Below are 68,314 nucleotides of genomic sequence, written 5' to 3'. Positions count from 1 at the left end.
TGGGTTCTTTTGCCAATCTGCTTCCACACCCATCAGTCTGGAAAAAACTAATGGGTTGTTTGGTCTACATGATATCCAATGGCTTCTCAAAATAGCAGTGGAAGCATTACTCTCTATCTATGGCCTTTAAATAGAAGTGATGATCTGATATGCTGTAGAAACCTTGACAAATCATCTACTCCACTATCTTTAAAAAAATCTCATTCTCAAAAGTAACCATAAAAAGCTTCACATAACTTGAAACTTGTCCCCAACACATGACCATCTTACCCTTTCACTTAATTCCCACACAGTTGTGAATATCTATTTCACTTTGAAACTGTGTTTCGTACCTTGGCTAATTGCAGACACAGCCTAATTTACCTTCATCAACTATTTCCACTAAATTATATATCATTTTTCTGATTACTCATTTTCACCATTCTTCTTTCAAATTTTGAAATCATAGAAGATATTAGCGTCAATCTAAAAAAAACTTGAAAAGACACCTAAACTACTTTTTCTTGGTGGATTCCTTTTAATTATTGGAGTTTTATACTTTTATATTGCATCAGTGGATCCACTAACTCATGCTCATCTACTCCTTTTTCCAACTCAAATCCTCCTCCTAATTACCCACTAATCCCTTGTTTAATGGACTCTCCTTTTGCCTGCTATTAATGGCTTGTTGAGTCGGACCAATAATTGAACTAATCTGGCATGAACCCATGAGGCCAATTTCACAGACCAAGCTGATTCCTGGTTCAAAATAGCTAATTAACAATCCATCACAGCTTAATTCACAATTAAGCATTTGGTGTGCCTGTTTTGTAGGGACTTCTACACTGTGCCCATTACTGACAAGCAATGAAGCGTGTCATGACCTGTGTGGACATCTGTGTCTTGAAGTGAGAAGTGGCAGAGTTCATGGCTTCAATTCACAATTGACTACCATTGTTCATTTCTAGTTGATGACTCTAATAGATTTTATACAAAAAGAAGTGGCTTCCTCCTCACCCAATTAACAACAGTTAAGACTCTCCACTCAGGCTTTTTCTTCCTATTGCCTTTTTCTTTATGCAAACAAACAAAAAGTACCATCACTTTAAGTTCTCTAAAAAAATCTCATGACTTGGCTTGTCTTTTTAGTTCATCTGTTCATTGATTTGAACATCATGAAATCACCACCCTTCTTTTAGTGGAAAGAGATTGCAGAGGCTAATCCCTATGATTTTTCATGGCCCATGTTGTGTAAGAACAAGGCAGCTGCTCATGTAAGCTGGGTGAAAGGTAGATGTGTGTGAGAAGAAATTCAACTTAATTCATACGTAACCAACTACATTGGATTGGATTTCATTCGATTTGTCTGAGTAAATCCACTATCCGATCTAATCATGTTGGTTTTTAAATTTTGAGATTTAATCCAATCTAACTTGGTTATCAATACAAGCTAAATTGAATTGAATTGATCGGTTTGAGCTGATTGAATTGAATTTTGAACACCTCTAATTGTTTTTCTCTTTTCTTTCCCCCGAAGTTGTAGAGAAAAACTTAGCCCTAACGGGTATACACTTATACTCACACACTAGTCACGTGACCAATGTGAGAGTAACGGGGTGTATACCCTATCAGGCTATCATAGTCAAATTTTTCTCAAAGTTGCAAGCCTTGTGGAGAGGTATGTTTTAGTCCTCGGCCCATTACGGTCCAGCTCAATAAGAAAGAATAGAAAACAGCTTAAGAGGCCCTCAGTTCAGTTTGGGCCTTTGATTAATGGAATTTCTGATGGACCATATGATAACTCGGCCCTACTATGTCATATTAACTTATGGGCCTACTATAGCACAAACTCAACTGAGGGCAACTTGCCCATACCGAAGTCCACTTTGAACCTTCTACTTTTTGAAAGGCCAAAGTGCACTTTTGGTCCTTATACTTTAATGAAACTTTCACTTTGGTCCCATTTTTTTCAATTTTGGCAATTTTAATCTTGTATTTTCATTACGCTTGTATTTTCAATCACACTTGGCCACATATCTTTTTTTTTTCTTTTTTCATATTCTTAATTAATTAAATTTTTGTCTTTTCTTTCTTTTCTCAATTATTTCTATAAAAAAATAAGAAAATTTTTGGAACTCATCCTCAACACAACCCTAGCTTCTGCCATTAGCACTATAACCCTGCCACCGACTCCTCCCCTGTTTGACCACTCATTCTCAATTGTAATCTCCCCCATTTGCAATTACTATCCAGTTTCTTTTTTATGTTTTAAAAATATAAAAGAAAATAAAAAAGATATTATTTATATTTTATTTAACTTTTTAAATTTTTTATTTTTAGACAATATTAATTATAAAATGTCTAAAATACATATTTTCATATAAAAAAATAATTTGGACATAATTGCAAGTGTAATGAAAGTATGGAATTAAAATTTTCAAAATTAAAAGAACAGAGATCAAAGTGGAAATTTCATTAAAGTAACGAGACCAAAAATAAACTTTGGCCTTTTTTAAAAGATAATTATGGCTTTAATTCACTATTAAACTGATTGAATGTCTCTTAACCAAATCAATCCATTAATTAATTAATTATTATAACTAGGCTTTTTTTTTTTTTTTTTGCAAGAATAACTAGCCATTTCATTCAGTTATTGAGAGCCATTTAAAGTATTAATTAATTGATCATATCTTAGACAGCTGAATAATTGATCATAAATGCCAGTTCCACCATCTAGTTTTTATAAATTTGACTTGTTTAACGACATAGTTTTCTACTTTCTTCTAAGCAATCATATAATCATGCAATACAGTCACACAGATCACAAGGAAGCATATAATAAGTGATTATACTCGGTACAAATTATACAAATATATCTTGGGGTTATCAAAAAGATAATGGGAATTTTTGTTCCCATCTGTATGATGATTAAGATAACATCGATCAACCATCAGACATCTTCCAAGTTGATTGTAGTTCCATTTTTGTCTCCCAAAATGGCTTATAAAAAGAATACTTTTCCCCAAAATAGTTAAGAGAATCTTGCCTTCTTTTGACCAGAAATAGTCCCTTTCTAAGCTGGCTTTGGAACCTATATATCTCGTGACTAAATGCTCTCCACTTAAGTGCATTTTTTATTTACAAAGACTTTGATTCATATCTAGCTACTTCATACTAAGTCTGCTAAAAAAACAAGGTAATCTCATTTTTGACACTTGGGGTCGTTTTTAAAAATTTAGACATCTAAGAATCAGGTTCAAAAAATAAATCATATCAAAGAGTGAAATTTGACATTCAACTTGAGACGACTGCCTCCACCTATAACCCTAATCCAAGGGTCAGCCATCAGATTCATCACGTATGTGTTTTAAAAAGCCTTACTTCCAGACTATTGCATAATTACCTCATAAATATTAAGTAATTATATATTAATTCTTAATATAAAGTGCAAACAATAAAAGTATTTATGCTTGTCGGATATAATTAATAACTCAAGGAGATATGATAAAGTATGTCAAAGACAAGAAAGAAGCAAAGCTTTAATAACTACGTGATACCAGAGAGTTGTAAAACACTTAAAAACATGCAAATTAACCATTCTATGTTTGACTAATAATCAGTAATCAAGACCCTTGTCAACCCAGGTCAGCCTTCCTTCGCCTCAACCACCAACAGCCAATTATAATTCCTTTTCGGCTGGCCAAAGGCCCAAAACTAAAAACAATGCAAAAGCCAGGGGGACAAATTCTCAAAAGCCAAAAAAAGCTTTGAGATTGCATTTAACAATGATTTTCCCTATTCAGGAAAAGTAATACAATATGTGCATCGCTTCTTAATCTTAAGATATTTTTCAGATATTAAACATATAAATTTATTATAAATGTACAAATTTTTTTTTTTAATTAATTTGATCATTAGATATGTATCATAAACAGATCGATAATCAAAATGAACATTGTCAACTAGCATTACAATCAGATTTATAATATTAAAATCATCATCTATATATTGGCTATAAAATATCGAATTTGAATCAAATTCTGATCTATAATTATCATACTAATTGAATGTCGAATGGTTGGACAAAGAAAATGCATGCACCTAACATTTTGTCGGATTTGGTATCATTGATATCTTCATGATTGGGCCCCAATTAGTTATAGCTTCCTTAGTTATAGCTTCCTGATCGATGAACGTGGGACTTAGTAATTGGTCATGTTAATTATGTGGACAAAAGTCAATTAGTACAGAAAAAATAAAAATAAAAATTGGCGAACACTAAGTAGGTCTGCATATCTTTTACTTGGGTATCTTCGAAAGTGACTTAATTAAAGTGCATGTAGATTGTGAAGATAAGATTAAGTGACACGTATTATTTTGACTTGAAGCTGAAGATGATCACAATCAACTTTCTGCAGGTGCACCTCCCAAGGTTGATTAATTAGTTAGAACAAAATGGATTATTTCAGCATGTGATCGTATGATATAAATGCGGAGCTTACTTTCACTAAACAGGGTGTTGTTAGCTACGCGTGTCCTTCCTTTCATAAAAGCTCTTTGTTTTGTTTATCATATCGTTACACCGGCTTTGACTGCAATAAGTTAATTAGATGGTTTGGTTAAATATGATCATATATATATATAATATGAGATAATTATGTTTTTAAGATGAATAATGCTATATTTAATTACCACATTCTTTGGTGTATATGTTCATACATCATATGCAGATTGGGTGGTGACAAATCTATATTCTAAAATTAAAATTAAGGTGAAATCATTATATTTAGAATGAATTAGAAATAAACCAAAAAGATATACATGAATTTGGGTAAAACCCAAGAGTTTTTGGCTTTCAATTTAAACCCATTTTGATTGATGCTACGTTGGATTACTTTCTAATTTCTATAGGTTTTGATGGGTCACCCTATTACTCAACAACTTCATATTGCCCCTATGTTTTCAAATAGTAACTTTCAATGTTGAATACTATATTTTAAGCAATTGTCAATTAACAATTATGATTCTGACAATTAAATTTTTTTCATTTCAAGTTGTAATTTTGAAATTTTTTGAATAATGGTTATGCGTCATCATTTTTCATAGATATATGCATATGTGTGTATATATTTTTCGCAAAATTTCTGATAACATGGTATATAAAATTGTCATTCTTCTTCTTCAATCGTCTTCTTATATTTTCTTATTGTTTCATCTTCCATCTTCTTCTCTATTTTTTTTGTCTTGATTTAGAGGTATAATTTTCTCCTTCTTTATGTTCCCTTTTTGTTCATACCTTTTTTAATTTTAACCTGAGTGAAGGGTATCTTCTCATTCTTTTATCTTTTTCTTTACCTGAGACAAATTAATGTGTATTCTTCTTATTTATTTGACATGATATATCTAAAGATTTCTTATTCTTCTATCATTTTTTACTTGTGTTGGCGGTGATGATACTTAATTTGTACTTTTAAGTTTATATTCTTATTTTGGGTGGGGATACTTTTGGTTTATACACCTCATAGGAGGTTCAATTTTTAGTGGAGTTGAGTATAGAGTTTAGATGATTATTTGGAGTGTGTTAGGTGATGTTCTTTAGATACTTGATGAATGTTGTTATGAATTTTTTTGCCTATTTGTATGCTTTATGAGGAGGTTGAGAAAGAACAATAATAGTTTAAGGTTGGAGATTGAGTGAGTTTGTATACGTGGATATTAAACAAGTAAAGGCTTTGTTACCTATAGATTAGGTAATGAAATTAATATAGTTATGCTTGTTTTCTGGTGTATTGTTGCATTGTATGACTATGTAAAAAGATTGTGATTATAAACATTAGGAATAGGTTCATATTTGTGTTGACTTTATTACCTTATTATTTTCTAAAATTTTGGAGGCTTATTTTTTCATTTTTTTCTCTCTCTATATAGTAGGTAACTTATACGTATATATTTTAATACAAAAAAAAAAAGTTATACGTGTAAATTTGGTGTTTAACGTGCTTATGATAGTTATGTATTTAATTAGAATTAAATGTAGGTGCGTCATAAAATATCAAGGAATAAAAAATTTTAAAACTCAAAATTAAAGTAAACTCAAAATTAAACTCAAAATTGTAGGTGCTTAATTGATTTCTATTATTTACCCTAATGAGTAAAATAGATATAAAAAATTAAGAAATGAGCCTAATTAAATTTAAAACCCAAAACTTTTGGATTAAATCTAATATCTATTGTTTGAGTTTAAATCTAAAGAGCTCTAATATTTAATGGTCAAACAAGTGTTTGCATCATAGTCTTTACATTTATTTATTCGATATATGTATTATATTTTTAATAAGATTAATTTGTATGAATAAATTTTACTTCTATTAAACGTGATACCAAAAATATAATACAATTTAACGATTTATATATCCATATCATATATGTATACGATTAGCAGTCAATCATATTTTGAATTTAGGGTTAATTAGTTGGTGTGGAACTACTTAAGGTTAAAAGATTATGATCGAGTCTTTGACGTTGATAGTTGTACGAATGTATAACTAAAAAGATTATGATCAATTGATCATTAATTTTGAAGATAATGACAACTGTGTTAATTAAGAAGTGTTGTAAGATTGTCATCATGTCAGCGCTGAAAGCTGTTGCAGATTTGTTTTTCTAAAACAATCAGTAAAGCATAATACTAATAACTTAATCAGGATTATGGACCACTACCTGTATAATTTATATAATATGTTGCATATGGTCTTGCATGCCCATACAGCATTGACTATTGATCACAAAACAAGAAAGCAATTCTTGGACCATCCTGGCCTGCGGCATATGACCAGTCTTTTTTGAGAAACTGAGGCTGAGAATGAAAGATATAGCTAAGACTCAGAACTGCGAAAACACACGTGCACACTTCATATTATAACTGGCTAGCTAGCCTTATATGCATGCACTTAATTAATTGTTATAAATATATATATATATATATATTGATAAAGCTCCATGTCAGAAAACTCTATCCAAAGCATGCATCAAAAAAATTCCTAAACCCATATCAGTGCAAAATGGGAATGTCCTATCTATATATTAATCCTGCATATATGCCAATAATTAAGCCAAATACCAAAAAATTAATAAAAGATCATATATGCAATGTCTTTGACATGTTTTACATATTTCTAAGATTGGGCTGATAAGGTGGATTGTGTTACCATGCGCAAGTTTGTCCGGTACAAATACGGAGCACCGTTGAATCGTTGTGTTAACCCATTTCGATTAGTAAAGTCTAAATTTTGGACCGTCGGATATGTGTATGAGGATGGATGTACAATAATTTGTCTCGAATAAGCCAAGCCAAACCAAGTGAAAAGTTAATGGGTTACGTACGACATGCACCTTAAGATATACCAACCGTCCGATTGGCCTTGAAACTCGTTCGGTCTGTGAAATCTGAGGAGGATCGACGGTGAGAACTTGCAAACTATTAATTGGATTATGTGAAAGATTTAAAAGTTTTACTGAGGGAGAGCTGACACTTTCTTGTCACTTTTGTTCCCCGAAATGATCAATCAATCAATCAACATCAATATAAGGAAGAAGCAAACAGTCGGTTGGGTGCTTGGTTAAGTAAGGAGGTTGATGACAAGCAAATTAACAGTGGTCAGCAGATAATTAACACTAGCTGAAAAATTAACGCTCTTGAATCGATCTTGATTTAGTGGTTTACCATCCAATTAGGTCAGCCGATGGCAAATTAAGGCTACAAGAGCAAGAGCTACAAACATGCTTATTAATTTGTTGAACTTCATGATTTGCTCAAACTAAAGATTAAGTCATATATGTTGAGCTTAATTAATTTGGGTATGAAAAAATTTCAGAAACCGGAGACTTTGATTGAGCCAAAAGTCGTTATAAACGCAGTAATCGAGTTGATTTGGTTGAAACAACTTTAGCGCAGTACGTGGGTGGGTTTTATACTTTTATGTGGTATTAATGAATTTAATAACAAAATTAATATACATTAAGCAATGGAGCAAGCCACATAAACCTGATTGCCCACTCTTTGGTAGACTCTGCATAAGACATGCATGTTCAAAATGAATTATTTTCGATCTTTTGGCAGCACTCAGCAGACACCTTCCAAATTAGCTACAATGTGTCTTGAGTCTGGACCTGGTGACGATGGAGCTTGTAGATTAGAATTAGATACGAGTCATACAACCCAAACCCAACTACAACGAAGTTAACGGCGTACGGCGGCAGAACAGAAGGTACAGTTTATCACGAAAAGCGCAGCCGCGTATCCACCACGCCACAAATCCTGTGGTCCACTGAATAGTCAAAGGCTCAAACGGTCCCACTCTACCCAAACCCTTTGTAATTCACTTTAAGGCTTCAAACAATTAAGACTTTAAGGCATGTATATTGTATACTACTTCTATTGTGCCATATCTTCTGTCCATTCCTCCCTCTCTTATCTTCTTCCAACTCTCACTGACTCACTGTTACATAATAACAACAACAACAACAACAACAACAACAACGACAACGACTTATGTTACATTGAATTGTTATATTAAAGAATTTTTTTTTATTTAAGAAAAGAAATAATCGAACTTAAAACTTATTTCAACAAATATAAAAAAATCACTAAATCAATAATTAGTAAATTTTAAAAATAAATTTAATGACCTATTTCTGCCCCGGTTTGATAACAAATTCTACGGCTCATGTCGAGAGTAAATTTGCTCACATACCTTAAATGATATATAGCATTACCACTTCCTTTCCTTTGGACATTTGCTATGTATAACGTTAAATAACTGTGATAAATTTTTTGTAATTAATTCACGTAGATGTCATAATGATGATGGAGCATAGTAATTTGACCATAAAAATTTATTTTATCTTTCAATTTACCCTTCTCTTCACCTTTTTTACTTAATATTTTTCTGTCTATTCTGCCACTCTAGATTCATAGGGTAAAGTAAGAATCAATGTAAACTTTGGGTGGTAAAGTGAGAATCAATGTAAACTTTGGGTGGTAAAGTGGGACATATAAAGTTCTGAGTGGTAAAGTGAGAATCAATGTAAACTTTGGGTGGTAAAATAGGACAAATAAAGTTCTGGGTGGTAAAGTGGGAATCATCCCAAACTTTGGGTGTAAAAACATAATTAAGCCTAATTAAATTGATGAAAATCTTACCCAGCTGTCTATTCTGGATTGTTATACTTCTAACAGAAAAAAAAAAAAAAAAAAAAAGAAGAGAAAAGAGTGTTATACGACCTCTCACTGTCTTCCATGCTTATATAGTTATATCATGTATTCTATGCGTAGTAAGCACCATCGAATGTGTTCAGAAAATGTCGATTACATATAATTTCAAATGACCCATATATCTTGGTGGGTTCCAGTTCCACAAAGTTTATTGAGAACGAATGCGTGCCCTCCACATGCGAGTGGGTCCCACGTGAAAGGTATGGCCGCCTCTATGCGCTCCCATGCATGACCCACCACTAGAATTCGTCTTGAATACATAGATCACATATTTTATATGACAATAATGATTTTTCCCTTTGTTGAATACTTGAATGCATTAATTATCAACATTATCTCCAACAGCCTCGAAAAGGAATACAAGTAAATATTTGTGTTTTTCTCTTGTCTTCTAAATTAAATTACTCAATGATAGAACGAGAGTGAATAACTGAATACTGAATAGTCTGTTCCTTTAAGCAAAGAATGAATCCCGTCTTTTCTTTTTCTTTTGACTGAAAGCTAGGGAAGTAAATTGGCTAATCTAAATTTAACACTTCAAACTTAAGCTTCCCATGAAATTTATGAGTTTCAAAAGAATCAAAAGGCTTGGTAAATCCAAGTTTCTTCTCCATTCATCTAAGAGGAGATGTTTGTCAATCATATATGAAAAGATGTCCACTAATTATGAAGTGAATATTGTATTTCTTTCCGTTTTGTTTATTTGCGAGAGAATATGAAGTTGCAGAGCCTACTGGTAGTTGTGAAATAAGTGCTTTACCATTAGAATTGTAAACTTTATTAAGTGGAGAAATTATTGCATTAAATTAAACGTATTTATATCCAAAATTATGTTCGATTAACGAGGCCAAAAAAAAATTATGTTAGTTTAAACTTTCATTCGATTATTTCCTTATATAAATTTTAAATTCTAAATTTTAGAACAATTACAAGCACAATATTAACACATAGAACTTTAAGCACAAATTTTATTGATTTCATTACACTCATGTATGTTGATTACCTTATAATTTATTGTAAGGCCTCGTTGGTCCATGAATTTAGGGTTTAGGGTTTGCATATTAGGTTCCTTATGAATCTCATACCCATATTCATTTAAGGGAGATGTGAATGAATAATTCCCATTATAATGTTAGAAATGTTGGGCATGGTAATTATGAAATAATTATCATTCTTATGTTTGGTTTGAAGAGATTCTTAATTTAGGTAGTTGTGCCACGCATATGGTACGATCTTCAATGATATACTGACATGTGTTTTTATTTCAAATAAAATTTACTTTTTAAAATTAAATAGAACACATGACATTTGTAGCACAGGGTGATTGTGCCATACATGTGGTAGGGCTACCCCAATTAAGACTTTTTTTGTTCGGTTTTTGTAGTTATGAATCAAAATTTGTTTTTCAATAATACCCTAGTTTATTATGTTTTAAATATTTATAATGGGGTTAATTAGTAATAAGCATACACAATAAATGTTTCCCCAAGTGATGGGAATAGATACCTACCTAAAATGTAACACATTTCCATAAATGTGCTTACCAAATACAAAAATAAAATCACATACATATTTCAAAGCTTTAAATCTGCAAATCAAACAAGCCTTAAGAAAAAAGTTGTATGTGCCTAGCTACATGCAAGAATTTCTCCTTCTACTGATCAGAATCGTAGGTTGAGTAATTAGAGTATATGATAATTTGATAAGCATGAGATTCAATCTATAACTGCTAAGATACCAAATTTGTATTCAAATGATGTCTATTGCTTTATAAATGACTCACATTAAAGATTATTTATTTTATAATAAATAAAATATTGATATGTGTCATGGCAAAAAAAGAAACATTAATATGTGTATTTAATTTAAAATATAAATTTGAGATCCCTATCATTATTATTTATAAATGAGTTGTATACCTTCGACAATACATTTACTTTAAGAAATGGAAGAGAAAAAGGTCCAGCTTGCCATTTACAAAGGCTGCTCGATCGTGCAGTATATATGACTTAGCGTAGGCATTGTCTCTTTTTAATTAATTCCGTTTTGCTGTATTTAAACACCTCAAAAAGTTTCCTTGGCCAAAAAAAAAAAACACCTCAAAAAGTTCTTGGCCCAAAAAAAAAAAAACACCTCAAAAAGTTTTTTCTGTTTTCTTTTATTTATTTATTTTTTTTTTTTTGGCCAAGAATTTATTTATTTATTTTAAAAGAGCGATTGAGGCCTGAACTGAGGGAGGAAGACTGGAAGACTTTGAAAAAGGAAAAAATAAATAAATAAATAAAGAAGAAGAAAAAGTTGAAAACAGAGGGTCGCTATGTATTGGCCTCTGCTTGTTGGTTCGCCAACAATCACACTCCCCAAGAACACTTCCAGTTACCCTCTGCTACTCCATTTCCAGAAATTTCCCATCTCAGTGAAAAATTAAACTTCAAAAAACAATTTCAAATTATACACAAAAAAAAAAAAAAAAACACAAACACCTAAACTTATTTATATATATTATTATTTGAATACCGTTAAAAATTAATCATCCACATCCTGCAGTTGTATTGTTTGGTTTTATTCTCTTCCTAGAAGAGATAGAGAGAGAGAGAGAGAAGATAAACCTTTTTCATGGAGGAAATGTACGGTTTGCAATCAACGGCGGAGTACGCGGCAGACAAGGGATTGCAATCGACGACGTCGGCGGAGTACGCCGAGAGAGCGTTGATGACGCCGGAGAATCTGATCCTGCCGTTGGATTACCAGAGCCTGCTGTCGTCCGGAGCGTTCCGGGTCGACCAGCAGCAGCAGCAGCGGGTCCCGATGTTCGGATCCGACGTGGACCTCTACTCGGGCGGCGCCTCGGCCATATCCGAAGCCGAATTTCAGCGAGAGGAGGACGTGTTTGGCGCCATCAAAGCCAAAATTGCGTCGCATCCTAGCTACCCTAGGCTCATTCAGGCCTATATCGATTGCCAGAAGGTGAATTGAACCGCTTTGCTTTTCGCTGCAACCGAGCCTACACATCAAATTTACAGTGCCTGAGTTGCTTTCTGTTTTGCTTTTACTGTAGGACATTTTTTGGGCGTTAAATTGTGCTTGTAATTGATGACACTCAGTCACGAGGTCGAGCCAGCTTTCTTTTTTGAGTTGGAACTCCCAAAAACACAATATTTTGATTGTTTTTTTGTATGGTTGATATTTGAAAGAAAGCGTCTGGGACTGGGAGTTGAAGTTTATGTAGTGAGTTTGGGAATGAATAAATTAAGAGTGAGTCGGTGACTGAAATAGGATGATGTGTTGTTGTAATAGGTGGGGGCGCCTCCGGAAATAGCGAGCTTCTTAGACGAAATCCGCCGAGAAAACGACTTTTATAAGCGCGACGCTATCTCCACGTGTTTAGGAGCCGATCCCGAGCTCGACGAGTTCATGGTCCCCCCTCCTCTTTCTCTCTCTCTTTACTTTATATATTATGTTAGATTTCTTTCTTTCCTTCTTTGTGTTTGATTTAGTGTCCATGTATGCAGGAAACCTACTGCGACATGTTGGACAAGTATAAATCGGATCTCTCCAGGCCTTTGGATGAAGCCACCACTTTCTTGAACAAGATTGAAATGCAACTCAACAATCTCTGCATTTCTGGTACTGCCTCCATTAGAAGCCTCTCCGGTCAGTCTCTCTCTCTCTCTATCGTTTCTTTCTTCACGGCGCACGATAGCGTGAGCTTCGGCTCATGTTAGCATGAACATATGTACCCACCCCACCCGGCACCCACACGCCAAGTAATTTACAGCCTTTGGTTTCCTAGTCATTAGCTACACTTATCTCTCTCGGCCCACTTACTGAGATCGAACACGAAACAGACTCGCAGATACCGAACGTTTCTGATAGAATGGATAAAAGGACACAGACAAACCCTAGCTAGCTACAACTGAAAGTCTGAAACAGACCATTCATTCTTATACATACATACATACGTACATAACATACATTTGACCAACTAATTTATTGCTCATCCTCGGAATTCTAATCTGGTCATGCTTTATTTGTATATCTTATTATGTTTTCCATCGTCTGCCTTCTCTCTCCCTCAGTCCCTCCCTATTCTGTCTGTGTTTCTGTACGTGTTTATATATTCTGTCTGTGTTTGTGTGTTTGTGTTTGTGTGTATTTGTGTTTAATATATGTGTTTTCCACCCATGTTGTTTGTTGTGTTTGTTTCCTTTTTCTCCTTTCTTTTTTTTAATTATTTTTCCCCCAAATGAGCCATAGTCCATAGGAGAACCAGCTAGCTTGCAAAGTTGAAGACTTTTCTTTTCTTTCAGAGATTCTGATTTGACGTTTCAGAGATCTTCTGTGAATGAATGACATCTCTCAAATAGTAGTTGGATTGTTTGAATACAGTGACAATAATTTTTTTTATAGGAGAATACAATGACAATATAAAATGTTTGTTTCTGAGATTCATGAACAATCTTTGTTGCATCTTCTTCTAATTAATATATAGCTTCATCATCAACTTATTTCTCTTCAAATGCTCATTATCTCTATAAATGGAATCATGGAGTGAAAACGTTTCTTCTTTATATTTTTCCTTTCATTCTTTAACTTGTTTAGTTTCTAATACATAACTATCTAATCTGGATTATCAACTTCATACCATTAGCTATAATCATCCTATGTATGCACTAGTACTTAGTTATCTAGTGTATGTTAATTAGGTTGAATGATCTTCTTAAAGCTTCCATTATGCGGCCAAACCCTTAGTAAGGTCCAGTCTTATTCTTTGTATTAAAAAATTTACCATAGGAGAAAAAAATTCCGTTTTTTGAGTCCTATATGTTTCTAATAGCTTAAGGAATATGTAATCGATCACTTCCATATTACTCTCTTTTATTGTGATTAAAGCCCATCAATACGAATTTGTTGGCAAATGTATGTTATGAATAACTCATTTTATTTGAGGAAAAAAAGAAAAAAGAAAAAAGAGAGGTTCTATTATGCTTTCCTATAGGGATTTAATTTGAACAAAAAAAAGAAAAAAAGAGTAAGTATAAGGTTTTTCTTAATTTTGTAAATGTATAATAACTAGACATAAATGGTTTCGGGAAAGTAATTAAATATTGTCCATGATATGCTATGACTTGACAATAGATATTATCGTAAGAAGAAGAACTTACCTATTCCCTCATGTGATACCACGATACCACATGGATTTCCCCTTCTCTCATTGGCTCTCTCTCTTTCTCTCATTGGCTTTTTCTCTTTAAGGGATGCCACATCACTACAATATGGGATAGGTAAGTTTTTTTCTATCATAAGTAGTGTCAAAGATTGGAATCATTGTATGGATATAGCTAGCTCCTCAATGATTTTTTTGGAAAATGCATAATCTAGCGGATAAGAGTTGTAGCTTCTAGAGATGACAATATACAGAAGAATGTTATGGGATGTCAATTTCTAATTCTTGGCTATGGAAAATATGTAGTAGTCTAGTAGATTGATAATTAGCACTTTTTGGCTAGAAATTTTGAGGTACTTTCTTTTTCAACTTATAAATATTTATAAAGCTTTGAGAAGAAAATCTAATTTTATTTAGCCTTAAATTTGAGAAATGAGATTCGTTATATTTTACATAACATTGCATTTTGTTCTATTATTTTGGTGTGAATATATGGTAGCTCAACTGATATTTTGAGAGACAGCGTAGTGATGTCATGTATTGTAATGGATGCAATTAACTATAGATGTTGCATGTTAAAAGGGCTTCTGTGATCTCAGTGTTATGATAATGGCAAGTAATGATGTGTAATTGGGTTACTTTATTGATTCTTATCAAGTTCCAATACAGCATGAGTAGAGTGCATATAGTGGGGGTTGTGAAATGCCTTTGGAAATTGTCTAATTAGTACCTGGCTTTTTTGCATCTAAAATAATGCTTACATTTCTATCTTCTTCTTGTAAGTTAGAAAAATAGAACACCTAAGTTATCTGTATTTGGTTTGGACCTTGGCCATGATTATTATAACAAATTAAAGTAAATTAGTTAGCACAAGAATGAAGAATCTTACTAATCACGTGAGTGTGTATCATGCGGTGTCTTTTTTTAGTTGCTGCTGAGTTCTCAGGATCCAATTTCTGTGCTTTACAGTTTTCCACATTTTCTATCCAGTTCTACAATAGCCAAAAATAGGATGAAGACTTGGTACAAATCGCATTTGTTGATTAATACATGCAGTTGGTTTTGTTATTTCATGGTTTGTTTTAGCAAAGATTTGTGCATTTAGGCATCTCAATCAGAGAAAGGCTGCTGTTGCTTCCATTTGCTCGGGCGTGGATCCGAGTTTGTGCAACGGGAATGCGAATAAGCAGCCTTTGGGCATTGAGAGGGCGATGATTAGATTAATATATATTTAACTTTAATTTGCTGAAGTATTACCGTAATCATGTTGGTTATGGTTGGCAACTATTATTTTTTTTGTGTGGAAGTACAGAATACCTTTTCAATGATGTGTTTTCATATTTTATTGGCCTCGTGCTCACTGCTGCATATCGGTGGGTTCTCCTTAATCCTCTTTTCTTACTAGGATTCTTTAACTTACTAAAACCCAAAAAATGAAAAAGGAGTAGAGGAGAACATTCTTTAAGCATGCGACCATGGCAGACGTCCACTTGGACATAAACATACTATTGGCATATATTCACGTGCTTTGATGGTTTAGGTGCATATCTGGTTGGCTGCTACATATGTAAAGTCTTTACTTCTTTTCCAATACTATTTTAGCGTTTGGGGAGAGAGAATTCTTCTTAATCTTACATATTGATCGAACTTGTTTAATTAACTTAAAACCATTTCTGATTGCAGTAGTTACTTGCCGGCCTAATGATTTTATGCTTCCTCTACTTCCATACCATAATTGATTGATTGTATCTTCTGAGCAGGAAAATTTGTGTTTTGATATTTCTATATGATCTCGTGGATTGAAGCTGGATTATACCATAACTTAAAATTTGCTAAATCCACACATAGGATTTATGATTCTTTATCTGCAGCAAAGTATCATTATAGAATTCTATATAATCAATCCTTGAACTTATGCTGTTTTAATTTATTTGAAGTCTTTAAATACAAGCAAAACATAGTGTTTTAAAAAAAAAATACAAGCAAAACATAAAATATAGTCATATTGCCATAATTTGTGAAGAAGATTCCAAGTAATGCAAGTGCCATTGGCCGTATACTATTCGAGAGAAACTTATCTCAACATAATAATATAATGACACATATGCTTTTATATTTTATTGTATAAAATTTTTTCAATTTTAAGATAAAACTTATCTCATAAGATGTCAAGTCAGTCTTTATCTTTGTTATAAGTAAGTTTTTTGTGTGCATATGTTGTAGTACTATAAAATATAAATTAATGTTTGTGCTAATAATGTGCATGGTTATGTTCCTTATATGTTAATTACATGATATTTAGGACATGCTTGGTTTGTTATTATTTCCAACGTGTAAAACATTTTGCTAGTAATAATAGATGTCACAGTGTAGATTCATATATTTTTCATAGCAAAATTCTGGAGATAATATGAATTACACACTTGCGTCATTGAATCCCTTGCTAGGTGTGTGTTGTTATATATTTTTAATAGGATGGATTCTGTGAAAACTACTGAAGAACATTGATGCATGCTGCCAACCTCAAAAATAGAAAAGAGTAATTAAGTAAACAAAAGGTTTTTATTTTTTTGGCCAAAAGTAAACAAAAAGGTTATATATGTGAGAGTTGTGTTGTGTCCAATGGAAATGAAGCTTCAAACAAACTTGGATTATAGATGGTCACTCAGACCTTGACCAGCTAAGAAACATTTTTTCCAAGTTTATTTTATTTTATTTTTTTTGGGTCTATTTTTAACTAATAAACTTGGGAAGGGCATCATGGGAACAAGTGTGGAATAGATACAAACATGAGGAGAAGATTGTAGAAAGCCCGGGTAGAGCGGGTGGCCCAAGTTTTTGGCAAACACACATTCACATGGACTCCCGCAGTTTTCGCTATGAGCAGCTTTTATGTCTCTCTCTCACGCACTGAGCTTCTGCTGAGTGCGTGTCAATTCCATGGACATCTCTTCTGTTGTGGGTCTTTGCGCTTTGATTATTGCTTCACACGTGTCTGCTCACTAGCTGCTCCTTTGCGTTGCACCGGGTCCCAGGAATTCAATCCTGTGTTTTTTTTTTTCGGTACACCAAACTCTTTATTGGGTCCGGTGAAATTAATCTTCTTTTATTTTATTTATTTTTTTACTTCCCAAAAAGAAAAAAGGTCCCAGACTCCCAGTCCGGTCGAGTTATTGAGTGCCTATATATTTTTCTTTTTTGGCGAAATAAAGCGTGTTGTTGTAAACTTGTAACTAGAATATTTGAGATGCAGGTGCGATGAACATCACATTGTTCTTGTACTCAAAAGCTTGGTTCTTGTACTCAAAAGCTTAGACATTAAACATGGTTATTCGTACTCTTCCTGGTGGGGGATTATGACGTTGATAACTACATCTTGTATTTGTGAAGATTCAAAATATTTTATTTTTTGATTTTATCATATATATATATAGGAATTATATGATACACAGATGACTGCAGAACCTCATAGGGATTATTTATACAAATATCCATGACATTAGACGCCTATTATTTAATTAATTAATTAATGGGGTCTAGCTCCTTTACCGTGTGTGGGTTTATGTGACTGGGTGTCAGCTTTGAATTGATTTGATTGATGGCCCTACTCTTCTTTTCCACACTGGGTCTGTGGCAGAGTGTCTCTCTCAAAGTCTGAATCCGGGTGAACCAGACTCTGATAGAATATGACCTCCCTCTTATTTCCTCCCACTGCTAGCTAGCTAGGCCTTTGAATACTAGTTTATGATGTGGGTCCCCCCTCCTCTACTTTTTTTCTTCTTTCTTTTACAGCCCTTTATTCAAACTGATTTTGAGTTTAGGCACCTCAGCCTAGTTCGTTTGACTAGTAAATTTTTCAATCATGGGTTCTTCTACTACAGTATCTGGTATTGATATTAAGACTTTATTCCAATCGCATTTGTATCCCTACAGATGCCAGTTTATTATTGAATGGGGAGATTGATATGAGGACAACAAGTCACATAATGTTGGAAGTGGACATTTTTCATTAGGCATTAAAATTGTCATCCTAAAATGTACATTAGTTTGGTAATACAATATTGGTTGGAGTTGCGTATGTACTTGTATGAAAGCATTGTGTGGAATAAGTTTGGGATGATTGCATGCTGTAATGTTAATTTAAAACCATTTTGTGCAATGATGTATGTGGTCAGGTGAAGGTGCTGTGTCATCAGACGAGGAGTTGAGTGGAGGCGAAATAGAGGCACAGGAAGCTGCTGCTCAAGCAAGGGGTGAAGATCGTGATCTGAAAGATAGGCTTATGCGCAGGTTTGGCGGTCATATTGGCACCTTGAAGCTGGAATTCTCAAAGAAGAAGAAGAAAGGAAAGCTCCCAAAAGAAGCAAGGCAAAGCTTACTTGATTGGTGGAATGCTCATTATAAATGGCCATACCCAACGGTACTTAATTGTCTAGTTATGACAATGCATGTTTCACAATGAAATGGTGTAATTTTATTCTCATTCATGCAGGAGGCTGATAAGATTGCACTGGCTGAATCGACGGGGCTAGATCAGAGGCAAATTAACAACTGGTTCATCAATCAACGCAAGCGCCATTGGAGGCCATCCGAAAACATGCAATTCGCCGTCATGGATAACCTTTCCGGATCATTCTTTACAGATGATTGAGGTGCTTGTACATTCCCAAATGCTGCTTATTCTCTCCTGATTGATAATTTACTTATGACATTAAGCTTGTGATGCTGCCTCCATTCATGTACATGATCTGGAAGAAATGCAGACTTTACTGACATTGGTTAATTTGCTCCCAATCCAAGATGAATAGGGAAAGAAATATATGTAATTTGCTTCATGTATACCGTGGAATTTGACCCAGATTTATAATGAAATGCTTACGTAGCTAGTCTGTATTACTAATTCTCTTAGCATGTAGTGGCTATGGTATAAGCTTTGCTTAAACTTTACTTACACAATCTTTTCTTCCAGATTGTGCAAGCTTTGTGTGCAAAGTATAATATCTGTCCATTGCTGTACTGAGCATGAACTCCCAGCCTTGCCATCACTTGCTTAAAGCTAGGACAAACTTTGACGACAAGCCCTGCAATATCTCAGTCTCTAAATTGGAAAAAACTATTTCCCTATTATGGGTGTATAAATCCATTCTATCATAAAGCTTAATCAACCAAAAAATAATAATTAAACAAAATTGAAAGCGAAAAATGAAAGAGAAATTATTCTGTGTAATAGCAATACTTTTACGCGATGTAATCAATTCAAATGTTATATTAATACATATTCTAAAAGTATAAACTCATTGTACACATAAATAATTTTTTTTATACATAAGTGTGTGTGATTAGGCTGCTCATATTTTAAAATTTCGACACTAAGGGGGTGTTCCTAACTCAGCTTTTAAAAGAATTTAATGGATTTTAAAATCTATAGAATCTATCAAAATCCAAAAGAATTGGGTGGAATTCTCGTGGAATTCTCGTGGAATTTGTTATGTGTAAAAAATGCATTTAAATGTATTAAAATCCTTCACTTAATGAAATCCATGACTTTTTAAGAATACCTGAATTTCATTAGAATTTATTAAAATCTGAGTTGGGGACATCTAAATTTCATTGGAATACATTAAAATTTAAGTTGGGCACACCTCCCTAAACTAAGCGCACAAGATATGTGTGCCCAAATTTGTGTCTGCCTAGTTTGCAGTATAATTGGGCCTAGCCCAGTTTGCTGTATAATTGGGCCTAGCCCACTTTGCGTACCCCATTGGGCTAACTTAGAAGTTATATCCAACAAGCCATAATGTACGGGATTGCAACTGTTTGGTATCGGGCTTTGTTTTTTTTTTTTTTTGGTAACAATATCGGGCTTTCTTATCGGATCACTGAAACTCATAAAAAGGGTGTACATTTGGAATGCAACATATTTCAGTACGAAGAAGGAGCATACGGATACCTGACATGGCTTCGCTTCAGCTTTATCTTCCATTCTCAACCAGTCCATATCTTCCCAATTCCCGGTTCAGACGCTGTCCGGTCCGATCCTCTAGCGAACGCCAGGCGCTCTTTAGCCGCATTGCCCCTGTCTACGATAACGTACGCAGTTTCTTCTTTTTCTTCAATTGCGGTGTCACTATTTCTTTCTTGATAATGAACGAGTCTGAATATTTTTTTTTTCTCTCTCTTTTTAGTTAAATGATTTGTTGAGCTTGGGTCAGCACCGAGTATGGAAAAGAATGGCAGTGTCGTGGAGTGGGTAAAATTATTGAACTTTTTCTTTTTCCTACCTGATTTTTGGCTCTGTGAATTTCACCAGCCATTTCTTTGAATTTTGGGTACAGTGCAAAAATGGGAGACAGTGTGTTGGATTTGTGCTGTGGAAGTGGGGATTTAGCGTTTCTGTTGTCTGAGAAAGTTGGGTCCAACGGCAAGGTTTGTTCATTGTTGTCTCTCCCAGAATTATGTTACAAAAGTGTAATTTGTTGAAGATGGTTCTTTGAATTTAGCTGATGGTTGTAAGATTGTAATTTATCATTGGCAGGTGATTGGTCTTGATTTCTCGAAAGAGCAGTTATCAATTGCTTCGTCGCGGCAAACGTCGAGCTCAAAAGCCTGCTACTTGAACATTGAGTGAGCACTGGTAAATCTAGTGGTTAATCAACTAAAAAAGTTTGAAACTTCAATTCAGGATTTTGAAAAAGTATTTCACCTCTGAACTCCATTTAGTAAATACCAATCAACATTACATTGATGGCAATAATTAATAGTGTTATGCATTGCATCTTAGGTGGTTTGAAGGTGATGCACTTGATTTGCCATTTTCTGATGGTCACTTTGATGCTATCACTATGGGTTACGGGCTACGAAATGTACTAGACAAACAAAAGGCCATGGAGGAAATGTTTAGAGTTTTAAAAGCAGGTTCCATTCTCATTCTCTTCCAGTTGATGACATTGTAGTTGTAGGTTGTTTACTGTTTCTCATTCTTGCTGGGATTTACAGGCTCTACCGTATCAATCCTTGACTTCAATAAAAGCACCAACCCAGTTATTGCATCAGTTCAGGTATCCATAACCATATGCATAAGTATTTGCTTTCTAATGCTTATAACAATTTTGTCATACTGTTTTGTGTTGTTGCTACGATGACAAATTAAAAATGCTTGATGTTTTCTACTTTGCAAGGAATTGATGATTGACAATGTTGTTGTCCCTGTGGCTTCTGGTTTTGGCCTCGCGGAGGATTACAAATATTTAAAGAGTTCAATCAGGCAATTTCTGACAGGTTAACTCACCATCGTGGTTTTGTTATTTTAGGCTCTCTTTTGTACTATTGCTTTTATATACTGTATCTTCAAGGTAAGTGAAAAATTTTCTGTGAATACAGGGGAGGAGTTGGAGAAGTTGGCTTTAGATGTAGGTTTTTCCAATGCCATATTTTATGAGATTGGTGGAAGCCTCATGGGGAACTTAGTAGCCACCCGTTAAATTCATGCTTGTTATATCTTTCAAATCATGCTTTATTGAACATGAAGCATGTTTCTTAGAGAGAAGAAAGACTGGGCTTCAAACATTTTTTTGCATTTATTCTTGCATAGTTGTGAATACCAGTCTTTAAGAGCATGACTAATGACCAATTTTACTTCTAAAAATCAGAAGGAAAATACTTACAGTGGTAGAACACTTTACATTCATGACAGGAATTCGACTTACGCCTTTCCCCTCTTATGAATAGAAAAAGAAAGAAAATATTGCCCAAGCTGTTTGGCTGGCTCTAAGAAAGAGCAAAAATATTGCTTTACTAGGAAAAAGCAAAAGCTGGTAATTCTCTTGCTCTCAAATATCGTTTGGGTTTACAGACTGGAAGTCTGGCTCAACCATTCTCAGTATATCTACAAATCCTCAAATGCTATTTTGCACTTTATTCACGGTGACTCAAAATATGTGTCATTTGTTGTCTTCCAAATGCCTGCAAGAAGCCGGGCAAGGCCAATATGTTACCTGAGAGGCTGAGATGCGTGGGCTTCATTGGAACATGATGTGCTTGCAAGCACTGGAATTTCTGTGAAACCTTTAGTTTTCACCTCTTGTGATCACCTGGGATAGAAAGAACTATGTGAAACACTAGCAACTGAACCAGAACCATCTGCATTTAGGGGGTAACATGGGTTCTCACACATGTCATTCAGTTCCATGGTCTTCTCATCTATAAAAGGTGGATTGGTGGGTGCAGGCAGGTGCTCCTTCTTTGTTAGCATCTGCAATGCCTTTGACATTGTTGGTCGCAATGAGGGTATCTCTTGGGTGCATAGAAGTCCTATTTGTACCACTCTCAGTATCTCATCCTTAACGTTGTCATCCTGATTCTGTAACATCAAATTTGGGTCGTATAGTTCCTCTACAGTCCCTCTTTGGAAGTGCTTCCATGTCTTTTTGGCCGGAAAACACAGGAAAAGCAAAGTAAGAATGAAGATTAAACTAAATACTACATTCTTAAAGAAGAGCCAACGTGACTGTAAAAAATAAAGAATTTTGGAACTATACAATTGTGACTAGGCTCTCTGAGTACTCTGCAGATTTGCTTCTGTTGTTCTGCCTTCCAGAGACGATCTCCAATATCAGCACGCCAAAGCTGTAGACATCTGCCTTTTCTGTTAATTGGCCATGAGCTAGGTACTCTGGAGCCATGTATCCCCTGAGGGTCCATGAAAGAAATGCTTATAAGTAATCCTCTTCCTTTTTGGGATCAAATTTGCTTATCTTCATTGAAACAATCCAAAGTGAATTAGTATATGCTTACAATGTTCCTGCTATGGCTGTGCTGATATGACTCTTATCGTCCTCAAAAGACCTCGCCAACCCAAAATCGGCAATTTTAGCACGAAGCCTTGAATCCAAAAGGATATTGCTGGCTTTAATATCCCTGTGAATGATCCTTGTTGTAGAGTTGTCATGAAGGTACACTAAACCTTCTGCTGTCCCAGTAATTATCTCATATCTCTTCTCCCAGTTTAGTGTTTTACCTCTTTCTTCATCTGTAGAAATTGGTTCAAGACATTGAGAAATATTCAGTAACGTATATGACAGTGCCTGACTCATTGCTCATGCTTAAACATGAAGTTATGTAATTACCGAAGATGAAGCGATCAAGACTCTTGTTGTGCAGGTATTCATACACAAGAAGGCTTTCAGGGCCTGAGCAACTGCAACCCAACAGCCTGACCAAATTTTTGTGTTCCACGCTGCTTATAATGTTAATTTCATTGTAGAAATCTGCTGCTCTATGCCTGTTGTTAAAGAAAAGCCTCTTCACTGCAATCTCTCTCCCATCAGCCAGAACTCCCTACAAGGAGGAAACCCCAGTTAGTTTTTGACCTGCTATAATAATAATTATGTGTTCCAGTGAGAGAGAGAAGATGGAAAAAAAATAATGGGGGATAAACTACCTTATAAACTGTTCCAAAACCTCCTTGTCCAAGCTTATTGGCAATGTCAAAAGAATCTGTGGCCTTTTCAATTGTAGAGTACTTGAAGTTTAAGCTACTGTCATGGAGGGTTTTCACCAACTTTTCTGCATCATTCGAACCTGAAAACCCACCATTGAAGACATGTAATGACTAATTATACATTAATTCTGATAGCATTGTAGAATTATTACCAACTCATCAGGGGATGGGGTTGGGGATAGAGCTTCATGTCTAATATTTTATGCTTTCAGACGCAATTATTTATGCAATATTGCAATGCAAGCTTTTTACCTCTTCTTTTCTTTTGTATATATCTGTGCTTCCAGATATAAAATCCAATAGCTACTCCAACTACCAAAACAACCACAGAACTGACAACTGCGACTACTATCACAATTATGGTACCTGCAAAAGTCATCAATGTAAATTCATGATCAAGGCAACTCTATCACTACAGTATGCTCGCAAAAAAAGGGTAGAATTTTATTTTATTTACCTCTGGATCTTCTATTTCCTATTTCCTTATTGAGAAAATCTCTATCTGAGTACCTCATGAAGCACCCAGTGTTTAAAGCCCTCCCCTCAGACCACGGCAAGCATACCAACACTGATGCAGAGGCATTTTCCAAACATTTTCTGCAACTGCTCTCATTCAAAGTCCTCCAACACTCAGCTAAAACATAAGCTGATTCATTCACTGCCCCACTCACACCCACCTCAGCCCTCGCATAGTACCCTTTATTGCTTGCTGCAGACTCAACCACACGCCTCACAACCTGCCTTGCTGATTCCTCAAACGCCAAACTCTTCCTTGTTGTGTTCCCACACACAGCTCTGTCATTGGGTCCTCTGTACTCCTCATAGAAGCTGTAGTTTTGGGATCTCATGAAGCACCCATCAAGGTAAATCCGACCCCCATTGAATGGAAAGCATTGTGGAAGCACTGTGCGCGCCTCGGCGTAGCATAGCACACAGTCTAGTAGAGAAAGGTCCCCATAGCATTGAGCTAGGCCGTAGTTGGTGTCAGGCCCTGAACCAGTCACTGCCACTCCAAAGCCTGAAGTTCGCATTTGGTCACTAATGTTTTCCATGGTGGCAACGAAGTTGGGAACGAAGACAGTGGTGTTGTGTTCGCGTTGGTTGCCACACATTATTTGGACTGTCTGGGTTCTTGGATCTGCAACAGATGTTTGTAGTAGTAGTAGCACAGACAGAAGTGATATGATGCATTTCTTCATTTTTGGGGCTGAAGGAAAACTTGATTTAATTGCCAGCTACCTCTGATTTATACGAGTACAGACACTGTGAACAACCACCAAAAAAGCTGATTAGAAGACTTTAATGATACAGAACAAAATGTTTACTTGGATAATAATTGGTCCAACCAAAGCCTGCTGCCCAATAATATTGTGAGTCCAATCCAGACTTAGCCTTGAAGCATAGAAAGAAAATAGATGGGTTGGTTCAAAATCCTCAGGGGTGTGAATTGATAGCAATCCTATTTAAGCACCGTCCTTAAAGTTAGAGCAGGTGTGGGTGGCTCACTTTTGGTTGCAGGCTTGCAGTCCCAAGTTTTTGTGTCTGGGTTCACACTTACTTTGACACCCAATTCAAAGACCAAACGTGTCCAGCTAGATCAATCAATGTTTACTTAAATTTCAGAATCAAACGGCGTTAAGTAAAGTTTTTTTCTCTACACTCAGATGGCAATGTGAGAACAACACGGAACTGAATGAGGAGAGAGAGAGAGAGAGAGAGAGAGAGCCCAATGGCCCCACTAACTAGAGAGAAACACAATTTGGATGAATATGAAGACGATTCTAGAAACAAATGTCGGCATCGGATTATAAATGCTCGAGACACCACAATCTACCACCCACATAAATGTGCAAGGAGATCATGAGACCCCACCAAACCCACCATGACCTCCAGCTAACTCACCATTGCCACCAACTGCTAACGGTCAAAGGGTAAACTCTGGCTGCTATATGCTGTTCTCAGGTGACTGAAAGAAAGGTCTGGTTATGTATGCCCAAGAAAAAAGGTCAAGACAGCTCTGTGACCCCACCATGCTGCTTATATTGGTTAATTGATCAAAGTAAACAACCCATTTTTTAATTTCATAGGAAAGAGGGAATAGAAGAATGCTTGAGTTGGGCTAGCCCAAACATTGGCCAATTGGGATTCAACTTTTGCTGAGACCAACACAAACTGCATGTACATGAGCTCTTAATCCAAATAAAGGATGATTGCAGATCAAAGTATACTAAATCAAAGAGTAGGTGCAAGGGTCAAGAAAACCACTCTCCATTGGAAGAGAGAAAAAAAATAGCAGTGGTATAACTGAAGCTGTTAACAAGTTTTGAGTCCATGAATATATATAATTGGGTTCCTAAAAAGCTTGAAATATACTTTCATAGTACAAACTATTAATTAGATCCAAAAACATCACATAGATCCATAACTATATATAAGCAGTCTTGGTACGTGATCAATGAGAAAACAAAACTTCTTAATTAGTTAGCATGCATGCATATCAAACTCAAATTAGGTTATAGGTAAGTGGAATATATATGTACCTTTTGTCTTTGCATTTGATCGATCGATTGCTGAAACTAAGAGTTCCAGGCGGGTGAGAAGATGAAGCTTAGGCGTCTGTTGTTGTTGTAAATTAAATGAAGAGGTGGCCAAAGAGAAAGGCTAGCTAATATTGAAAGTTGAGGAGACGTTTAGAAAAGTCAAAGTGATCGATGATTGAAGGATACTTCTCCTCTTAATTTGTTGTACAATATTAAGTTCAAACAATTAATCAAAGTTGAAAGCAAAGTGGAAACGATGCGCGCGGTCTCCATCTCTGACCAAAATCCGACACTCACAGACAGCTATGGATATATATGTGATGCAGCTATATATATCTATTAATTAGTATTCTCTAGTAAGAGTACCGAGTACGTAATACTGTGTGCTTGGCTTTGACTGTTATTTTGTTTGCCCTGGCCTTTGCTCCTATCTTATATATTCCAGTCCATTTGTTTTACCGTAACTACTACCTAAACCCTATATAATATAGCTGGTGGATCTTTACTAATTAAACATTTAAACCCACCATATAAATCATATATATATATTTGCAAAACAACAAACAGTTGGTGGGGTAGGCTCCTTTGGAGATGTATGTATGTATGTATGTATGCTTCTTCATCCTCTATTACCTACTCATATCCTTGCTTAGCTCTCGAGTCTTGCCACACTGATCACATGCATATTGGACATGACGATAAATCACCAACACAATATTCCCAGGAATAAAAAATAACAAAAAATGTCCAACCGGGAAAAATAATTCAAACAGACAAATATATATTGGACATGCAGAGTCCCTCGCACGTACTTGTCTCTCCCTCGATCTACTTAATTGCACACATTCTAAATGAAGAATGTACAATTAATATATATATTTTCTAGAAACATTAAGAAATCCTAAATGGCTAAATTATAATCATTTTCAGCATAACTACTGCTATCGTCATCATCATACGTATGCAACAGCAACTTGGTGTCATATATAATTATGTATAGTCTCTTGCTAAGGGCAAGTGGGCAACTCTGCATAAATAATTAATGTTGTAACTTGTAATATAAGTTTTTCATTTGTGATATATTTTGAATGTTTTTCTTAATTTTATTTGGTCAAGTCGGTGTAGGATCCATTTCGCGTGATCACTCTTTGTCATAACATGTATTCCAAATCAACCCACAAAAAAGGAGTCTCTGTCTCTAGGTGTGAAAATTTTCCAAACAAATGATACCGAATCCGAAAAATTGAATAACATCCAATGAAAAAGTAGTAGTATGTCTATAGATAGTAAGCAAGTTGAGGAGCAATAGCATATTATATTAGCATTATATAAAGCAACGCGGTGCTTAAGTGTTGACTATAATTATAAAACTAGAGCTGGCTTTTTTCGTAAATAGTTTTTGGACTCTTTGTTTGTTTTGACTTTAGAATGGTTGTTTCATTAAACTTTTCACCGTCATCTGAAAATGTTGATTCAAGTATTCAACCAATTATAAAAATAGACAGCTATTTGGGTAGCTCCTTGTTCCAAATTTGCGGTTAGAAAGGACTAATTAAAGGGAGAAAATAAAATTATCCATACAGGTCCTGAGGTGTATGTATCCTGTCCAAAAGTTCAAACCCTTTACACACTGCGGATACTCATTCAAACTTTCTGTTATATACCCTGTTACTTTAATTACTGGTAACCATATAAAAAACATTTTGGATATATGAAGGAATGGTAAAAACATACAAGCATGTGTCAGAATCAGTGCCCAAATCGAAAACCTTAACCTGTATCATCTTATACATGAACTTAATGGTTTGTTATTCGTTAATGTGATTAACTTGTTATAATAACATGTCTGAGTCAGAGTACAAGCTCATAATCCTGTTATTTCTGCTTGAAGGACTATAACATTTCCCAAATATTTCTTTACATATAGTACACAAAATTTGATTGTAATTCAGAGTTTAGGAGACTCTGTTCTGCAGGGCTGAATCATTAGTATCCACAAGGGTCAATAAGGACAGTTTCAGCTCGTGTAGATCATCGCTTAAACCTGCTCGTCCTGGAAGTTGGAGATCAAATTCTGAAGAAGTGCTTTAGTGAATTACTGCATCCTGTAAATATAGGGATGAACAATAATTAAGTTCATCTGGGCTCAATCCAGCTTTGGGTCATGCTATTCCTTGAAGATTGAGTGTTAGACTCGGGTCGAGAACTAGAAGTCCCTGAAGGAATGTGCTTGACGAATTCTGCACTACCAGAATTCAGAAATGGTGGCTGTGTTGGCTGAGGAATTTCAAGATTTTCCCTAAGCATTTTCACAACTAGTGACATTGATGGCCGCAGCTCTGCAGAGGCTTGTACACAAAGTAACCCTATTTGAAGTGACCGAGATGCCTCTCTATCCTCAAACTTACCCTCTAGGACTGGATCAACAGCATTGCATAGCCTACCTGTTCCATAAAGGTCCCATACCTTTATGAAATGAAAATGTAAAGATAAGGTTAAATTATTCTAAGTTTCATGTACTGAGCTTGAAGGTAGATGAGAAAATTTGTTTTATGAAATACAAATTAGCTGATATGGCTTCGTATAATGATTTCATTTACCATCCGCAGAATAGAAACTGAATTTGAAGCGAAGGAGTTGATCCTCTTTCCACATACGACTTCGATGACCAGAACTCCAAAACTGTAAACGTCTGCCTTTTCAGTCAACTTGCCACGAATGACATACTCTGGAGCCATATAACCTCTAAAGAAGCAAAGTTTGGATTGCTCTAGATTAGAAATGATAAACACATCTATGAAGCAGAAACAATAAAACAAAAGCAGGTGTTCAACTTACAGTGTGCCAGCAATGGCAGTGCTGATGTGAGTTTTATCTTCAGGAAATAATCTAGCAAGTCCAAAATCAGCAATCTTTGGCATGAAATCCTCATCGAGCAGAATGTTGCTCAGTTTGATATCCCTATGAATAATTCTCAATTTTGATTCTTCATGAAGATAGGCCAAGCCCTCAGCTGTCCCCAATATGATTTTGTACCTCAACTCCCAACTCAGTGGCTCAACATTATTTTTCACTGAAAATCAAATAGAGGGGTGAATGGTAAGAATAAGTAAATAAACTGATGAGAAAAACCAAAAGTCTTGCCCAAACAGGACAGAGAAGAGAACATTACCAGTAAAATAATCATGAAGGCTTTGATTTGGGACATACTCATAAACAAGAAGGCTTTCAGGGCCTGTAATGCTGCACCCCAATAGCTTCACAAGATTCTTATGGTGGATTCCACTAATCAAATTGACTTCATTGAAAAAATGATCCACCCATTGTCTTGTGTTGAAGAACAGCCTCTTTATGGCAACAACCTTCCCATCTGGCAAAACTCCCTGTGTGACATAAAGAAATTCACCTAGTCAATTCCATGTACTGAAATCTCATTCTCTCATACAGATAAAAATTGATGAAATGAGAAATTACTTTATAAACTGAACCGGATCCTCCTTGTCCAAGCTTATTAGAACTGTGAAAGAAATTGGTGGCCTTTTCGAGAACTTCATACGAAAAATTGAGTTGGGACTTATTCACAGTGGCAAAAAGAGCACCTAGTTGCTTTCTCTCTGAAGAAAAAATGTGAAATTAAAATAAGAAAAAAAAAAAAATCAATCCAATGTTTAAAGATAGAATCCATTAAAATTTCAAGTCAAACCTTGGTACCTTTCCTCCTCTTCAGTAACTTCTTCCTTGTAAAGAAAGCAACTGAGGCAATAGTCAGCACAAGAGCAAATGCAGCACATGTCACAGCCAAAATTATGGCCAAGTGGTGGCGTCCTGACAAACATTTGCATATGAACATTATCACTCAGGAACCATAAAATCGATTAGATGGTCTAAATTTCAATCTAATTTCGTTTGTTTGTATGGAAATATTAGTTTAATAATAGAAATTGAACTAACCTCCATTGCCTTCTACAGCATCAGTCATAGAATTGTTACTATAGAACTTTTGTGTAGAATACCTCAAGTAACAACCAGAATTCAAGACCCTCCCTTCATCTTTTGGAGGGCATGAGCCGATTCTTGTGACTGTGTTAGCCAAACACTCTTGACAAGCAGACCCAGTCACAAACTCCCAACATTGAGCCAACCCATAAACCGATACATTCCCCCAATCGACAAGCCCCACAGAGAACCCATCATTCTTAGGCGCTACCACACTCAAATTCCTCACCAGCTCCAAAGCATTGGCTTTGAAAACTGTCTGATTCCCACCAAAATCTTCATCCCCACAAACAGTTCTATCTTGGGCACTCAAGCTTTGGTTGAAGAAATTGTGATCATCGTACCTGAGGTAGCACCCATCATAGAAAAGTCGACCCCCAAGAGTTCCTTTTTGAAATGGGAGGCACCTCAAAATCTGGGTCTTGCACTGAGCGAAGCAGAGGTTGCAGTCGGTCTGAGAAAGGTCTTTCATGCACTCGCCGAAGGCGTAGACGGTGGTGTTGATACCACTTCCATTGACAACAGCTGCGTATCTTTGACTGGCAATTAAAGGAGTCACTGTGTCCAAAGCTGCCAAGAAGTTGGCTACGAAGGTCGGCCTCTCTGGGATCGAAGCGGTGTCGTTTGTGCATATTAGAGCTGCCTCTGTGGCTCTTGGATCAGAAAGAACAGAGCTCACAAAGAAACAGAGGAAAAGGAGCACAAGTAGCATACAAGACATTGAATCTCTGTAATGGGGTGTTTGGAATTTAAGAAAATGTCAATGGAAAAGAAAATACATGGGAACTCTGTAATGTGAAAACGAGTCATAAACGTAAGGATGGTGAGCGGGGTGGAAATGTGGGACCAAGTGTGGACGTGTCACGTGTGGTCACGTGTGAATGTGATATTGTTGTAATGATATGCTGTTTTGGAGCAAAAGTCAAAGTCAACTGTGAAAGGTTTCTGTTTGAGTTGCGGCCGACGGAGACGGGAGAGTGGGAGACCCACCGCGTACGAAATGAGAAAGAGCCTTCAGCTTCGACAGAATGGAGTATGATGACAACTGATATGTCATACGAGTGGCCTCCATTTATTTTTTGATTCTCAAATGTAAAGTAGTGAATGACTCATATTAATTCCACAATCCACGGACCTGGATCCTCTGCCAGGCAAATTATACCAGGCTATGTGCCTGACTTTTGATCTCAGCCTTTCAATAATATTTTATGGCTGAGATCTTGCCACATTTGCAAATTACTTAGTTTTCATAAATTAATATTTAAAAATTAAAATTAAAAAAACCAAAAATATCATCCCAGCCCAACCCACTGTTCCCCTCTTCTCCGGCAATAATTTCCCAATCCCCACCTCCTCCCCTATCTTTCTCCATTCCGGCATGGCAGTGGTGTAAGCGGAACCCCCAGCTGTACAGGCCTCCATCCATTAAGCCAAATGTACATGCACCCACTGGAGGTATATCACTTCCACTCACAAAGCCATAAAGAAAACATTAGAGACCCAAACTTTCCTTCCAATTCCCTCGTTTTGCATCAGACCATCAACAACCAACCCAAAATTCAAAAAAACAAAAAGATCAAACATTTACCACTATCTTTCTTAATCTCCGCCCTTCGTCTCTTTCGATTACGCGCCCAATCAGAGGTGCTAGAGCATGCGTCACCGTCCGATTTGGGCTCGGGCAAATCGGGTATGATTTTGATCCTCAAAACCCGATCGGAGAAATTGATGTCATTGAATGCGAAGGTGAAGTCTTGGTCGGAGCGCGACGGGCCCGACCCACCCGGCAATGAGTTCGAGTCCATGATCGTCCGCAGATGGAAGAGATCGACGTTCGCTTCCTCATGTCCAAAACCCTTTTCCCAAATCGAAATAAACAAAAAGAGAAAATAAACAAAATAAGAGGATGGGCTTTTTTGGAAATGAAAGTTTGGGTCTCTAATGTTTTCTTTATGGCTTTGTGAGTGGAAGTGATATACCTCCAGTGGGTGCATGTACATTTGGCTTAATGGATGGAGGTCTGTACAGCTGGGGGTTCCGCTTACACCACTGCCATGCCGGAATGGAGAAAGATAGGGGAGGAGGTGGGGATTGGGAAATTGTCGCCGGAGAAGAGGGGAACAGTGGGTTGGGCTGAGATGATATTTTTGGTTTTTTAAATTTTAATTTTTAAATATTAATTTATGGAAACTAAGTAATTTGCAAATGTGGCAAGATCTCAGCCATCAAATATTATTGAAAGGCTGGGATCAAAAGTCAGGCACATAGCCTGGTATAATTTGTCTGGCAGAGGATCCAGATCCACAATCCACACTCATTCAAATTATTCAATATTGGTAAACGTGCCATAAAAAGAATCTTTCCATAAGCCTACTTCCTTGCATCTTTTACTACACATTTGTATTTACCCCCACCAAAATTTGAAGAAATATGGAATACTCACGTTCCATTAAAAACTACTGAAAAATATTTAAAAAATACATTGATTCATGCGCGTTCACGTTTTGGCAAAACGGTGTTGAGCGCTCGACTATTGTAGTGCAGTAAAAGTTTTGAGTGTTATTGCAATGTAAAATTTTTTTTTTTACTATTTTCTACATGTTTGGTAAATATAGAGAATTTCTTTTTTGTTGTTGAGTCTTATTTGAATAAGTTTGGGTATAATTAGTATGTTTTAAGGGATTTATAAAATTAAGATTTAAAATTATCAGTTTATTTAAAAGATCTATAAGTATAACTGCACTCTACTCTACTGTGATGTCGAGAGTTTGGCCTGTTGTTTTGTCCTTAAGAGTGAAAATCCTCCATATGTTGGTTTTTTAGTGGATTAAGTATGTATTAGGGGCTCTTTTTCTTTCAGTCAAAAGCCTTTATACATTTCTCAATCTTTTAGTTTAATTATTTAAATTTTAAGGATTGAATTTTTACCTATAAATTGAACAAGAATTTATCTTTTCACCTTGACTTGTATTTGATCCTACTTTGGACATGAGGTTTGAATTCATGACCTCCTCTAACAAAACAAAGACTAAGTACCACTAGACCAAAACGTCATTGAGAATTCAAATTAAGGGTGGAATCGGTTCGGTAATTGAACCAATTCACCATCACCGTCACCGACTATTGAACCAAGATCAACGGAATATGAAGATTAGCCACCACTAATGCCATTGACAAAGTCGGTTACCGGCTGTTTTGGTGTCAGTCGAATTCGATTAGTATTCGGTATCGAAGATAAAGAAAGAGAGAGGCAGGGAAGCCGGAGTTGCGTGCATGCGTGAGAGGAAGGCTCGATGGCGACGTTGTAGGTTTGGTGGAGCTCGCGAAGTTGGTGGATGTCAAGGTCGGTGCTGCGCTTGGTCGGGCTTGGCACTGGTGAGGTGAGCTAGGATGGCGACGAAGGCGTTGCATGCACTTCGGGGTGGCGCAACCTGCGCGGGAGGAGCCGTTGAGCTTCGTCGGTTACAGGGAAGCTCGGCAGCGCGACAAAAAGAAGGAGAGACTGAGAGAGAAGTGCTGGCTGGGTAACTTGCAAAACCAGCCTAGATTGCTGGTCTCAGGGAAGCCGATGGGAGAGAGGTGATGTCGGTGTAGATTTCGGTTTCGGTATTCCGACGGTTTGTGATATCTCATGCCGTGTCCGACTCTGAGTGTAGAGGTGTGGTTCAGTAAGTCTACCGATACCAAAAAATCACAAATCACTCTCGAATCAATCGGTTTGATGTCGGTCGGTTGGTCAGTATCTCGGTTTTGTTGGGCAAAAAACCCACCCCTAATTCAAATAGTGTTTGAAATTTAAATGTCTAATTATATCACCAAAGAAATTTTTATTAATTAATTGTCGTCTATAAGATTTGAATGCAGGACCTACTCCGACAAAGAAAAACCAATTGTCATCCACTAGACTAATAGTAGCTTAATAGTTTGAGTTTATTCTTGTTACTAAGAAGTTTAAGTGTTAAAGCACCCGACTTCCAACAAGTTCCAAGTTTTCCAAATTTGATAATATTTTTATACACACTTTTGCTGGGCCAATTTAAGGCCGACCCAATAACCGGTCCATGGATAGTGCATGAGCTGAACGTAATTTCTCAAGGCCTTAATCGGCCCGGTGACCCGGTCCAATCACCTCTCAAAGCCAAAATAGCGCAAAGATTAGATAGAGTCATCACCGAGCATGTCTAGAGTCTGCCCAGCAGGCCCAACCCAATCCATTTTATGTCACTAAGCTGAAGCTTACAACTGATGAGGATGATCGCATGTCCCATAATCCGCATTTGGGTTGGAAGGTTGATCAATCATAATCAACGGTGCATTAGAAGAGGCACGTGTCAGAATCCCAAGTGTGTAGAATATTTTGCACTATTCAAGCAGCATAATGGCACCGACCGGTCCCACGTGTGGCCTACGGCGTGCGAGAGAAGAAGACAGAGACAAAAGCCTAAAACATTTCCTGCTTAATAACTACTACTACCACACCACAAAACAGCCTTTTTTTTTTTTTCCCCCTTTTTATTCTCACATTGCTCACATCAACGTGTGAACCACCTTCTCTTCTCCTCTATTTTTATCAAAAAAGCAACACCATCAGTATTGTAATGGACTAATGGGGTCTCCAACTTGTAACTAAAAAACCTGCCACTCATTTCCTTTCTCTGATAACCCAAAACAAAAAGAAAAGTGAAATTCCCCACTTTTTCAATTCCATTACAGTCTCCTTTTTGCCATCCTCCTGCAATATATGTGCTAGCTTTGGTCAGTTTTCTCAACAGACTCTGCTCTATGAATATATGTAATATATATGACGCTCACAGTCACAGATAAGTCAGTGCTGAAATATGACCAACTATGATTTGTCTGCTCGAACTAAGAACCTAGGAAGTAGGACCACCTACCCTCCCTACTTTCGGTTCTGTTTTGGACTCTCTATGAAATTAAAGTGATTCAGGAATGATCGAGAAACATTAATTTGTGGATTGTGAGGTGAACACTATTCTTTCTTTCTTTAATATACGTCCATTTTCTACTAGAAAAAGTATCTACTTTTGAGTTTTGAATGACCCTCATAATAGAAAAGGTTAGGTCATATAGGTGCCACTCCTGAAATGCCAATATTTGTTATCTCTTGTGAATAAAATTGTCTTTCTCACATAGAAAGACAACCCTGTTCATCAATGTAGGAATCCAGATCATCGCCCTTTAGATCATTCCAGCACCTCCTTATTAATTATAATACCAGATTATTTAAGGCTTAAGAATGTTATCCAAGTTCTTATCCAAATAAATAATTTTCCTCATCCAACTTCCACTCAACTAAACAATGGATTGTTCTTTTAAGAACTGCAATTTCCAATGATGATACATGCATAAACAAGAGGGAATATACCAGCTCATCAATCAATTATATGCAGCTTAGAACTAATTAGAAGGGAATGGGAAATGGCATGATTAACTATATCACAAAGGTTTTATTAGATAGTATGACTAATTATACCATTTAAGAGCACCGATGTAAGTGGGAAATGTTAGGTACTTTTTATACCACAAAGACTTTAATGGTTTAAAACAGGACCGGGGTTATATGAGAGTAGTCATTCAAAGAGAGCTAATTTAGTACAACTGAGATTTTAGACTAGAACTAAGGGACTTGGAAGATAGCTAATTTAGTTCAAGATTAATGTAGAGGAATACATGACTCAGATCGAGTTCACTTAAAGGCATACATTACTCATTGATAATTAAAAGCAGTCTAAATTCTAAAACCAAATTTAGATAGTTAGAAGGGTATTTATGAATATTAGAAACCAAGCAAGGCTATTTTTGTAAAAGTCCCCCACATAAACTGTCTATAACTACCTTGCATGCCCTGCTGCTTCAAGCAGATTGCTTCCTGAAGTCAAGATATAAGAGTATCTCTCTGCTCTAAGCAGCCATACAGGTTAAAACGCAGATCATGAAGAAAAGCAAAAATTCATCTACTCTAGTGGTTTTGTTTTTCATTCTCTTTGTCACATTTTGTATAATTTCAGTTGAGGCAAGAAAACACCAAATCAAGAAGAGCAAACCACATAAACATCACAAAGGTAGGGGTGGCAATGGCAATGATTCACATTTGCCTGCCCCTCTTCCTCATTATGGTTCTAACACCACTTTCTCTGTCTTGTCGTTCGGAGCAAAGGGCGATGGAGTCTCCGACGATTCCAAGGTAAAACAATGACTAAGTGTGTGCTACTTATGTGTTTGCATTGTGTGTGCACGTACGCTTGAGAGCAAGAGAGGAGGTAAAAACATGTATATTCTAATTTTCTTGAAATGTCAACTGATCAGGCACTTGTAGCAGCATGGAAAGCTGCCTGCAAAGTTAGTGGGGCTACTATAGAAATCCCTTCAGAATTCAAGTTCCTCATCAACCCCATAACTCTTGAAGGCCGGTCTTGTATGCCTCACCTTGTTCTTCAGGTAAATTAATTTGGTTTCTCTTCCTTTTCACCAGTTTATCATATTTCACTAACTACTATCAGCCTAACATGCAAACCAAATTAATGTGATAAATTAAACAGATAGAAGGAACTCTCTTGGCTCCTCCAGCAGTTGGGTCCTGGCCAAAATCCAGTTTGTTTCAATGGATAAACTTCAAATGGGTCAACAACTTCACCATCCAGGGCAATGGTGTTGTTGATGGCCAGGGCTCTGACTGGTGGACTAGTTCCTCTCGCTCAGTGTATTACTTGCAGAAGAGGTCCAAGAACATTCCGGGGATGAAACCCACTGTAATTTTTCTTTTCTTTTCTTGGTTTCTTATTCATGATATATAACTAGATGACAATATGACATGCATGTTTTTTTTTTTTTTTTTTTTTAATGCTAGTTTGCTCGGTTTCTTCATTACATGCAGGCTTTGAGATTCTATGCAAGCTACAATGTCACAGTTGGCAACATCAAAATCATAAACAGCCCTCAGTGCCATTTAAAATTTGACAGCTCTGGGGGGATCAAAGTTAACAACATTAACATTTCTTCGCCAGAGAATAGCCCAAATACTGATGGCATTCACTTGCAGAACACCCAAAATGTGGAAATTCAGCATTCTAGCATCAGCTGTGGTAAGAATCAAGCCATACTATACTCCCTCCTTTGAAAACAGAAAAAAGGAAAATTTAATTGGGAGGCCACCCAGTAACCAAAAGTACTAAGCCAGTGGCTAGTGCCTACATGGTGCATTGCGCACTTTGACTTGTATGAGGAACAAAAAATAGAAACAAATGGTGGCCCAGAAACTCTTTTAAACGGTAAACTGTCACTGAAGCTATAACTTTTGGAGCAAGCAGTTGCAGGAACAAGAAAAACAAATTGCAACTTGCCAACTTTAACTTTTTCAATTCTCTGGCTACTCTGTGGGCCTGAAGTACTTCAGATTATTAAATCTAAATTTTGTGTTTTCTCTTTTTAACAGGAGATGACTGTGTATCCATACAAACTGGCTGCTCTAATGTTTATGTTCATCATATTAATTGTGGCCCTGGCCATGGCATAAGGTATGCCAATCACCAATTTAATTATATATATAATTATATTTTATATATAGTATGAGTTTTTTAATCTTTTTGTTTCTCATGTATATTACAGCCTAGGAGGACTGGGAAAAGACAAAAGTGTTGCATGTGTGTCAAACATCATTGTCAAGGACATCTCAATTCAGAACACTCTATCAGGAGTTAGGATCAAAACTTGGCAGGTACATATCAAATTTAATAAGTACTTGCATTAATCTTATATTTTTATCCAAATTTCAATTTTTCTGATTAAAACCATTTACAGGGGGGAATTGGGTCAGTGAAGAATGTATCATTTTCCAGTATCCAAGTTTCCAATGTGAAGGTTCCCATAGTGATAGACCAGTACTATTGTGACAAGAAGTTGTGCAAGAACCAAACGGGAGCTGTAGCAATCTCAGGTGTTAATTATGACCAGATAATTGGGACTTATTCTGTGCAGCCTATTCACCTGGCTTGTAGCAATGGCATTCCATGCACAGATGTGGACCTCATTGACATTCAGCTTAAGCCCACACCTGGGCACCAGAGGTTTCAGCAAGCTTTGTGTTTGAACACTTATGGGCAAACACAAGCCCCATTGGTTCCTCCAAGCATAGACTACTGCTTGAGAAGAGATGGTGGTCCAGTAAGGAGATTAGCAAAGTCACACGAGCATGTGTGTTAGAAAAAAAAAATGGTCTAGGTATTTTTAGTGGCTTCTTTTTCGGCTTTGATGAGCTTCCCTTCTACTACAAATTTTTTTACTGTGTGAAGGTGATGGTGTAAACTTTGTGTTTCCTTTTGTAATGTAATTGAGTTTGTATTATGAAGAAAATGTCTTTGTGTTCTGAATTGTGATATGGGTTAGCACGGTCTTCAATTATTCAATGGCTGAAAACAGAAAATTTATTGGGTATAACACAGAGGCCAAAAGCTTCCAAAACCCAAAATTTCAGACACAAAAACTCAAACTTTATTCTTATGGTCGAGGAAGGCATCAACCGAGGCACCGAGTATGTTTTACATACCAAAAAAAAAAAAAAAGCAAGGCACTGAATATGAGATGGTTGTGCGAAATACCCAATGTTGATTCCCTCGAAATTAGAGTTTTCTTCTTCCTTGTGTTTACGGAAAGGACCTGATGAGAGCATACTTTAAGCCCCAGAGTCCCAGACCCGTTTGAGTGGGTGTGAGTGTGACTTAGCTTTTGAGTTGGATGCATGGAAGGTGTTTGTGAGGGGGTTTAGGTGGAGGTGGAGGTGGAGGTAGTGGAAGAGGAGGTAGGTGCGTGCGCCGTCCAACGTAGCCTTTAGGGCCTCATTGCACGCGCATGGGCATGGCCTTCAATTTTTTTTGTTTTACACAAATATATATAAAGCTGATGTGTTGTCTGCAACCTTTTTGCTGATCCTACTTTCTGTCTCTCAATTTTTTCTACAGGCTTTGTGCTTTTGTCCAATCGTTCAGCAAATACAGTATTTGTTAACAAATTTATTTAGCTTTCCCTTAGACAATGGGGTTAGCTTGAAGAGAAGTTTGAGGTCCTAGCATTTCAAAGTGTTAACAAGCAACATGTAGTGAATACCAAGATGTTACTTTACCTCAGCATAGTCTAGTACTTGTGGCCACATGTCAACTTCTTGCCATTTCCTTCTTGTATCTCTCTCTGATCACCATGTTACATTTGTTTTCATGTTTGACAGAAAATGGTAAAACCGGCCAAAACAAAAGACAGAAAATGGGAAGAAGTTGTGTTTTGATAGGAAATTTTCATGTTATATATTGGAAATGTATTGCTTGGCATTCAATCCAAGGATGAGTATGCCAAAGCCCAAGTGACATACTATATCAGTCAATAACAGTGACATGCTATTTGAAATATATGAATTGGGAACAATCCATGTTATATATGGGACATAGGACTTGGTCCAATGGGAAAATCCCATGAAAGTTTTGCTATTATTGCAGTGGACTTGGTCCATAAATTTGATATCAGGCGTTGTCAAACAGTTTCTTTTATTTTGCATAATTTTAGGTGGAAATTAAGTGAAAAGGTTTAACCAGTAAAGTAAGATCCTCGCTTGGCAAGTGCTGAACTAAAACAAATAGCTTTAAAAGTTTAAACAGCCCAGAACAAACGAACATGAGACTAGGTCCATTGAAATCAAGCATACCCAAAACAAGGACATGAAGTTCGTGCATTGGAGGGCATGAAGTTCATGCATTGCATTCATAAGCAGAAAAGAAAAGTTACATGTTCATATTTTCTTGTTGAGGAACTTAAATCAGATGGAAGCTTAAATTACAAAGAGGCAGGTACACATGGCCTAGCTAGAGCCTAGAGGTAATAATATTGACACCTGAAAAAAAAAGGTACTAATTGATTTGCTTAAACTAAAATAGTGCTTAATTGAACAATTTAAAATCTATACACAATCATTATTTGGAGCTTGAGACATTGATGCAGTAGCTAAACTAAACATGTGTTGGTGAAGTATCATCTGAGGGCCTGGTTACTGAATCGGCTTTTCCTCTTTCGCTTCTACTGTTCTCAGCAAATTTCACGCTTGACTGGTGAAAACCCTTCTCCTTCTCCTTTGAACTCCATTCAGACAAGTAGTAGTCTTCTTCTGTGGCATTGTTTTTAGATGGACCACAGAACATGCCACCCCATTGTGGGAAGTAAATTAAGGCCATTGGGAGGGTGCAGCATATGATCATGATGCCCATTAGAGTAATCCCTGTTTCTTTTGAGTATCTGGATCCTCTGAAAAATATCACTTGGGTCAGAACTGCACCCACATTTCCACCACCTCCTGTCATGCCAGATATGACCCCCAATGACCTGAAAATTGGGAATAAAACAAGGGAAATGAATAGAAATGTTATTCTATGGGCTTAAATATGAAAAGTAAAACTGATGCATTTTGAGTAAGAAAACTAGGCATAGTTTTTAGAGACAAATAATGAAGGAAGTTTCTGTGCACAATCAACCATGAAGTTTGAATTAGTATTGAGTGAGTTATGACAACCTTATCCACTATTGATCTCATGCGAAATTGTATTGTTCATCATTTAAAGACATCCACATGGCATACTAGAGAATTTAATGGGTCAAAGTTTTCATCTTTCCAGTCTGACAGTAGAGGGATGAAAATATATATCTTCCACTAAAACTTTGACACTATTAATCAATGTTTCTGTGGCAATTAGCTCATCTCTTTATTACATGGTTGAGAATGGTGCATTACTATTAATAATCTGTTAGACAATTAATGTTGTTTGACCAGTTGAACTACTCCAAGCTAAGGATGACATTCCTTATAATTCTTAAATCTTTTGTTCACCAAAACCAGAAGAATTCTCAAGTTTGTTCACCTAAAAACCATCAGTTGAGAGTTTTTTACAGTCAAAAACTCTCAACTGATGGTTTTTTGGGTTTGTTTGAGTGAAAAGTGATCATTTTGGAAATTGAATGGCATACTGGAAAATTAGAACCATACTGGATGATGCACTATATGATATTATACTACTTTGCTTGGTTTCTTTATAGCCTTTGGTCACAAAGAAGTATCAGAGTGTCTACAGATGTACACCTGATCTTATAGAAGGCAGTAATTTAGAGAAACTTAAATCATGGGAAAAGTATTGGAAATTAAACGTACCTTCTGGAGACAAAAGGAACCACCCCAAATGTAAGCCCACATGCACCTTGGACAAACAAGGAAAACAAGAGCATGACAGCAATGGATGCACTCAAAGAATCCACCTGCCCAAGAATGACACAGAGGACACCCCCAAAGGTTTGCACCAACCATAAGGTCCACAGCCTCCCCCTCATCCCAAACCTCTTTGCCACCACATCTGAGAGTATCCCTCCTCCTGGCCTAGAAACCAAATTTGCCAACCCAAAAGTTGCTGCTATGATTCCTGCAGTGTGGAGACTCAAATTGAATCTGTCATAGAAGTACTCTGCTATTATGTTGTCCACTGCCAGCTCCACCCCAAAGCAGTACCCATAAGTCAATGCCAGAATCCACCCCCTGTAATTTGAGACCCCATGATAGAAAACGTCTGAGAATTTGTCTTTTGGTTTGTCCCCAGTTTTGTGCAGACCATTGAAGTTCCCATCCGGCATGTCCTGCCCAAATATCAGAATCGCAAATGCTGACAGAGTCTGAAACAGGGCAGGGATGAAGAATGCAATTCTCCAAGCAGTGAACTTGGCAGCACCAATGTTCCGAATGAGCCCGAAAACAAGGGGCATGATGAGCTGGGTTGCGCCGCCGCCCAAGTTTCCCCAGCCGCCTGCAACACCATTGGCTGTGCCAACTACTGGAGGAGAGAACATGGAGCTCATCCAGAATTGGGTCGACACAAAAGTGGCTAAAGAGAAGCCTGTGAAGAATCGGACGAGGAGGAATGAGATGGGGGATGAGGCCATTGAGGTGAAGTAAACTGCTGGTGCTGTGAGGAGGATGAGTGCGGCAGAGGCGAGGCGGGGTCCGAATAAGTCACAGGCAGTCCCCATGGCTATCCGAGCAAAGACAGCACCGGAGACTGATGCAATCCCTGCATTGCCGATGTCAGAGGCAGTGAGGTTGAGGTTGTCACGAATGATGGGTATGAGAGGTGGTGCAGCAAAGGAGGAGACGAAACACAAGAAGAATGAAAACCAGGACAAGTGAAATGCGCGCATGTGGGGTTTGGCTATTGAGAAGAGTCTGAACTCTGTGGCCTTGTGGTCTGAGTCCACTGGCAGAGCAAATTTTCGAGACTGGGATTCATCTTTCACAGTGTGGCCTCCTTCAACTTCCATCTTCTTTATCCTTTGCTCAACTAGTGTACCTTGGCTGAAGTTGTGTATATATAACGCTGTATATTTTTGTCTTTGTGTATTGAGCAACGCCGGCTGATATGCCTTACTGAAGAAACATACAAAATTAGGTGGTGTGTGTTTCGGCTATGATTTGTGAATGGTATTCGCGACAAATATATAAGAGATTATGGCCTTGTGTGGGTTTGGAAAGGCATTGTTGGGAGCTTAAACACTGTGAACTCGCCGAGTCTCATCACCCTTTCACTGCGGCTTGAGGAAGATGTTGAATTGATCAAAAGAACATGGAAGGAGTGGTTGGCAAATGCTAAGTGTGTTTGAAGCTTGATTGCAACGTTTGGTGCTATGAAGCTTCCCAAATGCCAAGAAAATTTGGAATCTATTGAACAAGTTGTGTTTAGCATTGACTTTGGAGTTTGGAGATTGGAGATGGGAATTGGAGAGGTCGCCTTCTTTACAGAGGGATGCATGGAATCGGCATCAGATCCTTAATTGACTTGGTAAGAGATCCCTCTCCCAATTTTCTATCTTAATCTCCTCGTCAAACTAATTAACAAAAAATATTTAGTGTCCATTATGGAATCAATTTGATATATTTAAAAATCTGGTTATGAGATCATTCATTCAAAATATTATAAAAATATAAGTATTTCAGATACTTACGTATACCATGAAAAGAACTAGAATATTTAATTCAAAATTAATTGGTAACAAATAGAAAAATTAAATATCTTATACAATACTTTTACTTATTTAATATGGATATTCTCAACAGTAAATATATAATATGAGTTTATTAAAAAAAAAAAATCCTCTTTGGTCAGCACAAACAAAGTCTGCGAATTGGGTGCGATGAAGTTGTTCTGCGAAGTAACGAATACAAAACTTTAACAATGGAGAAACTAGAAAGCAATTGTTCTGCGAAGTAATGAAAGGTCACGGTGGAATTAAACTTTGCAATAGAATTGATTGCAAAGTCAGCAATGACACATTTAAAAGGTTGACTTGCACTTCAACTTTTACAGCTGCCATCTGCCCCACAATTCACAAATCATTTTGGTTTTGGAAGCTTGCTCGTTGGTAGATCATAGAAGTAACTCCAATTTTTAAAAGATTATCGCTGCTCTTTAACTCTCTATCATTCTAAAAAGAAAAGGATGATCACCAGTGATAAGATGTCAATACTATGACCAAATAGCTAACATTATTGTCTAATGTATAAAATCAATGACCCCACAACTATATTTGAGTGCATTAGATTCAAACAAAAAGAAAAAAAGAACAGAACAAAGGACCAACCAAATATCACACACTAATATCTTAGAATAGAAAGTACTAACACTCAGCCTTCCAAACTTTAAAAGTGTTAGACATGATTGATGATTCTGTCATCTTTTGACAATTACATACTTAGGGGAGTAAACATGCTTAGTTGGATATACTACTCATTGAAAGGAAATGTTTCCACCATATATATGTTTCCCATCTTTATTGGTCAGTCCATCCCAACCAATTAATAGTATGGAATGGGTTTCATTCATATCCTCAACTGCAATTACAGCAAACTTTCATGGGATTTACTTGATTTCACATTGGACTGAGTCCTATGGGCTATAACATGGATTTGCCCCAATTCACATACATATTTCGAATAGAATGTCGCTTGGGCTTGGGCTCTAGTAGTAAAAGGTGTGGGCCACAACTTCCACTCATCCTTGGATTGAAGGCTTAAAGCAAATGCCTTCTCAGCAACCTCTGGGCTACTAAAGCCCATTTTACTATTTGCCCAGAAACTAGCCTATTAATTGCATCCCAAGGTCAGAGGCCCAACCTAATTGACTTTCGGTCTTACTTGTGGGAAATTGGAAATAATAACGATGGTAAAATAAGAATTGATAATGTTCGGATCATCAATTGTTATGTTATGTTAGTAAGATTAGATGAATAAGTGATGAGCATCAATTCTTTGCCAAATGGGCATTAGCCTAACAACAAAGTTCATGGACTTGTAGTGACTAAGAACAATTTCCGATCAAATCACAACTTTGTATTTCCATTTTGTTGGCAAATATGAATAATCATGTAATATGGTGATCATGAATATGAATAACATTGATAACATGTTGTGTTTGAACTAATGCCAAAGACGTTTGAGGAACCAAACAAACGGATCGCTTCACACTTTTCAAATCTCGAATTGCGCCGGTTTCCATTGAATGTGCAAATTTTTAAGCCCATAACAATACAAAGTAAAAAACTCACACACACAAAAACACAAACAAAATAGGTGCAAACCAACACACCTCTTTCTCACTGCTGTTTCTGGTGACGGCCACTGTCTTCTTCAATGCTAATGCTCATGGGTCGCACCACCACGACCTATGACCCAGATATGGATGACCATTTGACCCAGCAGACAGATATTCACAAAATCAAACCCATTTAAGTGAAAAATTTATTAAATTCATACCCACGTAACCCACCCCATAGTATAATGGGTATTATCCTTGCCTGCCCCACCAAAGTAATGGATTACCCAAACTCAACCCAAAAACCCACCATTCTTTTTTTTTTGTCCTGATTTCAGTTTTTTTTTTTTTTAAGATTAGCTCTTACAGTACATAGTTTTTTTTGTGTGCCACTTTTACAGTATATAGTTACATATTTACATGTTATTATGAACAATTATAATTATATAACATATCTCTCTCTCTCCCCTCTCTCCTCTCTCTCCTTTCTCCTCTTTCTGCTCCATACTTCTTATTTTTTTGGCCAGGCTTCGCTCCCTACTTCAATCATGTTGCAATATTTGAAATATTGCAACAGTTTAACTGATCCATATATTTTTTCTGTTTTCATATTTTTTTTCATTCATTAGTTTAATTGCAATTTAAATTTAAATTTTAAGTTTATTATACTTGAATTTAATAAAAAAAAATTAAAAATAGAGGGTATAAATAAACCACGGATATTATTCATAGCCGCCCATTTTTTATACAGATATTAATATGTATACTCATACCCTCTCATTACCCAATTACTCGTACCCACACTACCCTAATAACCCTAATAGAGTAGATACCCGCGGTACCCAAACCCACGGGTAAAATGGCCATCCCAAGACCCAGACCTCTGCCGGTCGGCGGAGGCAACCGTGAAACGACTGATTTCCGAGAGCAAGAAAATAAAACGATCTGCGGGACTCCTCAACTTGCCTCTCTGTGTATGACGACGCCCTTGACAGCCTCTAGAAGAGCCGCCAAAGTCTGAAGAGTGATGACATTGGGAGCTTCAACGTTTCCCCTTGACAAACAGAATCAACTCATCAAACACGTTGCCACCAATGCTCTCTATATAGAAACAATCATTCGCTGAAATTAATTTGTATATTAGCTATATGATGAAGAAACAGGATCAGCTACTTGATTATCAAATACAACTGATCTACACCATTACAATAAATATACTATCAAATAATAATTTCATCTCCTAAGTGTTGATGCAAATTCTCGTAAGGTAGATGCAACAACTTAGATAAGTTGACCTGGCTGATCAGGTGCTTTGTTGGATGATGAAGTGGATGCTGGTTGAGATCTTCCTGTAGACAAAACAAGATCAAAGGAGATGGACCGGTGTGGTACCAGCCAAACACACTCCGATGATGAAATCAGTGATGATGTTTGATGGTGGGTGAGGAAGAACAAAGGAAGAACTTGGGAGAATGGGAAGAACAAGGCAAATGTTCTGGGTTATTCTCAGCAAGTTGGGTAGGCTTTTTTTGTAGAAGGGAATGCAAGTGTTTTTGCGTGTATATTGGTGGATTGCTAGGGCCCCATTTTGTGCATATGACTTGGTATATATATAAGCAAAGGAAACCTTAATGAGTAAGATACCTGCATGTGAATGAATGGTTGCCAAAGACCCACGCACCTGGTCAGACCTAGTTGCATGCTCAGCTGCTTGCTTCCTCAGCATTCAATGCTGCATTGAATGCTCCATTAAATGCAAGGTTGGAAGGTTCAGGTAGACTGCTCCAACATTCATGAATGCAGGCCTGATATTCTATCTGTCAGAAGAATGTGTCAGGTGCATTTAAGTGTGGCGGTTCGTCCCAGCGTGATCTTCCTGGGAATGGCGGCGGAGAGCCGAGCCGAGCCGATACGAACATATGTTCCCATGCGAAGACACGAAGTCCATATGTGGTCGGATCGGGCATGGGACTCCAAGCCGAGCCGGTCCATAGATTGGAGTCTTTCCGAGCCCTAACTGGTCGACGCCAGAACTCGGAAGGAAGCCATCTCGTGTGCCGAGCCGAGCCGAGCCGGGATGATCGTGGGAAGATGGACACTCGATCCCAAGGAAGATCATCGGTTCGGCTCGGACCGAACAAGGAGGGGCGGTGTGGAGATCCGGTCTGAGCTGGTAGAGGAAGTGCTGATCAGTGATGACGTGGAAGTCAAAGTTTGACCACTGAGAATCAACTCCGAGGTGGATGTTTGACCAGCCACGTGTCGAGCTGTGATTGGCTGTTCGGGTCGATGTGGGTTTTCCCACAAACAGGAGTCCCCCAGCTTCCGATCCGAGCGGGCAGTGGTGGATTGGAAGTTGAAGTGTAATCCCAAGGATGGCGTGTTCGCTTGGTCCGAGCCGAACCCTACAAGCCCATGTTCCCGAAGATCCGAGCACATGACGACTTGTGATTGGTCAGAAAATCTCTGGGACAGGTGAAGGGACGTTTGATTTCTGCATGGGGGAACGTAAGGGTCACCTCATTATGGGTATTTTTTGAATGCTTGACAGGTGTCAAGATCTGGCATTTGAAGCGCCAGAAATGAAGGGCTGAGATCGGTCTGCATGGGGGTATAAATCATGCTTTTCTCTCTCTTCCCTCACACTTTCATCTTCAGTTTCTTCCTCTCTCTGCGAAACCTCTCTCTCTCGCCGCGAATTTCAATCTCCCACCGCCGTCTGAGAGGTTGTCCGATCCTGATTTTGACTAGACACGGTCGCGGGCGAGGTGGTTCCGAGTGTGTAAGGGGCGGAGACTTTGGGCGGAGGAAAACCAGTAAGTGATTCTCCTCCTTTCTGAGTTTTTGTGTTTTTCGGGTTTTGGGTGTGTGTTCTTGAGAGTTCTTGAGAAAAACCACTTTTTGATTCAAAAAGCAAGAGAGAGAAAGGTGAGAAGGTGTTTGTAATGTCCGAGACTGATTCAAGTGGTCGGCTCGGCTCTGGGGAAGCCTTCGAGGGAGATAGTGAGGCTGAGGTGAGCCGAAGCCCATCTGCGGGTGAGGCCGAGCCGAGCCGAAGCCCACCTGCGGGTGAGGCGAGTTGGGACGGGTTGTCCGAAGAGTTGGACGAGGCCGGCTCGGCATTGAATCGCAATCCGGGTGGAGAGCGCCGAGCCCGAGGGGATCAGGAAAACCCCGAGATATTGAGTTCCGACTGGGAACAAGGCACGGCCGAAGGAGGTGATGAAGAACCTCTCGACGTCGAGCCGATCGCCACTATCCCGAGCACTCTTACTTCAGGCTCGGATGGAAGGGATAGGGGTCACGAGGCGTCGACCTCGGCTCAGGGGGTGACGGGGAATCCGATCGACCCGGACTTCTACGAGGAACTGGCGTGGAAGGCCGATCAGATCCCCAATGAGATGACCGAGTACCATCTCAGGGATTTGAGGAATAGATACTCAGTCCCCGACTCCGTGCTGATGAGGTTGCCGAGCGAGGGGGAGAAGCCGAGCCGACCCCCGATAGGATGGGTGACCATGTACCCGGAGATGTTTGAGAATGGGGTTCGGCTTCCCCTGCACACCTTCCTGCAGGACTGGCTTGCGACGATCGGCGCGGCGCCACACCAGTTGAACCCGAACGTGTACAGGATCATCCTGTCCATGCACATCTTGTGGCACAAAGTGCACAAGTGTGTGCCACACAAGGATGTCCTGTTCTGCTCTTACGCGCTGAGGTCGAAGAACACTGAGCTCGGCTTCTACAACCTGCAGGCCTACTCGGGGCCGTTGTTCTCGGGCAACCCCTCCTCTCAGAAGACCTGGAAGAGGAGATATTTCTTCGTCTCCGGGGATTGGGAATTCTCCGATCCGAGCAGACCCACCACGGCTCGGGTTCCGAGAGCTTTTAGGATCCCAGGTGGGCAACGGAAGACTGGGGCTGATCCGAGGGCAATTTATATATATTTTGTAGTGATTGTATGTGTATTTTGTGGCTAACTTCTTTTGGTTTCATCCTTGCAGTCAGCTGGGGCAAATATAAACTCCGAGGCGAGCTGAAGGATCAGATCGCCGTGATCAGAGATTCGCCGACCGAATACCTGTCCACCAAGTTCCTGCTCGGACCGACTCAGATCAGGTTAAGTGGGATCTCCTGGTTTGTACCCAGGTGGAATCCGAGAGCGGAAAGAGGTATGAATTCGGCAGATCTTGAGGCTCGGCTCAGGAGGAAGGCGGCGAAGAGTGTCCAAAGGAGAGCTGCGGGGCGGCCCCCTACCGAGCCGGTCCAGGCTCCTGCCCCAGCGGCAGCTCAGCCTAGATCTCCTGCGCCGAGACCGGTTCGGCAGGCAGAGAAGAGGAAGGCCTCCCAGGCCGAGGCCCCGGTGGAGAAGAGGGCTCGGGCCGAGCCCGGCGGTTCTGGTGTCGGGACGTCCGGTTCGGCGCCCCTGAAGGCGGTGGAGGTAGACCCCGGCCTCGAGCCGTTCGTCACGGGCCTTAAGCGCGTGATGACCGCGAGGGCGCAGGAGGGGCTGTGGGCCGATCATGGCGAGCCGGGCTTCAGCCACCAGGCTCTGATCGCATCCCGCCAGGCCATGTTGGTAAGTCTCTTTTACTTCGGACTTTGTCCATTCGCTCGGTTCGGATTAGTAACGAATTTGCCTCTCTTTTTCTTGCAGCTCGCCATGAGGCAGTTCGAAGCTGCCAAAGCCGCCGTCGATGCCGAGGCGAAACTGGAGAGGTTTCGGGCACGAATCCTGGAGCTAAAAGAGAAGCTAGCCGAGGCCGAGCGGACGGTCGATGCCGAGCGTGAACGGTCGGAGGGTTTGCGGTCCAGGCTGGCCGGGAAGGAGGAGGAGGTCGCTCGGCTCAGTAAGGAGCTTGCCTCTTCAGAGCAAAAGGTGGCTGACCTGGGGCAACTTGCTGACCAGCTCCAGCGGGATGTTGATGAGGCTGAACGAAGGGCGGCCGAGTCTCGGCGTCGAGCTGGGCTTCCAAGCGCCCAGGCACTGGCTGATGCCCACTTTGATGGGTATCAGGAGCTCTTGGAGGCGATCAAAGCGAAGAGGCCGGACTGGGATGTCTCATTCCTCGGCGAGTCCGATGACGAGGGGGAAGATACCCAGGGGAGTCATCAGGATGAGCTTCCTCCTCTTGATCGCCAAGTCCCCGCAGAAGCCGAGCCGACTCCGGAAGACCCTCCACTGCCTGCGTACGAGCCGACCCCGATCCCCCCGGCCCCCGAATCCGATCCCAACGCTGAGATGCAGATCGGCGGGGTTGAGGTGGTGCAGCTTGGCGAGGAGACGCCTGAGGAGTCTACCGAGCCGGTCCAGGAGAGCCCTGCCGAGCGGTCTGCATGATAGCTGATTTTGCTTAATTGTAATGTTTATGTTTTTATATTTCTTCCCGAGCCGAGGTGTGGCTCGGGTTTGACTAATTTTGGAACAGATTGTATTTGGTTTTATGTTACTTATTTATCAGTATTTCTTTTTATGATACAAGTTGCTGTCAGTTCGGCTTCGGGAATTAAGCTAAAAGACAAAACTAATAACACATGGAAAAGAAAATGATAAAAGTGAAAACATAATAAGAACAAAGACATTTTGAGATCGGCTCGGCATGCCGATTAAAATGAAAATGAATGGTGATGATAAATTAGAACTTGTCTTCGGATCAGCTTGATAAGCATAACCAGGATAAGTAAAAATATTTTAGGATGGGCTCGGCATACCCATTGAGATATTTTAGGAATGCAGTTTTTTGAGAAAAATATTCAAACCTACTTTCAGATCGGCTCGGCATGCACGATGAAAGTTTTGGTTGGAGTGTATATTTTTCTTTTAGAAATATCCTGTTGAACGTTAGGACTGTAGGAAGTCGCTTCGGCTCAGACAGGGATTTTTATAGACCTGATAAGTCTGTACCATGCCGAGCATTGGGCCGAAAGTGGCGCGCTAGTTCGGCACGGGAGTTTATAGACCTGATGAGTCTGTAATATACCGAGCATCGGGCCGGAAATGGCGCGCCCGCTCGACACATGAGTTTATAGACCTGATGAGTCTGTAATATGCCGAGCATCGGGCCGGAAATGGCGCGCCCGCTCGACACATGAGTTTATAGACCTGATGAGTCTGTAATATGCCGAGCATCGGGCCGGAAATGGCGCTTCGGCTCGGCACATGGGTGTACAATTTTTTCGAAGGAAACACTTAGATCTTTCCTCTTTGTTAGAAGTGTATAGGAGTAGAGTCCCCAGTGTTTGCTTCGAAAAGAAAAAAATGAGTAGAAAAAATGTTCATCTTTTCATTGATTGGAATGGGTGTTAGGTCGGACAGTCCCCGATCCTAACTACATTTTTACTGGTAATAAGTCTTCAAGTGTTCAGCGTTCCAGCTATGCTTGAGAGGCTTCCCAGCCAGAGTGGCCAAGTTGTAAGTGCCGGGCTTGACTATGCCCGTGATTCTATATGGTCCGGTCCAGTTCGGATCGAATGAGCTCTCTTTGATAGCAAGGGGATTCTTTTTCATGACGAGATTGCCCAATCCGAAGCTTCTGGGTCTGACCCTTTGATTGTAATATTTGGCTACCCTTTGTTGGTAGGCGGCTCGGCAGAGATCGGCGTCGGTTCGTCTCTCCTCGATCATGTCCAGGCCGAGCCGAAGTCCGGCGTCATTGGTCTCGGGATTGTACGTGCCGGTCCGGAATGAAGGAGTCCCCATTTCGACCGGGACGACGGCGTCAGCTCCGAACGCCAACGCATAGGGAGTTTCCTTCGTGGAGTTGCGATAGGAAGTTCGGTAGGACCAAAGTACCTCTGGCAGGAGTTCAGGCCAATTTCCCTTAGCCTTATCTAGTTTAGTCTTGAGGGTTTTCTTGATGATCTTGTTGATGGCCTCGACCTGTCCGTTCGACTGCGGATGGTATGGCGCGGTGAAGCGCAAGTTGATGTTCAGACGTGAACAAAAACTCCTGAACTTCTTGCAGTCGAACTGCTTGCCATTGTCCGCAATGATGGTGTGCGGCATGCCGAACCGGCAAATGATGTTCTTCCAGACGAAGGTCTCCATCCGTTCGGCTGTGGTTGTGGCCAGGGGCTCGGCCTCGGCCCATTTGGTGAAGTAGTCGACTGCTACCACCGCCATGGTGACTTGCCCTTTAGCTTTCGGCATAGGACCGATCAGATCGAGTCCCCACTGCGCGAACGGCCAGGGGCTGGATATGGAAGTCAGCAATTGGGGAGGTTGATGGGGAACCGCGGCAAATTGCTGGCACTTGATACAAGCGCGAGACAGATGATCTGCGTCCTTGTTCAGCGTTGGCCAGAAGTAACCCTGTCTGATCGTCTTGTAGGCGAGGGTTCTTCCTCCCGAGTGGTTTCCGCATATCCCCTCGTGGATTTCTCTCAGCACATCCTGACCTTCTTGGGGAGTGACACACCGCAAGTAAGGTAGGGAGAAACTCCTCTTGTAGAGCTGACCATCGATCATGCTGAACCGAGCCGACCTCGTTTTGATGAGACGTGCTTTATCCCTCTCTGGGGGGAGGATCCCGGAGACCAAGTAGGTGATGATCGGCGTCATCCAGTTCGGCTCGGCCTCGGTTTGCATAACCGTGGCCTCGGTTTCGGCGGTGCTAGGTCTGTCCAGGATTTCGACTGGAACATGCCTGGCGGATCCGGTGTCTGTGGCCGAAGCCAGGCGCGCCAAGGCGTCGGCTCTGCAGTTCTCTGCCCTCGGGATTTGAGATATTCTGTATTCGTGGAAGTTTCCAAGTAGCAGACGAGTCTTCTCGAGGTAAGCAGTCATGCTAGGCTCTCGAGTCTCATACTCTCCCAAAATCTGATTGACGATTAGCTGGGAGTCGCTGAAGATGTTTAGTTTGATCGCGCCGAGCTCTTTTGCCAATCTGAGCCCGGCGATGAGTGCCTCATACTCTGCTTCATTGTTGGATGCTTGAAATCTGAAACGAAGAGCATACTCCATCACAACTTGTTCTGGAGAGATCAGAACAAGCCCGGCCCCGCTTCCCATGGCGTTGGAAGATCCGTCCACATAGAGGGTCCAGGTAATGAGATCAACCTGGTCGCGTTCGCAGATTTTGTTCGGATCAGCTGCTGCTGGCATAGCGTCGGCGCGCGGTGGATCCTCCGTCGAGGTGGTCGACTCACAGATGAAGTCTGACATGGCCTGACCTTTGATGGCCGTCCTGGGACGGTAGATGATGTCAAATTCGCCGAGCTCGATTGACCACTTGATGAGCCGACCTGAAGTCTCAGGTTTTGCTAGGATTTGTCTGAGCGGCTGATCCGTCAAGACAACGATAGAATGAGCCTGGAAGTAGGGTCTCAGTTTCCGAGCCGAGCTGACCAGGGCGAGAGCCATCTTCTCGAATTTTGGATACCTGGTCTCGGCATCGGCGAGGGCTCGGCTCGTGTAGAAGACGGGGTGTTGTACACCGCCGACCTCCCTCACCAGGACCGAGCTGAGAGCCGAGTCTGAAACAGAAAGGTAGAGGAAAAGTTCTTCACCTTCCTCTGGTTTGGATAAGATGGGAGGTTCCCCCATGTGCCTTTTCAGATCTTGAAAGGCCTGCTCGCATTGGGGGGTCCATTCTATGCTCTTCCCTGCTCCCCTTAAGGCTTTGAAGAAAGGGAGGCACCGGTCAGTAGATTTTGAGATGAACCGGTTCAGGGCGGCAACTCTTCCAGTCAGACTCTGGATTTCCTTGCGTGTCCTTGGGGACTTCATGTTGATCAAAGCCTGGATCTTCTCCGGATTGGCTTCAATCCCCCGTTGGCTGACCAGGTAGCCCAGGAACTTTCCTGACCGAACCCCAAAGATACATTTGGCTGGGTTCAGCCGCATCTGATACTCCTTCAGGACTCCGAACATGTCTGAGAGGTCCTTGACGTGATCGTCCGCCTTGATGCTCTTGACCAGCATGTCATCCACGTAAACCTCTACGGATTTGCCGATGGAAGATCTGAACATGTGGTTGACCAGCCTTTGATAGGTGGCTCCGGCGTTTTTGAGGCCGAAGGGCATGACCTTGTAGCAGTACATGCCGCGATCAGTTATGAAAGATGTGCCTTCCTGGTCGGACTTGTGCATCAGGATCTGATTGTATCCAGAGTAGGCGTCCATGAAACTGAGGAGCTGATGTCCTGCTGTTGCATCGACGAGCTGATCTATTCTGGGCAAGGGAAAACTATCCTTGGGACAAGCCCTGTTCAGATCGGTGAAGTCCACGCACATCCTCCACTTCCCATTGTTCTTTTTCACCATGACCACGTTGGCGAGCCAGTCGGGGTAGTTGACCTCCCGGATGAACCCGTTGTTTTGCAACTTGGTTACCTCTTCAGCCATGGCGGCGTATCGAACCGGGTCGTATGACCTCCTCTTCTGACGGACCGGTTTGCATCCCGGGTCCGTGTTCAGCCTGTGGGTGATCACGTCAGACGATATGCCTGGCATGTCATCGTAAGACCAGGCGAACACTTCCGCGTTGGCACGGAGGAAGTCAATTATGGCGGAGCGCTGCTCGGGGCTGGTCTGAGTCCCCACTCGGACGAGCCGATCCGGTGTCTCGGCCGAGATCGGCACTTCCTCCCAAGCCTCGGCGGGGAGGGGCCGAGAATCTGAGCTCGGCTCGGAAGTGAAGTCGAATGTCTCCGCCCTCGGCCACCTGCCCGAATCGGCGATAGAGTCAAGCTCCTGCGAGTTCGGCAGCTGACCCTTCTGCTTGATCGAAGCGGCGTAGCATGACCGAGCCGAGCACTGGTCTCCCTGAATGACAATGCAGTCGTCGCCCACCGGACATTTGATGAGAAGGTTGGCGTAATGGACGATGCAGTCAAGGTCGACTAGAGCCGGTCTGCCCAGAATGATGTTGTAGGCTGACGGCCGCTTGACGACAATGAAGTACGTCATGCAGGTCTTCTTGATCGGCCCCTTCCCGAGCGAAAGGGGAAGGTAGATGTGTCCGAGGGGCTGAACCACTTCTCCCCCGAACCCGACCAAGGCAGGTGTATCGGTCTCCAGCTTATCCTCGCCGATGCCCATCTGCGCGAACGCAGAGTGGTAGAGGATGTTGACTGAGCTCCCTCCATCGACGAAGGAACGCGCGATGGTTGTTCCGGCCACCTCAGCCACTATGACGACCGGATCATAGTGGGGGAAGATGATCTCGTTTGCCTCGTTTGGCTCAAAGGTGACCGGTGCCCAGTCCTTCCGCTGTCTTTTGGAAGTGCTGGGCTGACCCGCCTGGATCGACAGGGACTCGTGTGCTTGAGCCGCCTGTCTGACATACTCCTTCTGGGATCGGTTCGAGTTCCCCACGAAGGTTGGTCCCCCCCCGATCGATCCGATGGCAGCATCCTGGACCTCGATGGTGTTGGTGGGCTTCTTCGGCGCGGCCTTGGGTACCCTAGGCCCACCGGCCAGGAATTGATTGATCTTACCCGCCCGGGCAAGAGTCTCAATCCCGTCGCGGAGGGCGTAGCAATCACCCGTGACGTGGCCGTGATTGGAATGGTATTTGCAGAAGACGTCCTCCTTGATTTTGTCTGGGGGTGGTCCCTTGATCTCCCTTGCGACTGGGAGTTGGTCCTTGACCTTGGAGTAGATTGTCTCCAGACCGGCGTTGAGGGGAGTGTACTCCGTGTACTGGACAAACTTGGGTCCCTTGCCCAGAAGTTGGCGTGGCTCCTCGGTCCTGGTCTTCTTGGGTTGGACCTGGGGTTTGGGACTTGCGACCTCTCCCTCCTTCCTCTTGGCCGAGGTCGGCCTGGGATTCAGGGCCTCCACCTGAGCATCCCACTCCTCAGCCCGCGCCCACTTAGTGGCTTCGGCAGAAAGCTCATCGTAAGTGGAGGGAGGATTCCTCATCAAGTGGGAACGGAGTCCCCCGGCGTGCAGGCCTTGCATGAGGGCATTCTTAGCTGACCTATCGTCGCAATCGTCGCACTTCGTATATTCGATGTTGAAGCGGATCAGATAGGCCTTGAGGCTCTCCCCCTCCTGCTGCTTGATGAGCGACATATCGTTCAAGTTGTAGAGTCGTTCGGATACAACCCGATATCTCGCCAGGAAGGCCCTCCGGAGGTCGGAGAAGGAGTCGATGGAGTTCGGTTGGAGGGTTCGGAACCAACCCCGAGCCGAGCCCTTCAAGGTCGAAGGGAAAATTCTGCACTTCGTGGCTTCAGATGCCTGGCGGGCCTCCATGGCGTATCTGAAGCTGTCAAGATGGTCGTAGGGATCCTTGGTCCCGTCATACTGATCCATCTTGGGGGGCTTGGTGTCGCGGGAGACCTCAGCATCCATGATTCTGCTGGTGTACGGGAGGGGAAGTTCCTCCCCGTGGTCGGCTCTACCGGTATACCCCCTGGAGACCTCGACATGTCCGAGCCGATCGTGGACGCTTCGGATCTGGTCCTGGACCAAAGTCCGAACAAGATTTTCCACATTGGGCGGGGTCGGCTCGGCCGCATTTTCCCCTGAGCACTCGGCCTGGTTGCCGAGTCTCTCACTCACCGGCTGACGAGCGAGCCTCTCGCTTGCCGGTTGTCGATCCGACATGATCATGGTGGACCCCAGTCGGTCGCTCACTGATCGCCTCCCCGAGTAAGTTCCTGATGGGGAAGGATCCTGACTGGCGATAGGGCCGAGTCTATTCCGAATCGGGCCCCTGGTTTCGGCCGAACCGGCAGGACTGTTGGCCCCCAACCTTGATTGGGCCGGGGGTCGTCGATTTGTGTTCGGGTCGGCACGGTCTCCGCCCGAATTCCTGGGGGCACGTTTCCCGAAAGCCGCCTGTTTTTGCTGAAGAAGACGGTGGGCGTTCAGGCATTCGGCCTGTTCGGCCGGGGGCATGTCCTCGAAGCCCGGGAAGACGTGATCCGATTCCTGCTGATCGGTCTGGTCGTTCGGCTCGGCAGGAGTGCTTTGCCGAGAAGGAGACGGCGAAAGGACCTCCTGCTCGGTTCGGGTCCGGCGTGATCGGAAGCCCGATCCCCCACTATTCTCAAGTTGAGCACGGTGGCGTGCAAGTTCCCCGGCCAGCTCGGCCTGTTTTGCGAGCAGCTCGTTATTCTGCTTCAGGAGTGCATTCTCAGCGGCCAGATGTCGCTGACTCTCCTTAAGGAGTTTGTGAGCGGCTCGGATCTTGGAGGGACCTTTGGACTTTGGCGTCCTGGGGAGTTGTGCTCCCCTCGTTTTCTCAGGTGTCTCAGGCCGATGCTGTTCATCATTCTGAGACGCTCCTGAAGAAGAACTGGTGTCCCGAAATATGGTAGTCATGATGACTTGCGTGGAGGAAGAGCTTAGCGTTTGCGGTGATGAACACAACGGCTGAAGTCAGCTTCCCACAGACGGCGCCAATCTGTTGATGCAAATTCTCGTAAGGTAGATGCAACAACTTAGATAAGTTGACCTGGCTGATCAGGTGCTTTGTTGGATGATGAAGTGGATGCTGGTTGAGATCTTCCTGTAGACAAAACAAGATCAAAGGAGATGGACCGGTGTGGTACCAGCCAAACACACTCCGATGATGAAATCAGTGATGATGTTTGATGGTGGGTGAGGAAGAACAAAGGAAGAACTTGGGAGAATGGGAAGAACAAGGCAAATGTTCTGGGTTATTCTCAGCAAGTTGGGTAGGCTTTTTTTGTAGAAGGGAATGCAAGTGTTTTTGCGTGTATATTGGTGGATTGCTAGGGCCCCATTTTGTGCATATGACTTGGTATATATATAAGCAAAGGAAACCTTAATGAGTAAGATACCTGCATGTGAATGAATGGTTGCCAAAGACCCACGCACCTGGTCAGACCTAGTTGCATGCTCAGCTGCTTGCTTCCTCAGCATTCAATGCTGCATTGAATGCTCCATTAAATGCAAGGTTGGAAGGTTCAGGTAGACTGCTCCAACATTCATGAATGCAGGCCTGATATTCTATCTGTCAGAAGAATGTGTCAGGTGCATTTAAGTGTGGCGGTTCGTCCCAGCGTGATCTTCCTGGGAATGGCGGCGGAGAGCCGAGCCGAGCCGATACGAACATATGTTCCCATGCGAAGACACGAAGTCCATATGTGGTCGGATCGGGCATGGGACTCCAAGCCGAGCCGGTCCATAGATTGGAGTCTTTCCGAGCCCTAACTGGTCGACGCCAGAACTCGGAAGGAAGCCATCTCGTGTGCCGAGCCGAGCCGAGCCGGGATGATCGTGGGAAGATGGACACTCGATCCCAAGGAAGATCATCGGTTCGGCTCGGACCGAACAAGGAGGGGCGGTGTGGAGATCCGGTCTGAGCTGGTAGAGGAAGTGCTGATCAGTGATGACGTGGAAGTCAAAGTTTGACCACTGAGAATCAACTCCGAGGTGGATGTTTGACCAGCCACGTGTCGAGCTGTGATTGGCTGTTCGGGTCGATGTGGGTTTTCCCACAAACACTAAGTCTTTAGGAATTCAATCAAATTATAACAACCATACTAAAAATCAAAGAGTCCAAGGATTCTCGTACAATAGTCTTTCACACTCCTTCAAAATTTGTTCTTCCTACTAGCCATTATGTTAATAATTATACGTGCATATAATTTCAATCAGACTGGGGTCGGTGCGATTACCGAACTGCCAGCCAACAACCGATGATCGACAGAAGAAGGGCAGAATGGCCCAAATCCTAACCACTGCCGCTACCATCCTTGTCAGAATACCGAAAGTCGAAATGACCGACACCACGGTCAGATCGGATCGAAATGGACATATTCCGATAATGAGATTGGGCCATGTTTTGGGCCAAAATTTTGAATTTTTTTTTTTGAGTTTGGGGGTAAGTTGATGCGAGATGAGAACGTGGTGGTGGTAGAGATGGCGGCTACTGGCTGAGATGGCGAAGAGAGAAGAGAAAGCGGCTGAAAGAAAGAAATGAGAGGTTGGTGGTGATCACTGATCAGGGTTTTTTGGTGATTTGGTGTGTATGGGTGTATGATAAAGATCATGCACCCTCCATCCAACGGCCATGATTGAATTATTAATTAAATAAATATATATATAAATGTCGGTCGGATCGGTAAACTGATGGGTTGGGGATTCCCAGATCACTGCTGTGCACCGTGTTGAGTGGTTCGGTAGGTGTACCGCAACCGACACTGTCGGATCTCACCGGAACGATTTTTTGGCTGTGTGGTTGTGGCGGTTTCGGATGCAGTTCGGTTTTGTCGGGTGAACCAACCCAGCCATAATCATTTGAGTGAATTCATAACTCTTTTCTAAACCACACCAAGCATCCTATAAAGTTGTACATTTGCAATTTTACACTCACAAATGAGCTACAGTATAAAACGTCTCACGAAATTCACCTATACTTGTCCATACACATGTAAACTGTTAAACTTATTTGGTATCTTTCAATCACATGCTCTAATTCTGTATATTTAGACATTATTTCTCCTAATTTGTTTTTAATTACTCGTTCATGCATCACATTATGATTCAATTTTGTAATTACTCATATTTAGATTTTACTTGTTTCAATTTAAATTGTTAAAAAGTTAATGACTATTTAATTTAGTGGATGACAATAATAACTTTTTATTTATAAGAGGAAGTCATCAAAGAAGCATTATTTGTGAATAAATGTGATTATTTGAATAAGAATAGGGAGATAGATGTGGCGGCATCCTTGAGAAAGTGAAGAAAAATGTAGATGCAATGTTGTTTAATCTTGCATGCAATGTTCTAGCATCCATAGAAATGTATGCACATAACAATTCACAAGCTTCCAGCTAAGGCTCTAATCAAGGCCAAAAGTGATATGGATTGGTTGCGACTTGCGTGTGTGGTTGGGCCAGTTTGGGTGAATTTTCACATTTCCAAAGTCCAAACGCATACCATTTTCTATCTCTTACCAGCTGTCCCAATCCCTCCGCTGCTAAATGCTGATAAAGCTTGTTTAATTTCAGAGTTAGATTCCTTTCGTTATCCTTACTAAACGTTAACGTGGTGTGTCATGACTCATGTCATGTCCGTGCATGCATTTTTTTCCTTCTTTATAATCCAACTGAAAATGACGATTTCTTTTCTTCGATTCTATTTTTCTGGATCTGAAAATTTTGAATTTCGGAATTCGGAGTCACTAAAAAACAGAAGAAAAGGAAGGGCAGATATTTAAGACCGACACTTCTTCGAAATAGTTATAAGTTATAATAATGGATTCCAGCCCTACCATTCCCTAGATATTATATTATATTATAAATATCTTTGTGGCCTTGGATCTATCAATGAGTAATTGAGTACTGCATCTAGAGTTACTATTATGAATTTACATAAATGGCATATTTGCAAGTTGACAGTGTGGGGTTCATTTAATTGGAGACAAAAAGAGAGGACCCAAATGCAATAATAAACATCGTCCGCTCAATCTGAATATTGTGGTCTGAAGTTGACAACCTTAATTTGATATTAAATTTAAAAGAAAAACTAAATATTAATTTGAGTCACTGTCGTTTTTGAGTCCATACTAGGGAGTTTTATTATCCAATAAATATCAAAGGGCAGGCCAGGAAGGTGAATAATGAAAATTGATTTGGAATGAAGGGCAATCAAGTAGCTAGCGTCCTTCAAATATCATAGAGATTCGTGGAGTACTGAAGTAGTGAACTGTGTGTGAAGTGTAAACTGGACAAAGAAGATGTGGCACGTGACAAACTCCCATCATCCCCGAGCTTTTTTGGAAATGTAGCCACGGGTCCATCGACGTAGACTCGCTCTCTGATTTCGAGAACTTGGTGACAAATCCCACCAATCACAACAATTCGCGGACTCACTTCGACCTCCTTTCTATCTCTTCAACTGCACAACACCACTCCTTCTCACTTCGTATTTCCTTTTCAGGAATCTCTTCGTATATTCGTTCTCTCTCCATCCAATTTTGAGCTTCGTTCAGAGGTACCTTCTACAATTCAACTTTCAGTTATTCAAACAATTTCATCACTTGTTCTTCGTCTCTCATCTGTTATAAATGAGTGGACATGTTGCAGTGTTGTTGTTTTCTTCCGATTCTCCGTTTGGTTGCAGAGAGAATAGAAAAGAAAAAGAAAAAGAAAAAAGATATGTAACTCCTGAGACTTTGAATTCCTTTTGCTTTCCGAAAGAAATTAATTGGATAGGAGACAACTTCTCAGAAACCATAACATTGCCAAAATAATAGATTACTGATTAGCAAAGTAATTTCCTTTTTCTTTTACTTTCCTCAGCTTTCCCGGCAAGCAAACACAGAATTAGAACAGAACAAATAAGCATGAATTCTTATGCTGTTTATGTTCTCTTATTTTACTTTAACATGTTTTTTTTTTTTTTTCTTCTTCTGATGGATTCCTTGGGCGTGTTTTGATCCTTCCATCTCTTCAGAGTTGAGGAGGGTATCAACGAATATGAGCAATTCCGTAGGCCAGAATTTGCTGAACCAGAGTTTGGTTCAAAGCAAAATAAATTCTTTGGGAATTCCAGCAAACACATTGTTTCAAGCCAAGTGTGTCCGCCAGGTGGCAGCGCAGTCGCGGAAATCACCGATATCCAACAAGTTTTCTGGGAACAGTTTGAACGTGCAGAAACCAAAGTTAGCCATGGGGTCGCGTCGCCCTGGTACACTTTGTCCTCGTGCTGTATTGACCACGGATCAGCATTCAGATGTAATCTTCTCATGCTGGAAATTTGAGTTCTTTTCAATAATTATAGAATTGTCTGTTAGAAAGTAGATTCATAATGGTAGGGGGTTAGGGAGGTGGTGAAATGGTGAGAAAGAAAGATTAAAAACTTATCTATATCACAAGCCTTTAGGTGAAATTATTAATTGATCCTATTCATTTTTGTTAGGCAATGTCTCTTCATGCCTAAACCAGAGTAATTTTTCAACTCTAAATTGATATCATTGAAATTTATTCTTTTATTTTTTGAAAGATGAATGCTGGTTACCAGTCCTCCTTGTTAATTGAATAATCTCTTCTTAACTTTCCAAATTTGATTCCTTTGGTGTCTCCAAGTTTACAAAATGCCCTGTGTTTCCAGATAATTTATGCTGTTTTCTTGCCTGAAACATATAAAGATGAGGTTCCCTAATTCTGAATGAAATACTAGCTAAATAATACATGAAATCCGATTCAAAAGTGGACCTAAAAACATCAATTTAAGTTAGATTTGAATGGTTACTTTAAATGTGTCTAGGTTGTTGGTTTGGGTGTTTTAACGTTGACTAACTTTTGCCTTGTAGCAGCAGCTTGCAGGGAAATTCAACCTTGATGGGAATATTGAATTGCAGGTACATGTAGTCTAAGTGTTAGGTGCTTAGAGCCAATGTTATATATGTGGATAAGGCTTTTTTGAGTTAGCTGAGTGAAGATATGCCACAGGGAACTATCCTAACAGAAGCTATACCTAAATGAGCAGGTCTATGTTGATGCTTCCTCTCCGGGGCCTGTCACTCAAGTAGATATTCAGGTCACATATGGCAGTGACTCTTTGGTTCTCCACTGGGGTGGGATAAAAGATAGAAAAGAGTAAGTTAACCTGCAGTTGCTTCTTTAGTTGTGTCAGATGCTCAAGATTTATACCTTAAAACTGAGATGTCTTCTTTCCATCATGTCATTTCTAATTTCAGGAAGTGGGTGCTTCCTTCTCGTCATCCGAATGGAACCAAAGTATATAAGAACAAAGCTCTTAGAACTCCTTTTGTGAAAGTAAGTTTGTAAAACAGCACATGTATACCTCACCAAATGTCTCCCATTTGATTAATATATTTGTTGATTCTTCTGCTGATTGAAGTTTTATTTGTCTATCAATTGTTTTTCTCTAGTCTGGCTCCAATTGCGTGCTTAAAATTGAGATTGATGATCCTGTAATACAAGCAATAGAGTTTCTTATAGTTGATGAAAGCCAGAACAGATGGTAAGCTTTCATTGTTTCTGTTTTTTCTTGGTTTAGTAACTTTGATCTAAGCAGGTAAGATGGAATTTATTCATCCTTAATATTCTTTTGCAGGTTTAAGAACAATGGCGAGAACTTTCATGTTAAGTTACCTTTGAAAGAGAAGTTGATATCAAATGTTTCAGTTCCCGAAGATCTTGTGCAAGTTCAAGCATATCTGAGGTGGGAGAGAAAGGGTAAACAGATGTATACACCAGAGCAAGAGAAGGCATGTGAACTGTGCTCTCTAATTTTACAAATTTCCTGTCATCATTGTTACTGTATCTCCAACTATAATTCTTTCTTTCCTTCCTTTTTCTCTTTACTCCGCACGGGGAGAAAGACATCCAGTTGTGTTAGGATTTCTCTGTGTTGCAGAATTCTGTTTTATCCTCATTTTTATACAAATGATGCTCATATGTGTTGTATCTCCTACGGAGTAAGGACCAGTTTACTATAATTTCATATAGATTATAGAAAACATAGTTTCCTTTAGGTTGAATTTTACTAAGGCTAAAATTTGAACTTCCTTTCAAGGGTACAGGGTTTTTCTATGTACATGATTTCATGCTATCAAAAGTCTGGCTAATGCAAATTCACTAGTCATTAGCTTTCTTGTAGAATATTTAACAAGAGAAAACTTGTTAACTTGGTTTATAGACTTTTTAAATGCTTTTTTGTTTTCTCATAATGAATATTTTAATTTTTATAGGAGGAGTACGAAGCTGCCCGAACTGAGCTATTGGAGGAAGTAGCCAGGGGTACTTCCATACAAGAGCTCCAAGAAAAGCTGACCAAGAAAAATGCAGAACCATCTACTTCTGAGACAAAGAGAATTCCTGATGATCTTGTACAAACAAAGGCTGCAAAGAAAAATCAGAGTAAACAGGTTTTTAGTTCCAATAGAATTCAGCGCAAGAAGCGGGACTTAATGCAGATTATCAACAAGCATGCTGCTACACTTGTAAATGGAGCTAAACTTTCAGATGAAGAATATTCAATCGAACCAAAACCCTTGACAGCAGTTGAGCTTTTCGCTAAGGCAAAGGAAGAACAGGATGGTGGTTCTGTTCTGGATAAAAAAATCTACAAGCTCGACAATAAGGAATTTCTGGTGAGGCAATTATGTGTTGATTCTTTTTTCTTATTTTAATCTTTCTGCAAGGAGATTTCTTGTAGGGATTAAATTAAACTAATGTGTAGAATCCTGAAATATTTATAAGGTACTTGTAACCAAGTCTGATGGCAAGATAAAGGTTCATCTGGCAACAGAATTCAAAGAGCCAATTACCGTTCACTGGGCGTTATCAAAAAACAATGCTGGAGAGTGGTTGGTAATATTTTTAAAACTTTTTGAAAATATGGTCTTCAGGAATATGTTAATATTTGACTTGAGTTAAGCAAGCTATATTGGCATTTTCAGGAACCACCTCCAAATGCACTACCTCAGGGTTCAGTTTTTCTAAAGGGGGCCGCTGAAACGCAATTGATATTTAGTTCTGTTGATTCTACTTATGAGGTATGCCAAGGGAAACATGGCTTGGTCCCATGAGCCTCAGAACCTTAAACTGGCCAATATATTCAAGATCAGTAGACAATGGCCTTGACATTCACAGTAAATTTTCAGGTTCAATCTTTAGAAATTGAAATTGAAGAGGGCAGTTTTAAAGGAATGCCATTCGTCCTCTGTTCTGCTGGAAACTGGATTAAGAACCAAGGCTCAGATTTCTATGCTGACTTTGGTGTTAAAATCAAGAAAGTTCAGAAGGTTGCTACTTGTTTTTGGTCATAATTTGTATTTCTGTAACTTCCTTATCTAGATTCTACTCCAGGTTCCATTACCTTTACAATTTTAATCACTGAACTTTTCCTATTCAAGGATGCTGGTGATGGCAAAGGCACCGCGAAGAATTTTTTGGATATAATAGCAGAGAAGGAGAGTGAGGCGCAGAAATCCTTTATGCATCGGTTAGTAATCTCTCAGAATTAGATAAATTAAAGTTTCGCTGACTTGTTTATTACTTATTCCATCTTATGCCATTCTGCCCCCAGTATATTTTTGGGATCTTAAGTAAAATGAATGCTCTAGTTACTGTAATAGAGAAGAGTAAAACTTGAAGAAAGGTTTAGGCACTCTCATCAGTACTTTTAGATGTTCCAGTCATGCCAGTCAAAGCTCTTCACCACCCCCCCTCCCCCCACCCCCCTTCCAAAAGAAAAGGCAGATCTTCTGTCCCTTTGCATTTTGCTTATAATAGTCTTTTGACACAACCTGACAACATAAATGCTATTTCATTTCTTTTTTAAATCTCATTTGTTCTTTTTCTCAGATTTAACATTGCAGCAGACTTGATAAATCAAGCAAAAGATGCTGGTGAATTAGGTCTTGCAGGTATTTTGGTGTGGATGAGGTTTATGGCTACAAGGCAGCTCATTTGGAACAAAAATTACAATGTGAAACCACGGTACAATTCTGTTGATCTCTAGAATGTGCTATGTTAGTACTTTTTTTAGGCGTATATAGACATTGAGATATGTGGATATCATCTTAAATGTCTCCCATTTATTGTTAATTACAGGGTCCAACGCTAGTTTCCACCATTTATGTTTCTCTGCACATCTCACTCATTAAAATGTTAACCCATTTTATTCTCTATGAAAAGTTGTCTCTTACTAAATGTGCTGCACATTTGATCTTCCTCTAAATCCAACAGTAATTCTTATTCTTCTCATGATGCAGTGAGATTAGTCGAGCACAGGACAGGCTCACGGACTTGCTCCAGAGTATTTATACAAGTCATCCACAGTATCGGGAACTTATACGTATGATTATGTCCACTGTTGGCCGTGGAGGAGAAGGGGATGTGGGACAGCGAATTCGAGATGAAATCCTCGTCATCCAGGTGGAGATTATTAATTGATTTTATTTTTACATTCCTTTATCTGGTCTAATATTCTCTTCCCCTAATTTCTGGATTAGTTTCAGAATTATTTGAATATTTATTGGATGGTGTCAGAGAAACAATGATTGCAAGGGCGGAATGATGGAGGAATGGCATCAAAAGTTGCATAATAACACTAGTCCAGATGATGTTGTTATATGTCAGGTATTGGAGTCATGAGTTTGTTAGGATCTATTTAGTGGTTTGTATTTGAATTTTCCTCATCACAATTGTCACTGCAGGCACTACTTGATTACATCAAAAGTGACTTTGATATTGGTGTTTACTGGAAAACTTTGAATGAAAATGGAATCACAAAAGAACGTCTTTTAAGCTACGATCGTGCAATCCATAATGAACCAAAGTTCAAGAGAGATCAGAAAGAGGGTCTTCTGCGGGATCTGGGGAACTACATGAGAACTTTGAAGGTGGGATCCCTAAACCTTTCAGGTCTATTTTATGTTTGACTCAATTTTTTACTGACAATAAATATCTGCAATACATAAGTTTTCACAGATTTATGCAACCATCACGAATATTTTGTTGAGTTGTACATGGTATGATACTACGCCTTTATACATGTAGTTTCTTCCATAACATAGACAATGGATTGTGACCAATTTAGTGAGCTATTTTATAACATGATGATGTTTTAGTTTGTTGCTGTGTTGTGAGAGATGCATAATCATCAGAGAAATTTCATGATACGTATTTTCCCTTTCTTTTACAATGAGAAGAGGTTTTTTCCAAATTTATTTTCTGATTATGTGTGTTAGACAACCACTGGACCCCAAAAACTTAAGATGTTAGAGAATTGGCCAATAATGTATACAAGCTTACACCCTCCCTCATGTGCATTCCAATCTGCATATGGGGAGGCAGCCTGGTTGAGGGAGAGAGAAGCATATAGGTGCAGCCCCACCCTGCACCCTACAAACCAAGAAAGAAGTGGGGCATGGGGATTGAACTGATGACCTCTTGAAAACATGGCTCTGATACCATGTTTGACAACCATTGGACTCCAAAAGCTTAAGTTAGAGAATTGGCCAATAATGTATACCAAGTTTACAATGTGGACTTCTTTTGACCTCTATTGCTTGCTGTGTATTATGTTGCAACCTTTTGTAAGACAATTTTGACCAACCGATATCTACATGCAGGCAGTTCATTCGGGTGCAGATCTTGAGTCTGCCATTTCAAATTGCATGGGCTACAAAGCTGAGGTAGTATCACTAACTAGTTGGAGTAGCTCAACACAATGTGTGGTTAGCATTTGATAGAACTTTAATTCTCTCCAGGGTCAAGGCTTCATGGTTGGAGTAAAAATAAATCCTATATCTGGCTTGCCATCTGATTTTCCAGTAACGTTCTTAACTTCATTTCAAATTCTTATGATGTTCAGTTAAAAAAAAGAAGAAAAAAGAAATTGATGTTTGAATGGAATGAGATAACTAATAAAAAGTTGCATATTGACATTTCTTTGTAACAGGAGCTTCTGCGATTTGTACTAGAACATGTTGAAGACAATAATGTAGAAGTCCTAATTGAGGTTTGTGAAATTTTGATATTGGAAAAAATTTTCTTCCAGTCTTTCACTTCAATTTCTTTCAAATTCATTAAAATTTCATGCTCTAACTCTGATTGTCAATGTTCTTTTAAATTTTTATCCAGGGTTTGCTTGAGGCTCGTCAGGTGCTTTGGCCATTGCTTTCTAAGCCTAATGATCGTCTGAAGGATCTTTTATTTTTGGACATTGCCCTTGATTCAACTGTTAGGACCGCTATTGAGAGGGGTTATGGAGAACTGAATAATGCTGGACCAGAGGTATATCTTATTGTCTAGCCAGTTACCTATACATCTTGAAATCAATATCTTTTAATTTTTCTTTGTATTCTTCTTCACTGATGTTGCATCAGTTTTGAGTTTTGGGTCTTGATCAACTGAATTATGCATGCAGAAAATTATGTACTTCATCTCTCTGGTTTTAGAAAACCTGGCACTATCATCAGATGATAATGAGGATCTCATCTACTGTTTAAAGGTAAATATCTAATCAGAATTCTAATTGAAAATTTTGCCAATTCTTGTTTTGAGGATCTCAAAAATATCTACTGTTTGAGGACCTCAAAAATCCTCAAGCTGTCAAGCATAAGGGTTTTAGAATCAGGACTATCAAAACCTATGTTTCGAATTTTTTTTGTTTTTCTTTTAAAAGAATTCATGTCAATTGGAAGAATAGGGTAAATTTAAAAGTAGGGACTTCTCCTTTTGGTTTTCAATTTTTTTTTTTAGCAGACTTTTTGGTTTTCATTTTTAAGATACTAGCTAAAGGTTGTAGGACCATTAATTGTTTAGGTGAGT

The 68,314-nt window shown here is 39.7% G+C and overlaps 7 protein-coding genes across 11 annotated transcripts in view; 4 read left to right on the top strand and 3 right to left on the bottom strand.

Moving 5' to 3' along the window:
• The first annotated feature begins 11,869 nt into the window (after window positions 1-11,869).
• On the top strand, window positions 11,870-19,071 carry KNAT6 (homeobox protein knotted-1-like 6). 2 transcript variants are annotated; one of them, XM_086230954.1, is made up of 5 exons: window positions 11,870-12,220; window positions 12,551-12,670; window positions 12,766-12,880; window positions 18,596-18,840; window positions 18,913-19,071. In XM_086230954.1, the coding sequence occupies exons 1-5, from the start codon at window positions 11,870-11,872 to the stop codon at window positions 19,069-19,071; spliced, it is 990 nt and encodes a 329-aa protein (XP_086087080.1). The 2 variants fall into 2 exon arrangements, with proteins under 2 accessions (XP_086087080.1, XP_086087079.1); XM_086230953.1 differs by having other exon boundaries at window positions 12,766-12,907.
• A 1,286-nt stretch (window positions 19,072-20,357) lies between these two features.
• Window positions 20,358-22,101, top strand: MENG (S-adenosyl-L-methionine-dependent methyltransferases superfamily protein). The gene is made up of 8 exons (XM_086233328.1): window positions 20,358-20,510; window positions 20,606-20,670; window positions 20,756-20,846; window positions 20,956-21,044; window positions 21,202-21,335; window positions 21,417-21,478; window positions 21,599-21,698; window positions 21,801-22,101. The coding sequence occupies exons 1-8, from the start codon at window positions 20,376-20,378 to the stop codon at window positions 21,899-21,901; spliced, it is 777 nt and encodes a 258-aa protein (XP_086089454.1). The 5' UTR covers window positions 20,358-20,375; the 3' UTR covers window positions 21,902-22,101.
• A 143-nt stretch (window positions 22,102-22,244) lies between these two features.
• On the bottom strand, window positions 22,245-26,596 carry CRK2 (cysteine-rich RLK (RECEPTOR-like protein kinase) 2). The gene is made up of 8 exons (XM_086233327.1): window positions 26,460-26,596; window positions 24,377-25,182; window positions 24,172-24,285; window positions 23,860-23,999; window positions 23,546-23,756; window positions 23,214-23,448; window positions 22,958-23,108; window positions 22,245-22,842 (listed from the first exon to the last, which is right to left on the bottom strand). Exons 2-8 carry the CDS (start codon window positions 25,116-25,118, stop codon window positions 22,507-22,509), a joined length of 1,929 nt encoding a protein of 642 aa, XP_086089453.1. The 5' UTR covers window positions 25,119-25,182; window positions 26,460-26,596; the 3' UTR covers window positions 22,245-22,506.
• Window positions 26,597-28,218: 1,622 nt separating this feature from the next.
• On the bottom strand, window positions 28,219-31,208 carry LOC147294933 (cysteine-rich RLK (RECEPTOR-like protein kinase) 3). The gene is made up of 7 exons (XM_086231915.1): window positions 30,411-31,208; window positions 30,171-30,284; window positions 29,934-30,073; window positions 29,632-29,842; window positions 29,298-29,532; window positions 29,060-29,204; window positions 28,219-28,925 (listed from the first exon to the last, which is right to left on the bottom strand). Exons 1-7 carry the CDS (start codon window positions 31,174-31,176, stop codon window positions 28,596-28,598), a joined length of 1,941 nt encoding a protein of 646 aa, XP_086088041.1. The 5' UTR covers window positions 31,177-31,208; the 3' UTR covers window positions 28,219-28,595.
• A 5,200-nt stretch (window positions 31,209-36,408) lies between these two features.
• LOC147294932 (Pectin lyase-like superfamily protein) lies at window positions 36,409-38,675 on the top strand. The gene is made up of 7 exons (XM_086233514.1): window positions 36,409-36,660; window positions 36,783-36,914; window positions 37,016-37,225; window positions 37,351-37,558; window positions 37,909-37,990; window positions 38,082-38,190; window positions 38,274-38,675. The coding sequence occupies exons 1-7, from the start codon at window positions 36,409-36,411 to the stop codon at window positions 38,673-38,675; spliced, it is 1,395 nt and encodes a 464-aa protein (XP_086089640.1).
• Window positions 38,676-40,183: 1,508 nt separating this feature from the next.
• NRT2.5 (nitrate transporter2.5) lies at window positions 40,184-43,139 on the bottom strand. The gene is made up of 2 exons (XM_086232313.1): window positions 41,656-43,139; window positions 40,184-40,835 (listed from the first exon to the last, which is right to left on the bottom strand). Exons 1-2 carry the CDS (start codon window positions 42,807-42,809, stop codon window positions 40,466-40,468), a joined length of 1,524 nt encoding a protein of 507 aa, XP_086088439.1. The 5' UTR covers window positions 42,810-43,139; the 3' UTR covers window positions 40,184-40,465.
• A 17,548-nt stretch (window positions 43,140-60,687) lies between these two features.
• Window positions 60,688-68,314, top strand: part of SEX1 (Pyruvate phosphate dikinase, PEP/pyruvate binding domain-containing protein) — a 12,607-nt gene continuing 4,980 nt past the window's right edge. Inside the window, exons 1-21 of one of the 4 annotated variants that reach the window (XM_086230489.1) lie at window positions 60,688-60,998; window positions 61,461-61,741; window positions 62,326-62,367; window positions 62,496-62,605; window positions 62,707-62,785; window positions 62,902-62,993; window positions 63,087-63,240; window positions 63,724-64,125; window positions 64,235-64,345; window positions 64,435-64,530; window positions 64,639-64,779; window positions 64,891-64,979; window positions 65,342-65,476; window positions 65,752-65,914; window positions 66,029-66,118; window positions 66,196-66,381; window positions 67,114-67,176; window positions 67,252-67,314; window positions 67,443-67,502; window positions 67,625-67,777; window positions 67,911-67,994. In XM_086230489.1, the coding sequence (XP_086086615.1) occupies window positions 61,484-61,741; window positions 62,326-62,367; window positions 62,496-62,605; window positions 62,707-62,785; window positions 62,902-62,993; window positions 63,087-63,240; window positions 63,724-64,125; window positions 64,235-64,345; window positions 64,435-64,530; window positions 64,639-64,779; window positions 64,891-64,979; window positions 65,342-65,476; window positions 65,752-65,914; window positions 66,029-66,118; window positions 66,196-66,381; window positions 67,114-67,176; window positions 67,252-67,314; window positions 67,443-67,502; window positions 67,625-67,777; window positions 67,911-67,994 (2,571 nt within the window). In that variant the 5' untranslated portion in view covers window positions 60,688-60,998; window positions 61,461-61,483. Of the gene's footprint in view, window positions 60,999-61,090; window positions 61,277-61,460; window positions 61,742-62,319; window positions 62,368-62,495; window positions 62,606-62,706; window positions 62,786-62,901; window positions 62,994-63,086; window positions 63,241-63,723; window positions 64,126-64,234; window positions 64,346-64,434; window positions 64,531-64,638; window positions 64,780-64,890; window positions 64,980-65,341; window positions 65,477-65,751; window positions 65,915-66,028; window positions 66,119-66,195; window positions 66,382-67,113; window positions 67,177-67,251; window positions 67,315-67,442; window positions 67,503-67,624; window positions 67,778-67,910; window positions 67,995-68,314 lie in introns of those variants that run through there. The other 3 variants (XM_086230486.1, XM_086230488.1, XM_086230487.1) reach the window with 3 other exon arrangements.

The sequence above is a fragment of the Dryas octopetala genome, chromosome 2 (genome assembly GCF_963921425.1).
Source record: "Dryas octopetala chromosome 2, drDryOcto1.1, whole genome shotgun sequence".
NCBI lineage: Eukaryota > Viridiplantae > Streptophyta > Magnoliopsida > Rosales > Rosaceae > Dryas > Dryas octopetala.
Note: the sequence above shows the minus strand (reverse complement) of the source record. Positions and strands in the feature narration are given on the sequence as shown.

What these genes read in the sequence shown, in the direction of transcription:
- CRK2 (XM_086233327.1), bottom strand. Translation starts at nt 25,118, where the DNA reads ATGAAGAAATGCATCATATCACTTCTGTCTGTGCTACTACTACTACAA. An exon ending in TATACAAAAGAAAAGAAGAG is followed by an intron (nt 24,000 to 24,171) that starts GTAAAAAGCTTG and finishes GTGGGTTTTCAG; the next exon opens with GTTCGAATGATGCAGAAAAG. An exon ending in ACAGCCATAGCAGGAACATT is followed by an intron (nt 23,109 to 23,213) that starts GTAAGCATATAC and finishes ATGGACCCTCAG; the next exon opens with GGGATACATGGCTCCAGAGT.
- LOC147294932 (XM_086233514.1), top strand. Translation starts at nt 36,409, where the DNA reads ATGAAGAAAAGCAAAAATTCATCTACTCTAGTGGTTTTGTTTTTCATT. An exon ending in GAGTCTCCGACGATTCCAAG is followed by an intron (nt 36,661 to 36,782) that starts GTAAAACAATGA and finishes TCAACTGATCAG; the next exon opens with GCACTTGTAGCAGCATGGAA. An exon ending in TTCCGGGGATGAAACCCACT is followed by an intron (nt 37,226 to 37,350) that starts GTAATTTTTCTT and finishes CATTACATGCAG; the next exon opens with GCTTTGAGATTCTATGCAAG.
- MENG (XM_086233328.1), top strand. Translation starts at nt 20,376, where the DNA reads ATGGCTTCGCTTCAGCTTTATCTTCCATTCTCAACCAGTCCATATCTT. An exon ending in GCCTGCTACTTGAACATTGA is followed by an intron (nt 21,045 to 21,201) that starts GTGAGCACTGGT and finishes ATTGCATCTTAG; the next exon opens with GTGGTTTGAAGGTGATGCAC. An exon ending in CAGTTATTGCATCAGTTCAG is followed by an intron (nt 21,479 to 21,598) that starts GTATCCATAACC and finishes CTACTTTGCAAG; the next exon opens with GAATTGATGATTGACAATGT.
- LOC147294933 (XM_086231915.1), bottom strand. Translation starts at nt 31,176, where the DNA reads ATGTCTTGTATGCTACTTGTGCTCCTTTTCCTCTGTTTCTTTGTGAGC. An exon ending in TGCTGTAGAAGGCAATGGAG is followed by an intron (nt 30,285 to 30,410) that starts GTTAGTTCAATT and finishes AATGTTTGTCAG; the next exon opens with GACGCCACCACTTGGCCATA. An exon ending in ACTGCCATTGCTGGCACACT is followed by an intron (nt 29,205 to 29,297) that starts GTAAGTTGAACA and finishes TTGCTTCTTTAG; the next exon opens with AGGTTATATGGCTCCAGAGT.
- NRT2.5 (XM_086232313.1), bottom strand. Translation starts at nt 42,809, where the DNA reads ATGGAAGTTGAAGGAGGCCACACTGTGAAAGATGAATCCCAGTCTCGA. An exon ending in GTTCCTTTTGTCTCCAGAAG is followed by an intron (nt 40,836 to 41,655) that starts GTACGTTTAATT and finishes CCCAATTTTCAG; the next exon opens with GTCATTGGGGGTCATATCTG.
- KNAT6 (XM_086230953.1), top strand. Translation starts at nt 11,870, where the DNA reads ATGGAGGAAATGTACGGTTTGCAATCAACGGCGGAGTACGCGGCAGAC. An exon ending in CCGAGCTCGACGAGTTCATG is followed by an intron (nt 12,671 to 12,765) that starts GTCCCCCCTCCT and finishes CCATGTATGCAG; the next exon opens with GAAACCTACTGCGACATGTT. An exon ending in CTCCATTAGAAGCCTCTCCG is followed by an intron (nt 12,908 to 18,595) that starts GTCAGTCTCTCT and finishes GTATGTGGTCAG; the next exon opens with GTGAAGGTGCTGTGTCATCA.